Here is a 72,089-nt window from a genome sequence, read left to right as displayed (position 1 = left end):
GTGGTGCGATCGTACGTCCATGTTGATGGAGACTTCAACCCACGAAGGGTAATGGCTGCACGAGTCCACTGAGGGCTCCACCCATGATGGGTCCACGAAGAAGCAAATTTGTCTATCCCACCATGGCCATCGCCCACGAAGGACTTGCCTCACTCGGGTAGATCTTCATGAAGTAGGCGATCTCCTTGCCCTTAAAACTTCTTGGTTCAACTCCACATCTTGACGGAGGCTCCCAAGCAACACCTAACCAATCTAGGAGATACCACTCTCCAAAAGGTAATAGATGGTGTGTTGATGATGAACTCCTTGTTCTTGTGCTTCAAATGATAGTCTCCCCAACATTCAACTCTCTCTCTCTCTCTCTCAGATTTGGCTATGGTGGAAAGATGATTTGAGAGGAAAGCAACTTGGGGAAGGATGGAAATCAAGATTCTTGTGGTAGGATTGGAATGTCTTGATCTCAACACATGAGTAGGTGGTTCTCTCTCTGAAAATTTAACGGTGGAAGTGTAGGCACGTTTTGATGGCTCGCTCATAAATGGAGAAGCGGGTGGAAGGGTATATATAGCCTCCACACAAAATCCAACCGTTACACACATTTGACTCATCTCGGTGGGACCAAAAGGTTAAACTCGGTGGCACTAATTAGTTTAATGAACGTTAGGAATCTCGGTGCGACCAACTGGAACAACTCGATGGGACCAATGTGCTAGGTCTTAGGGCAAACCGTATCTCGGTGGCACCGATTGCATCAACTCGATGAGACCAAAGTGAAGCAATAAGGCAATTGAGAGTTGGTCAAGCCATCTCGGTGAGACCAACTGCATAACTCGGTGAGACCAAAGTAAATGCAACATATAACAGAGAGTTGGCAAGGCCATCTTGGTGAGACCGAGACCCGTATCAGTGAGACCGAACTGTTAGGGTTTCTAGCTGTGGCTATGTCATATGAACATGGTGACTTCGAGTAGGAAATATCGGTGGCGCCGAGTTGGAATTTAGGGTTTTGACATATTTGGATGGAGAAAGTGGCTGAGGGTTTTGGAGCAATATCACTAAGCATTTGAGCAAGCAATCCATTAAGCAACAACTCATCCCCTTTTAATAGTATTGGCTTTCCTATGGACTCAACATGATCTTGGATCACTAAAATGAAAATGAGGAGTCTTGAGCTTTTGCCAATATTTGTCCTTAGCATTTTAGGGGGTCCACATCTCTAGTCCATGCCATGCCATTCATTGAACTTCATGAAATATTTATTTTGAAAGGATATTAGTTCAATGAGCTATATGTTGAATTACCAAAACCACCCGGGGATTAGTTGCACTTTCAATCTCCCCCTTTTTGGTAATTAATGACAACATATAGATCAAAGCTTCGACAAATAATAGAATGGATGAAATACATCACTGCTTTGAGAAGTATGTGATAAGCAAGAGCTCCCCCGAAATTTGTGGATTATTTAAAATTTGCATTTGAATGCAAATGCACAATTGATTAGGATCATGGGTCACACTTCCTTGTCACATACATCTTGGTGGAGCACACAAAATGAAAAGAGTGAAATAACATGCACACATCACCAAATATGTAAGTGAATGGTCATACACAAGTAATCATAGAGATAAGCATAGATCACACATTAAGCGTTGTATGATCAAACATACAACCACGCAAAGTATCTCACGAGCATCAAACAATAAGTATCACAAACCAAAAGAACAAGGTAGCAACTGGCAATAAAAATAACAAGCAATAGAACGAGACACACACTCTCTCTCGAAGCCTATGATCTATACATTTTCTCCCCCTTTGGCAACAAGTTACCAAAAAACTAGAAAAGTATAGTGCTATACGACACTCTAGGCACGATCTCTGGGAACTCCTAAAGGGGTCTTCTAGCTGGTTGCTCTGGTGTGCGTAGACGACGTTGAGAGAACTGCTTCTGCAAATGCCTCAACTAATGTCTGTTGAGTAGGTGGAGTTGACACTAGGGGTGGCACTGTGGCAGTGGCTGCGGGTGCAGAGTGAGTAGGCCTCGTGTCTGCAACTGGCACAACTGAAGATCTTGGTGCCCTTGGAACAACCTAATATCTCTCAGTGGTAGTGTCCTCATTGCCATCTTCAACATCATCTCTCAGCTTCTCCACAATAGATTGTATCTCTGGGACCTTGACATCAAGATTATACATTTTGTCTTCCACTATCCACTCTAGGCTCTCCTAGTTCTTGGCTAAGTTGGCCAGACTTCGCTCAATTCTCAGAGTTGCTTCTAGAAGATATGTCGTTTTCATCTTCTTTTGGAGCCTTGACGCGAGCAGCCCACTTAGTGATCAATGACTGGTATCTAGTGCCCTCAGTCATCCACACAATTCTTCCATCTGGATAGAAGTGTGCCGTGGACTAAAGTTGCATCACCATCTCATCGTTCCACTTTGTGAGTGATACGTCTCCAACATATCTATAATTTTTGATTGTTTCATGCTGTTATATTATCATTCTAGGATGTTTTACAATCATTTTATATCATTTTTTGGGACTAACCTATTGACAGAGTGCCAAGTGCCAGTTGTTGTTTTCTGCTTGTTTTTTACATTGCAGGAAGTCAATATCAAACGGAGTCCAAATGCAGCAAAACTTTCTGTGGATTTTTTCTGGACCGGGAAACACCTGTTGGGCCAAACAAGAACTTCAGGGGAGATCCGAGGGGAGAACAACCCACTAGGGCGCGCCTGGGGGCCCAGGCGCGCCCAGGTGGGTTGTGCCCACCTCGGTGGCTCCCACACCGCCTCTTTGCTCTATAAATACCCCAATATTCCAGAAACCCTAGGGGAGTCGATGAAAATCCATTCCAACCGCCACAACTTCCAGAACCACTAGATCCAATCTAGACACCATCATGGAGGCGTTCATCATCCTCATTGGTGCCTCTCCGATGATGCGTGAGTAGTTCGTTTTAGACCTACAGGTCCGTAGTTAGTAGCTAGGTGGCTTCCTCTCTCTCGTTAGATTCTCAATACAATGGTCTCTTGGAGATCTATTTGATGTAACTCTTTTTGCGGTGTGTTTGTTGGGATCCGATGAACTTTGAGTTTTTGATCTATGTTTTTATCCATGAAAGTTATCTGATTCTTTTGATCTCTTATATGCATGATTACTTATAGCCTCGTATTTCTTCTTTGAATATTTGGTTTATTTAGGCCAACTAGATCAATTTTTCTTGCCATGGGAAGAGGTGCTTTGTGATGGGTTCGAGCTTACGATGCTTGATCCCAGTGATAGAAGGGGAACCGACACGTATGTATCGTTGCTATTAATGATAACAAGATGGGGTCTATTTCCACATAAATAGATCTTGTCTACATCATGTCATCGTTCTTATTGCATTACTCCGTTTCTCCATGAACTTCACACACTAGATGCATGCTGGATAGCGGTCGATGTCTGGAGTAATAGTAGTAGATGCATGCAGGAGTCGGTCTACTAATCTTGGACGTGATACCTATATAATGATCATTGCCTGGATATCGTCATGATTATTCGAAGTTCTATCAATTTCCCAACAGTAATTTGTTTACCCACCGTATGCTATTTTTCTCGAGAGAAGCCACTAGTGAAATCTACGCCCGCCGGGTCTCTTCTTTATTATATTTGCCTTCACGACATATTTTTATTTGCTTTTATTTTCAGATCTATTAATCCAAAAATACAAAAATATCATGCTGCAATTTTTATTTATTTATTTTATCCCGTGTTTCCGCGAGATTTATTTATCCAACTGACTACAATTTTACATATCTTTTTACCCTTGAGGGATTGACAACCCCTCTCTTACGCCGGGTTGCAAGTATTTGTTCTTTGTGTGCAGGAGCTGTTTACGTGGTGTTGCGTGGTTCTCCTACTGGTTCGATAACCTTGGTCTCATCACTGAGGGAAATGCCTACTATAGCTGTGCTGCATCATCCCTTCCTCTTTGGGGAAATACCAACGTAGTTCAAGCCGCATCAAAAGGAATTTCTGGCGCCGTTGTTGGGGAGGATCAAGTCAAGTTAGTCTCCCGGCCACGTGCCAATTTCTGGCGCGGTCGCCGGGGAGACATCATCAACATCTATCAAGTTCCTAATCACAAATCTCATATCCTTGCAATTTACATTATTTTCCATTTGCCTCTCGTTTTCATCTCCCCCACTTCACAAAAATTTGCCATTTTATTCACCTTCTTTTTTGTTTACCCTTTTCTCGTCAGATCTCATGTTTGGTTGTGTTGCCATGTGCCTTCAATTTGCTGGCATCTTCGTTTGCTAGAAATATATTGTTATGGATCCTCATCCACTTGCTAATCTTTTCAAGAGATCCAATTATGATGAACCCATTGCTAGTGAATTTAGTTCACTAGATTGCCTTTATGATGTTTTGCTTGAGATTTCTGAATCTGAAAATTATGATGAAGTGTTAAAAGAAGAAAATTATAAAGTGCTTCATGATAGTTCCTTAGATGAAAATCATGATTGCAATGATGTTACTCTAAATTCTATTAATGTCAATTGTGCTAATAATATGCAAAACCCCAAGCTTGGGGATGCTAATATTTCTATGTCCACTACTTATTACAATGATCATGATTGGGGTGATAATGATTCTTATGATCTTGAAAATTTATTTAAACCTCATGATGAATATGTTTGTAATAATATTGAAAGTGGGCTTGGAAGAGTGTCAAATTTATGTGTTAATGATCCCACTACTTTGGAGAATTATCAATCCTGTGAATTTTTTGATAAAAGTGGGCTTGGAGAGGTCATGACTTTATTTGATGATAATCCCACTATTTTGGAAGAGTATCAACTTTGCATGCATGTGGATCATGTAGAGAATATGTTATGTGATAGCTATATTATTGAATTTGAACATGTTACCACATGTAATTATTATGAGAGAGGGAAATATGGTTGTAGAAATTTTCATGTTACTAAATCGCCTCTCGTTATGTTGAGATTGTCAAAGTTTTATTTCTCTCCTATGCATATGCTAGATATTTCTTGTCTTTATAATTTCTTTGCCTATAAAATTCCTATGCATACGAAGTATGTTAGACTTAAATGTGTTTGTCACATGTTTTATGATGCTCTCTTTGTGTTTAAATTATTATCTTTCATGTGAGCATCATTGAAATCGCAAAGCCTATCTTAATCGCAACCCAATGAATACAATTTATTTTTGTATTTTCTTTCTATTCTTAAGTGTTTGCACAATTATGCTACTTTTATGATTGTGTTTTTGGGTATTAATTAGTGTTTATACCAAGCAAAGCCTTTGGAATCATGTTGGGTGATAGGTAATTTGATCTTGCTGAAAAACACAAAATTTTGCGCTCACTAAAATAATTTTCATTTTTAGCAGAAGCGCGATAAAATACTGATTGTTCTCGCAGAAGATTACTCCCTCCGTAAACAAATATAAGAGCGTTTAGGTCACTAAAATAGTGATCTAAGAACTCTTATATATTTTTACAGAGTGAGTAAGTATACAAATTTCCCACGTTGTCCTAATTTTTCAGAATTTTTGGAGTTACATAAGTATTCAAAATATCCAGATTTCTATCGACTGTTCTATTTTTGACAGATTCTATTTTCTTTGCCTTGTGTGCTTGTATTGATGATTCTAAGGTTTCCTTCGAAGAGTTTTTGCCATAGAAAAGTTGAAATACAATATATATAATGAAAAAAATAAAATATGAATGGGTTTGCAACAATACTTATAGTAGTGATTTGCTTTCTTATACTAATGGATCTCATGAAGGTTTTGTTGAGTTTTGTGTGATTGAAGTTTCCATGTTTTGGGTGATATTACGATGGATGAAGGAATATGGATTAGCAAACAGCTAAGATTGGGGATGCCCGAGGCACCCCAAGATAATATTCAAGAAGTATCAAGCAACTAAGCTCGGGGATGCCCCCGAGTGGCATCCCCTCTTTCTTCTAACAACCATCGGTATTTTACTTGAAACTATATTTTTATTCGTCACATACTATGAGTTTTGCTTGGAGCATCTTGTATGATATGAGTCTTTGCTTGTTTTTCTTTGTATTTTTAGTCATCTATCCTTGCTGGACACACCTATTTGAGAGAGCCAAAATTATGCTATGACTTGTTAGAATTGCTCTCTATGCTTCACTTAAATCTTTATGAGCTATGGAATTGCTCTAGTGCTTCACTTATATCTTTTTGAGCATGGTATGCTTTAGTATTTTTGAATAAATGCTCTCATTAGATTTATTTGAGAGTCAGTAATTTATTTAGAAATTCTCTCTTGCTTTAGTTAACTTATTTTGAGAGAAATAAATACGATGCTCATGTTCTTCACTTATATTTGTTTGAGCTTATTAAAAGCAACATATGAAACTAGTTCCAAAGTGATATATATGCAAGGAGGATATAATAAAAACTTTCATGAAGATCATTGGACAAAATAAATTTTATTATTTGTAATAGTTTTGAGATATGATGATAGTGATATGTGAGTCATGTTGATGAATAATATGCTTTAGTAAGAATATTGGTGTTAAGGTTTGTGATTCCCTATGCAAGCACGAAAGTCAATAGTTACAGAATGAAATTGCATCCTACTTGTGGTGCATTATTCGGTGTTAGTTATGCTTAATGCTCGCTTATGAGATTTTTCGTTTCTTGGTTGGATGCTTCTCAATCTTTTGCTAGCCTTCATTTGCACTAAGTATGAACACTACTTATGCATCCAAAATCCTTCAAACCAGTTTTTGCCACATGAGTCCACCATACCAACCTATATACGGTATTCTTTTGCCATTCTAAGCAAATTTGTATGTGCCATCTCTAATTTTCAAAATAAATTTCTCTTTTGTGTGCTCGTACAGCTCATGAAATAGTAGGGGACGGGTGGCTGATATTTTTCCATGCTAGATATGTTATTCTCAAGATGAGTGTTTATTCACTTTTCATTGCACGAGAGTACGGCAAAGGTATTTGGGATGCCTAGTCCTGAAATGAAAAATGAATTTACTTTATGTTGTCAAATAATAAATTCCTTGGAAAGTGTTGGTATGGAAGGAACCTGTGGATACGGGTAACCATGGAAACTGAAAGTATGGTGGAAAAAATGAACTTTATTTTCTGTTTGGGAACCGCCTATGATATATCTAGCATGGAAAGTATTGGGAACTACTCAGTCGTTTCGTTAACAAGAAAAGCATGCCAACCAAAATGTTTTTATCTCTATGTTTTTTGCTTTGAGCTCTGTCACCTCTACAAATCCCTACTTCCCTCTGCGAAGGGCCTTTCTATTTACTTTATGCAATTTTTATTTTTACTTGAGTCTCCGTCTTCTCTTATAAAGCACAAACTAAGGGGCACTATGATCGTACTTGAGCATTGGGTGTAGCTAATATGCGAGTGTGTTTCATGAATGGATCAACGATTGAGCATAATGGGCTAGGGATAACTTGCTTTAGTGTTGATATTTTGAAAGACATGGTTGTTTGTTGATATGCTTGAGTATTAAAGTCCTCATTTCAAACTAGACTATTGCTTTGAACCAGATAAAAGTCCAAATGTCCATGCTACAAAGAAAAGAATATGTGATGAACATGTTAGGCAGCATTCCACATCAAACATTCTTTTTTTATCATTTACCCACTCGAGGACGAGTAGAAATTAAGCTTGGGGATGCTGATACGTCTCCAACATATCTATAATTTTTTATTGTTCCATGCTGTTATATTATCATTCTTGGATGTTTTATAATAATTTTACAATCATTTTATATCATTCTTTTGGGACTAACCTATTGACATAGTGCCAAGTGGCAGTTGCTGTTTTCTGCTTGTTTTTCACATCACAGGAAATCAATATCAAACGGAGTACAAATGCAGCAAAACTTTTTGTGGATTTTTTCTGGAGTAGAAGACAGCTATTAGGACAAGAAAGTACCTGAGGGGAGCTCTGAGGGGAGCACAACCCACCAGTGCGCGCCTGGGGGTCCAGGCGCGCCCAGGTGGGTTGTGCCCACCTCGGTGGCCTCCCGCACCGCCTTTTCGCTCTGTAAATACCCCAATATTCTAAAAACCCTAGTGGAGTCGATGAAAATCAATTCCAGCCACCACAAGTTCTAGAACCACCAGATCCAATCTAGACACCATCATAGAGGGGTTCATCATCCTCATTGGTGCCTCTCCGATGATGCGTGAGTAGTTCATTGTAGACCTACGGGTCCGTAGTTAGTGGCTAGATGGCTTACTCTCTCTCTTTTGATTCTCAATACAGTGGTCTCTTGGAGATCTATTTGATGTAACTCTTTTTGCGGTGTGTTTGTTGGGATCCGATGAACTTTGATCAGATCTATGTTTTTATCCATGACAGTTAGTTGAGTCTTCTTTGATCTCTTATATGCATGATTACTTATAGCCTCGTATTTCTTCTTCGAATCTCTGGTTTACTTAGGCCAACTAGATCGATTTTTCTTGCCATGGGAAGAGGTGCTTTGTGATGGGTTCGAGCTTACGGCGCTTGATCCCAGTGACATAAGGGGAACCGACACGTATGTATTGTTGCTATTAAGGATAACAAGATGGGGTCTATTTCTACATAAATAGATCTTGTCTACATCATGTCATCGTTCTTATTGCATTACTCCATTTCTCCATGAACTTAATACACTAGATTCATGCTGGATAGCAGTTGATGTGTGGAGTAATAGTAGTAGATGCACGCAGGAGTCGGTTTACTAATCTTGGACGTGATGCCTATATAATGATCATTGCCTGGATATCGTCATGATTATTTGAAGTTCTATCAATTTCCCAACAGTAATTTGTTTACCCACCGTATGCTATTCTCGAGAGAAGCCACTAGTGAAATCTATGGCCCACGGGCCTCTTCTTTATTATATTTGCCTTCACGATCTATTTTTATTTGCTTTTATTTCCAGATCTATTAATCCAAAAATACAAAAATACCTTGCTGCAATTTTTATTTATTTATTTATTTTATCTCGTGTTCCCGCGAGATTTATTTATCCAATCTACTACAATTTTACATATCTTTTTACCCGTGAGGGATTGACAACCCCTCTCTTACGTGGGGTTGCAAGCATTTGTTCTTTGTGTGCATGAGCTGTTTTGTGACAACCTGGATTTTGCCTTGTCTCTTTTTCCGGACTTGATTTGCCTTTGCTTTGGAATCAATTCAAATGGACTTATCACTTGGGAAAGCCCTTGAATTTCACCCAAGTGACCTATCTACCTCTCATTCAACCTCATTTCTCTGAAAAACCCCAAAATGGCCCAATGAATATTTTTCATAAAAGAAAAAATATTCATTTTCCTTATAAAAACTCATTTTAGAAACTAGTGCTCCAAAGCAGCCCCTATTTTTATTGCTCCAAAAATCTTGAGATAATTCCTGAATATTATTTGAAACTTGGCGCACCTCCCTGAGCAAAAATATTGCATGACTTTTTGTAATATTTTTGCTATAGAAAATCATTTCCCTTCTGGCCCAATAATGCACTTTGTACAACAAGTGTATTTTTCCTTGATCCTTTGGAGCTGGTTTTTCTTGAGCCTCTTTACCCTCTTAAGTAAACCTTAACCCCATGAGATCAGCCCTAATGGCCTTCTAGAAGCCCTCCAAACTTGGCGACCAAGTTTCTGTCCAGAAACTTGCCAGCAAGCTTGAGTCACACATGGTCGCCCTGGCAGTGAGTCCTCACCCTCCCTAGACTAAACACTGCATGGACAACACCCCAGACAAGGTTTGGCCAGGCGTGGGCGTCGTTTTGACCATGCCAGGGTGGTGACCGCGTGTGGACAGGAGGCTTGGCATGCGTTCGACACTCTCTGCGTCGCGGTAGTGCCTCTGTTCAGCGCGTGCTTGAGCGAGAGCTCGCCGACGACTGCCGCACCGTGCCACCAGCTTCATCTCTTTACCCTTGACCCCTCCCTGGCGCTTGCCGACGTTGGAGACGCCACAGTGAGCACGGGCACGTCGCGGACAAAAGCCACAGTGCGCACGGGCCCCTGTCTTCTTCTCCCCCTTCGCCCTGTGCTCCTCCGCGAGCGTGGACAGCCTCCACGTGATCAATGAGCCCGTCACCCCCCTCGCTGACGCCTCTCGTCATCGTTTGCCGGCTTCCAGAGATCTCCAATGGCGACACGTTGCCCCCTTCCCCCTCCGGCTATAAATAGAGCCTTCCCCTCCATCTCGAAGCCTCACACCGCACCTCTCCACCACCACAACCACGTAGCACAGTCGCAGCTTGACCGGGCAGGCCTCTGGCCACCGTGGCTGACCAGAGCTCGCCAGCGACCCCCGGAGTCTCCCCTCGTCGTTGCCTTCTTCCTCTCCGGCAAGTCTCGACCGCCACCGCCGCTTCCGAGCTTGATTGCGAGAAGCTCCGGCCATCCCCCAGCGTGCCACGGGTACAGGCAGGTGCGCCGTAGCCCCCTCTTCAATCCCATCCCTCTGGTTTTACCCTAGGACCCTCCTCGCCGGCGTGAGCTTCGATGAAGCACCACCGCACTCTGTTTCTTCCCCCTTCTCTCTCTTGACTGGTGGGGCCCAGTGTCGGCCTCTCCACTCGCACCCGAAGCGGTACGAGTGGAGGCGTCTTCTAGCTTTATGCCATCGACGTCACCCCCCAGGTTTTCTATTTTATTCCTTTTAATTCAAATATTTTGACCAGAACTTTGACCAGTGATATCTCTTAGCCTATAAGTCCAAATGAGTTGATTCTTTTTGCATTCTGTTTGTTTTGAAGAGCTCTAGCAGCACACGAAAGTGTGGATTTTTCCTTGCTGCCTAGAATTTCTGGTGAATTTCAAAATGGTTCTTGATATTTTGTTTTGTGGTTCTTAAATATTTTCAGAGGGAGAGACTTGCCTTGAAGCTATCCAGGAGGAGTGTGAACCTCCTCTACACTAAGGCAAGCCACACCAACATTTGGATGGTGTCACTTCAATATCTATGATTTTTCCTACTGAAATATGAGCTATTTTTCATGCATTTAATTTAGTTAAATAATTATGGTTTAATGCTAGTTACTTTGTCATGCTTGAAATGCTTGTTTAAGTTACTGGTTGAATGCATGAACTAGTTTGGCCAAGTAGAGTAAAGTTTTAGCTTTATGATAGTGCTTTGATAAATAATGGTAATTTCTTTCTGATAACTGGATTTCATATAAATGATAAGTTAACCAAAATGATGCATGATAATAAGCAGTGTAGTAAAATTCAGTAAGGTTTAATGATGAGGAGTGAAAGATAGTCATTATGATAAGGTTGATCTGTTCTTGTGAGTTGCGTGTTTTGCATATTGAATAGTTGCATGATCATGGCATCATATGACTTGGAGTGATTTTATTTTCAAGTTAAGCCTGATAATAATCCAACTTGAATATAATGTTGATCAAGTCATGGTGCCACCGAATCGGGTTTTCTGAGTGCTGATGTCTACTACACAATCTTCTTCTTGTAGACATTATTGGGCCTCCAAGTGCAGAGGTTTGTAGGACAGTAACAAATTTCCCTCAAGTGGATGACCTAAGGTTTATCAATCCATGGGAGGCGTAGGATGAAGATGGTCTCTCTCAAACAACCCTGCAACCAAATAACAAAGAGTCTCTTGTGTCCCCAACACACCCAATACAATGGTAAATTGTATAGGTGCACTAGTTCGGCGAAGGTATGGATGGTAGATATGAGTATTTGTAATCTGAAATTAAAAAAACAGCAAGGTAACTAATGATAAAAGTGAGCGTAAACGGTACTGCAATTGTAGGAAACAAAGCCTAAGGTTCATACTTTCACTAGTGCAAGTTCTCTCAACAATAATAACATAACTGAATCATATAACTATCCCTCAACATGCAAGAAAGAGTCACTCCAAAGTCACTAATAGCGGAGAACAAACGAAGAGACTATGGTAGGGTACGAAACCACCTCAAAGTTATCCTTTTTGATCGATCTATTCAAGAGTCCGTAGTAAAATAACATGAAGCTATTCTTTCCGTTCGATCTATTGTAGAGTTTGTACTAGAATAACACCTTAGGACACAAATCAACCAAAACCCTAATGTCACCTAGATACTCCATTGTGACCTCAAGTATCCATGGGCATGATTATACGATAAGCATCTCACAATCTCAGATTCATCTATTCAACCAACACAAAGTACTTCAAAGAGTGCCCCAAAGTTTCTATTGGAGAGTCAAGACGAAAACGTGTGCCAACCCCTATGCATAGGTTCATGGGCGGAACCCGCAAGTTGATCGCTAAAACATACATCAAGTGGATCACGTGAATATTCCATTGTCACCACAGATAAGCACGACAAGACATACATCAAGTGTTCTCAAATCCTTAAAGACTCAATCCGATAAGATAACTTCAAAGGGAAAACTCAACTCATCACAAGAGAGTAGAGGGGGAGAAACATCATAAGATCCAACTATAATAGCAAAGCTCGCGATACATCAAGATCATTCCATAGAGAGAACACGAGAGAGAGAGAGAGAGATCAAACACATAGCTACTGTACATACCCACAGCCCCGAGGGTGAACTACTCCCTCCTCGTCATGGAGAGCACCGGGATGATGAAGATGGCCACCGGTGAGGGATTCCCCCTCCGGCAGGGTGCTGGAACGGCCTCCCGAGAGGTTTTTTGGTGGCTATAGAGTCTTGCGGCAGCGGAACTCCCGATCTATTGTTCGCTTCGATGTTTTTAGGGTATATGTGAGTATATAGGCAAAAGAAGTTGGTCGGGGGAGTCTCGAGGGGCCCACGAGATAGGGGCGCGCGCCCAATAGGGGGGCGCGCCCCCAACCTGAAGGAAATATGCCCTAGAGGCAATAATAAATTTATTATTTATTTCCTTATTTCATGATAAATGTTTATTATTCATGCTAGAATTGTATTAACCGGAAACATAATACATGTGTGAATACATAGACAAACATAGCGTCACTAGTATGCCTCTACTTGACTAGCTCGTGAATCAAAGATGGTTAAGTTTCCTAGCCATGGACAAAAGAGTTGTCATTTGATTAACGGGATCACATCGTTAGGAGAATGATGTGATTGACATGACCCATTCCGTTAGCCTAGCACTTGATCATTTAGTATATTGCTATTGCTTTCTTCATGACTTATACATGTTCCTGTAACTATGAGATTATGCAACTCCCGTTTACCGGAGGAACACTTTGGGTGCTACCAAACGTCACAACGTAACTGGGTGATTATAAAGGAGTACTACAGGTGTCTCCGAAGGTACATGTTGAGTTGGCGTATTTCGAGATTAGGTTTTGTCACTCCGATTGTCGGAGAGGTATCTCTGGGCCCTCTCGGTAATGCACATCACTATAAGCCTTGCAAGCAATGTGACCAATGAGTTGGTTACGGGATGATGCATTACGTAACGAGTAAAGAGACTTGCCGGTAACGAGATTGAACTAGGTATTGGATACCGACGATCAAATCTCGGGCAACTAACATACCGATGACAAAGCGAACAACGTATGTTGTTATGCGGTTTGACTGATAAAGATCTTTGTAGAATATGTAGGAGCCAATATGGGCATCCAGGTTCCGCTATTGGTTATTGACCAAGAATAGTTCTAGGTCATGTCTACATTGTTCTCGAACCCGTAGGGTCCGCACGCTTAAGGTTTCGATGACAGTTATATTATGAGTTTATGAGTTTTGATGTACCGAAGGAGTTCGGAGTCCCGGATGAGATCGGGGACATGACGAGGAGTCTCGAAATGGTCGAGACGTAAAGATCGATATATTGGACGACTATATTCGTAGTTCGGAAAGGTTCCGAGTCATTCGGGTATTTTTCAGAGTACCGGAGAGTTACGGGAATTCGCCGGGGAGTATATGGGCCTTATTGGGCCATACGGGAATAGAGGAGAGAGGCCGAAAGGAAGGAGGGGCGCAGCCCCCCTCTGGTCCGAATTGGACAAGGGGTGCAGCCCCCTTTTCCTTCCTCCTCTCCCCCTCTTTCCTTCTCTCCTACTCCAACAAGGAAGGGGGGGAGTCCTACTCCCGGTGGGAGGAGGACTCCTCCTGGCGCGCCCCTCCTGGCCGACCGAACCCCTCCCCCTGGCTCCTTTATATACGGAGGGCAGGGGGGCACCCCATGACACACAAGTTGATCTACGGATCGTTCCTTAGCCGTGTGAGGTGCCCCCCTCCACCATATTCCACCTCGGTCATATCGTCGCAGAGTTTAGGCGAAACCCAACATCATCATCGTCACCACGCCGTCGTGCTGACGGAACTCATCCCCGAAGCTTTGCTGGATCGGAGCCCGGGGATCGTCATCGAGCTGAACATGTGCTGAACTCGGAGGTGCCGTACGTTCGGTGCTTAGATCGGTCGGATCGTGAAGACGTACGACTACATCAACCGCGTTGTCATAAGCTTCCGCTTACGGTCTACGAGGGTACATGGATGAACACTCTCCCCTCTCGTTGCTATGCCATCACCATGATCTTGCGTGTGCGTAGGAAATTTTTTGAAATTACTACGTTACCCAACAGTGGCATCCGAGCCTGGTTTTATGCGTAGATGTCATATGCACGAGTAGAACACAAGTGAGTTGTGGGCGATATAAGTCATACTGGTTACCAGCATGTCATACTTTGGTTCGGCGGTATTGTGAGATGAAGCGGCCCGGACCGACATTACGCGTACGCTTACGCGAGACTGGTTTCACCGCTACGAGCACTCGTTGCTTAAAGGTGACCGGCGGGTGTCTGTCTCTCTCACTTTAGCTGAATCGAATGTGGCTACGCCCGGTCCTTGCGAAGGTTAAAACAGCACCAACTTGACAAACTATCGTTGTGGTTTCTGATGCGTAGGTAAGAACGGTTCTTGCTAAGCCCGTAGCAGCCACGTAAAACTTGCAACAATAAAGTATAGGACGTCTAACTTGTTTTTGCAGGGCATGTTGTGATGTGATATGGTCAAGACGTGATGCTATATTTTATTGTATGAGATGATCATGTTTTGTAACCGAAGTTATCGGCAACTGGCAAGAGCCATATGGTTGTCGCTTTATTGTATGAAATGCAAACGCCCTGTAATTGCTTTACTTTATCACTAAGCGGTAGCGATAGTCGTAGAAGCAATAGTTGGCGAGACGACAACGATGCTACGATGAAGATCAAGGTGTCGCGCCGGTGACGATGGTGATCATGACGGTGCTTCGGAGATGGAGATCACAAGCACAAGATGATGATGGCCATATCATATCACATATATTGATTGCATGTGATGTTTATCCTTTATGCATCTTATCTTGCTTTGATTGACGGTAGCATTTTAAGATGATCTCTCACTAAAATTATCAAGAAGTGTTCTCCCTGAGTATGCACCATTGCCAAAGTTCGTCGTGCCCAGACACCACGTGATGATCGGGTGTGATAAGCTCTACGTCCATCTACAACGGGTGTAAGACAGTTTTGCACACGCGGAATACTCAGGTTGAACTTGACGAGCCTAGCATATGCAGATATGGCCTCGGAACACGGAGACCGAAAGGTCGAGCGTGAATCATATAGTAGATATGATCAACATAGTGATGTTCACCATTGAAAACTACTCCATCTCACGTGATGATCGGTTATGGTTTAGTTGATTTGGATCACGTGATCACTTAGAAGATTAGAGGGATGTCTTTCTAAGTGGGAGTTCTTAAGTAATATGATTAATTGAACTTTAATTTATCATGAACTTAGTCCTGGTAGTATTTTGCAAATTATGTTATAGATCAATAGCTCGCGTTGTTGCTTTCATATGTTTACTTTGATATGTTCCTAGAGAAAATTGTGTTGAAAGATGTTAGTAGCAATGATGCGGATTGGATCCGTGATCTGAGGTTTATCCTCATTGCTGCACAGAAGAATTATGTCCTTAATGCATCGCTAGGTGACAGACCTATTGCAGGAGCAGATGCAGACGTTATGAACGTTTAGCTAGCTCAATATGATGACTACTTGATAGTTTAGTGCACCATGCTTAACGGCTTAGAATCGGGACTTCAAAGATGTTTTGAACGTCATGGACTATATGAGATGTTCCAGGAATTGAAGTTAATATTTCAAGCAAATACCCGAGTTGAGAGATATGAAGTCTCCAACAAGTTCTATAGCTAAAAGATGGAGGAGAATCGCTCAACTAGTGAGCATGTGCTCAGATTGTCTGGGTACTTCAATCGCTTGAATCAAGTGGGAGTTAATCTTCCAGATAAGATAGTGATTGTCAGAATTCTCTAGTCACCATCACCAAGTTACTGGAACTTCGTGATGAACTATAATGCAAGGGATGACAAAAACGATTCCCAAGCTCTTCGTGATGTTGAAATCGATGAAGGTAGAAATCAAGAAAGAGCATCAAGTGTTGATGATTGACAAAATCACTAGTTTCAAGAAAAGGGCAAAGGAAAGAAAGGGAACTTCAAGTAGAATGACAAGCAAGTTGTCACCCCCGCGAAGAAGCCCAAAGCTGGACCAAAGCCTGAAACTGAGTGCTTACACTGCAAAGGAAATGGTCACTGGAAGCGGAAAATGCCCTGAATATTTGGTGGATAAGAAGGATGGCAAAGTGAACAAGGGTATATTTGATATACAGGTTATTGATGTGTGACTTACTAGTGTTTATAGTAGCCCCTGAGTATTTGATACTTGTTCGGTTGCTAAGATTAGTAACTCGAAACAGGAGTTACAGAATAAACAGAAACTAGTTGAGGGTGAAGTGACGATGTGTGTTGGAAGTGGTTCCAAGATTGATATGATCATCATCGTACACTCCCTATACTTTCGGGATTAGTGTTGAACCTAAATAAATGTTATTTGGCGTTTGCGTTGAGCATGAACATGATTTGATCATGTTTATTGCAATACGGTTATTCATTTAAAAGCAGAGAATAATTGTTGTTCTGTTTAAATGAATAAAACCTTTGATGGTCATACACCCAATGAAAATAGTTTGTTGGATCTCGATCGTAGTGATACACATATTCATAATATTAATGCCAAAAGATGCAAAGTTGATAATGATAAGTGCAACTTATTTGTGGCACTGCCGTTTGGGTCATATCAGTGTAAAGCGCATGAAGAAACTCCATAAAGATGGATTTTCGGAATCACTTGGTTATGAATCATTTGATGCTTGCGAACCGTGCCTTTTGGGCAAGATGACTAAAACTCCGTTCTCCGGAACAATGGAACAAGCTACTGACTTATTGGAAATAATACATACCAATGTATGCGATCCAATGAGTGTTGATGCTCGTGGCAAGTATCGTTATTTTCTGACCTTCACAAAATGATTTGAGCATATATGGGTATATCTACTTGATGAAACATAAGTCTGAAATAGTTGAAAGGTTCAAAGAATTTCAGAGTGAAGTGGAAAATCATTGTAACAAGAAAATAAAGTTTTTGCGATCTGATCGTAGAGATGAATATTTGAGTTACGAGTTTGGTCTTCAATTAAAACAATGTGGAATAGTTTCACAAACTCACGCCACCTGGAACACCACAATGTAATGGTGTGTCCAAAAGTCGTAATCATACTTTACTAGATATGGTGCGATCTATGATATCTCTTATCAGTTTAGCACTATCGTTTTGGGGTTATGCATTAGAGACAGCTGCATTCATGTTAAAAGGGCACCATCTAAATCCGTTGAGACGACATCGTATGAACTATGGTTTAGAAGTAAACCTAAGCTGTCGTTTCTTAAAGTTTGGAGTTGCGATGCTTATATGAAAAAGGTTTTCAACCTGATAAGCTCATACCCAAATCGGAGAAGTGCGTCTTCATGGAATACCCAAAGGAAACTGTTGGGTACTCCTTCTATCACAGATCCAAAGGCAAAACATTCGTTGCTAAGAATGGATCCTTTCTAGAGAAGGAGTTTCTCTTGAAAGAAGTGAGTGGGAGGAAAGTAGAACTTGATGAGGTAACTGTACCTGCTCCCTCATTTGAAAGTAGTTCATCACAGAAATCTGTTCCTGTGACTACTACACCAATTAATGAGGAAGTTAATGATGATGATCATGAAACTTCAGATTAAGTTACTACATAATCTGTAGGTCTTACAGAGTAAGATCCGCACCAGAGTGGTACGGTAATCCTATTCTGGAAGTTATGTTACTAGACCATGACAAATATACGAACTATGAAGAAGCGATGGTGAGCCCAGATTCCGCAAAATGGCTTGAGGCCATGAGATCTGAGATAAGATCCATGTATGAAAACAAAGTATAGACTTTGATTGACTTGCCCAATGATCGGCGAGACATTGAGATTAAATGGATCTTCAAGAGGAAGACGGACGCTGATAGTGTTACTATCTACAAAGCTAGAATTGTCGCAAAAGGTTTTCGACAAGTTCAAGATGTTGACTACGATGAGAGTTTTTTACTCGTATCTATGCTTAAGTCTGTCTGAATCATGTTAGCAATTGCCGCATTTTATGAAATCTGGCAAATGGATAAACAAAACTGCATTCCTTAATGGTTTTCTTAAAGAAGAGTTGTATATGATGCAACCAGAAGGTTTTTTCAATCCTAAAGGTGCTAACAAATTGTGCAAGCTCCAGCGATCCATCTATGGACTGGTACAAGCATCTCGGAGTTGAATATATGCTTTGATGAGTTGATCAAAGCATATGGTTTTATATAGACTTTTGAAGAAGCCTGTATTTACAAGAAAGTGAGTGGGAGCTCTATAGCATTTCTAATATTATATGTGGATGACATATTGTTAATTGGAAATGATATGGAAATTCTGGATAGCATGAAAGGATACTTGAATAAGAGTTTTTCAAAGCAAGACCTCGGTGAAGCTGCTTACATATTGAGCATCAAGATCTATATAGATAGATCAAGACGCTTGATAAGATTTTTCAATGAGTACATACCTTCATAAATTTTTGAAATAGTTCAAAATGGAACAGTCAAAGAAAGGAGTTCTTGCCTGTGTTACAAGGTGTGAAGTTGAGTAAGACTCAAGACCCGACCATGGCAGAAAATAGAAAGAGAATGAAAAATCATTCCCTATGCCTCAGTCATAGGTTCTATAAAGTATGCTATGTTGTGTACCATACCTATTGTATACCTTGCTCTGTGTTTGACAAGGGAGTACAATAGTGATCTAAGAGTAGATCACTAGACATTGGTCAAGAATATCCTTAGTGAGGACTAAAGAAATATTTCTCGATAATGGAGGTGATAAAAGAGCCCGCCGTAAAGAGTTACATCGGTGCAAGCTTTTACACTGATCCAGATGACTCTAAGTCTCAATCTGGATACATATTGAAAGTGGGAGCAATTAGCTAGAGTAGCTTCGTGCAGAGCATTGTAGACATAGAATATTTTGCGAAATACATACGGCTCTGAATATGACAGACCCGTTGACTAAGCTTCTCTCACGAGCAAAACATGATCATACCTTAGTACTCTTTTGGGTGTTAATCACATAGCGATGTGAACTAGATTATTGACTCTAGTAAACCCTTTGGGTGTTGATCACATGATGATGTGAACTATGGGTATTAATCACATACAGATGTGAATATTGGTGTTAAATCACATGGTGATGTGAACTAGATTATTGACTCTAGTGCAAGTGGGAGACTGAAGGAAATATGCCCTAGAGGCAATAATAAAGTTATTATTTATTTCCTTATTTCATGATAAATGTTTATTATTCATGCTAGAATTGTATTAACCGGAAACATAATACATGTGTGAATACATAGACAAACATAGTGTCACTAGTATGCCTCTCTTGACTAGCTCGTGAATTAAAGATGGTTAAGTTTCCTAGCCATGGACAAAAGAGTTGTCATTTGATTAACGGGATCACATCATTAGGAGAATGATGTGATTGAGATGACCCATTCCGTTAGCCTAGCACTTGATCGTTTAGTATATTGCTATTGCTTTCTTCATGACTTATACATGTTCCTGTAACTATGAGATTATGAACTCCCGTTTACCGGAGGAACACTTTGGGTGCTACCAAACGTCACAACATAACTGGGTGATTATAAAGGAGTACTACAGGTGTCTCCGAAGGTACATGTTGAGTTGGCGTATTTCGAGATTAGGTTTTGTCACTCCGATTGTCGGAGAGGTATCTCTGGGCCCTCTCGGTAATGCACATCACTATAAGCCTTGCAAGCAATGTGACCAATGAGTTGGTTACGGGATGATGCATTACGTAACGAGTAAAGAGACTTGCCGGTAACGAGATTGAACTAGGTATTGGATACCGACGATCAAATCTCGGGCAACTAACATACCGATGACAAAGGGAACAACGTATGTTGTTATGCGGTTTGACTGATAAAGATCTTTGTAGAATATGTAGGAGCCAATATGGGCATCCAGGTTCCGCTATTGGTTATTGACCAAGAATAGTTCTAGGTCATGTCTACATTGTTCTCGAACCCGTAGGGTCCGCACGCTTAAGGTTTCGATGACAGTTATATTATGAGTTTATGAGTTTTGATGTACCGAAGGAGTTCGGAGTCCCGGATGAGATCGGGGACATGACGAGGAGTCTCGAAATGGTCGAGAAGTAAAGATCGATATATTGGATGACTATATTCAGAGTTCGGAAAGGTTCCGAGTCATTCGGGTATTTTTCGGAGTACCGGAGAGTTACGGGAATTCGCCGGGGAGTATATGGGCCTTATTGGGCCATACGGGAATAGAGGAGAGAGGCCGAAAGGAAGGAGGGGCGCAGCCCCCCTCTGGTCCGAATTGGACAAGGGGTGCAGCCCCCTTTTCCTTCCTCCTCTCCCCCTCTTTCCTTCTCTCCTACTCCAACAAGGAAGGGGGGAGTCCTACTCCCGGTGGGAGGAGGACTCCTCCTGGCACGCCCCTCCTGGCCGGCCGAACCCCTCCCCCTGGCTCCTTTATATACGGAGGGCAGGGGTGCACCCCATGACACACAAGTTGATCTACGGATCGTTCCTTAGCCGTGTGCGGTGCCCCCCTCCACCATATTCCACCTCGTTCATATCGTCGCAGAGTTTAGGCGAAACCCTGCGCCGGTAGAACATCATCATCGTCACCACGCCGTCGTGCTGACGGAACTCATCCCCGAAGCTTTGCTGGATCGGAGCCCGGGGATCGTCATCGAGCTGAACGTGTGCTGAACTCGGAGGTGCCGTACGTTCGGTGCTTAGATCGGTCGGATCGTGAAGACGTACGACTACATCAACCGCGTTGTCATAATGCTTCCGCTTACGGTCTACGAGGGTACGTGGACGAACACTCTCCCCTCTCGTTGCTATGCCATCACCATGATCTTGCGTGTGCGTAGGAAATTTTTTGAAATTACTATGTTACCCAACACAACCCTCGTGGACACCTCGAAGCTTCCTTGACTTAAACTCCAAGTCTCCTAGATCGCTTCCCTTCCAAAAATAACGCTCCCGAAGGTTTCATTCCGTTTGGACTCCGTTTGATATTCCTTTTCTTCGAAACACTGAAATAGGCAATAAAACAGCAATATGGGTTGGGCCTCCGGTTAATAGGTTAGGCCCAAAAAGAATATAGAAGTGTATAATAAAGCCCATAAACATTCAAAACAGATAATAAAATAGCATGAATGCTTCACAAATTATAGATACGTTGGAGACGTATCAGCATCCCCAAGCTTAATTCCTGCTCATCCTCGAGTAGCTAAATGATAAAAGAAAGAATTTATGAAGTGTGAATGCTAGAAGGTGCACAAGTTTGATCAATGATAACTTCAATCACCTTTTCTAGCATCTTTATATGTCATAACAGTAGTTCATCTCATAAAACTTCTCAAGATCAAGTAACAAGCTATTCACATGTTAAAACATAAACCATAAACTTTCTTGAAAACTAGCAAACTTCATTCTCAGTCATCAAACAATTACAATTCATCCTATTTTTAGGAAGGGTCTATGTCAGAGCTTTGATTTAGCAAACTCCACATACTCAACTATCATATAGTCTTCTACAATTTCTAACACTCACGCAATACTTATGGTTATGGAGTTTTAATCGGACACTGAGAAAGATAGGGGCTTATAATTTCGCCTCCCAACGTATTCACTTTTGGGTGATGTCAACAATAATAGTTCATGCTAACTTACATCCAATTGGATATATATATATATATATATATATATATATATATATATATATATATATATATATATATATATATATATCACGATCTTTCCAACACGAGGTGCTTGCCAAAGGATAAAATGAAAAAGGGAAAGGTGAAGATCACCTTGACTCTTGCATAAAGTAAAAGACATAAAGTAAAAGATAGGCCCTTCACAGAGGGAAGCAGAGGTTGTCATGTGCTTTTAGGGTTGGATGCACAAAATCTTAATGAAAAGAACGTCACTTTATATTGCCACTTGTGATATGAACCTTTGTTATGCAGTCCGTCGCTTTTAGTACTTCCATATCACACGATCGTATAAAGCTTATTTTCTCCACACTAATAATTCATACATAATTAGAGAGCAATTTTTATTGCTTGCAACATGACAACTTACTTGAAGGATCTTACTCAATCCATAGGTAGGTATTGTCAGGACCCCGATTCTATGCCACACCGATCTAGCATGTAACACCTCATATCACTTTGTGGCCTCACGCATGGTATTCCCACGGGTGTCGCCTTACCATGCCCGGGACCGTTTGCGCCTTTTGGCACACGTATATGATAGTGTCGCTAGCATTCATATGACAAGAACCCAGGCTGACATGGCTAGTCGTGAACCCGAAGTGGCACTAACTTACAGGGACAGGCATACATAACCCAGCATCGAACGTGTCGGTCATCAGCGAGTGAATCCGGGCTGTAGCAACTGGGCTAGCAGGACTCCGGTAAACCAGGCTGTAGCAGGCTAATAGGACTCTGATGGACACCGCGTGACATTTCCCCGAAGGGACAGACACAGGAATGAAGAAGGACACATGCCGGCCAGCCTAAGTGTTCCGGAGCAGTAGCAAGCTACCAGGGCTCAGTGGAAGCACTAGGAGACATTTCCCGGTAAGAGAGGCTACTAAGGATAAACAACTAGATAGTCAGATCCCACACATAGCAATACACATTACACGTACGCATAACATGCAAGTATGTGTTGTACAACATGGCATCACAGCATAACTCAACAACTCATATAGATAAAGGCTCAGAAGAGCCATCATAGCACTTATTACAAACAGGGGTCACATGACCCAACATTCAGAGCAAACAAGCAACAAGTGGAAGCATTACATGTCTGAGTACAGACATCTACAAATGAAAAAGGCTAAAGAGCCTGACTATCTACAACATCCGATCAAGATCGTAGCTGAGGTACAAGCTACTCGTCGAACTCCACAAAGACACTAGTAAGACCGAAGTCTCCGCTGCAAAAACATAAATAAAGCAACATGAGTACAAAGGTACTCAGCAAGACTTACATCAGATCCTATCATATATGCATTTGTATCAAGAGGGTAATGTGGGGTTTAGTTGCAGCAAGCCAGCTTTGACTCAGTGGCTATTCTGTTCTACGACTACGAGGAACTTCTTGAGGTGAGACAACGTACATGAGTCCACTAATCACCACACAATACACTACTATGGATTCATCCCTGTCTCCCTACGGGTAAGCCATCCATAGCACTCATACTTGTCTTGAGCATTTTAGAGTATCCACTTCAAGTTGTCTATGTACCATGTAAGCATCCCAGAAGTCCATAACCGCGGACCCAACTATTCAAATAGATCATGTTAACCCTGCAGGGGTGTACTTCTTCACACACGCTCTCGCCACTTACCGCCATGTACACGTCATGTATCTCGGCAACCTTCAAGCGGAATCCTGGCGAGGGAGTCGGCCACGACCTGACTAACCACACAAGACTCTAGTCCAGGTTTATCGCCTATTCGGGTTCCATCCGCAAGGAGATCCGGCCGGGGTGTCGCTCACGGCCCCAAACGATGTGAGCAGGGTTCCCAAGCCCACCATCCGGGTGCTACTTGGTACACCGTGCCACTGTGCCTAGTCTGTCCCAAGCCCACCTGGCCGGGTGCCACTTGGTAGACTACTATCACTACCTACAAACACTAGAAACTAGTTGCGACTCCAGGACAGAGACCAAGTTGGTTAATAAGTCGAGAGGGGTCGAGTTACCGGAACCCAATGTGTGGTAGTATCGAGTCATTGGACAACATACATAGAACTTAGTGCTTAAGGACGGTTCTAGTGAGACAACCCACCATGTACTCCTACATGGCCTCTCACCGCTACCTTTACCAAATCGTGTTCACACACTTAACTCTCAGCATAAGAACATATCGTAACACTCCAATTCATTCCCAATGAATCAGACCTGACACAACTCTAAGCAATAGCAGGCATAGCATGGTAGGAACACAACATGGCTCAATCAACTCCTACACATGCTAGTGGGTTTCAACTATTTACTGTGGCAATGACAGGTCATGCAGAGGAATGGGTTCAACTACCGCAGCACAAAGTAGCAGATGAATCATTGTTGTCCTAATGCAATAACTGAGAGCAGGAGCGAGAGAGTAGGATTGTATCGGAATGAATAAGGGGGTTTGCTTGCCTGGTAGATCAACAAGGAAGGCACTGCTCCTCAGACAGGTACTTTGGAACGGTCTCCGGAGCAGGACCTATCGAGAAGGAACGGTGTCGACAATCAATACACAAGCATATGCAACAATATGATGCATGAACATGGCATGAAGATGTGATGCTGTTTGTGCTAATGTTGTTAGCATTCATTTGGTTGAAGTCCATTTGAACCAAGAATTCAAATGCAACTCCAAGTTAGGCCCTTTATAAATGCCATTTTAGTGTCTCACTTATACAGTAGGTATAAGTTGGTTTGTCATGCCTGAAACTAGTATAGATGGATAGATTGCATTTTTCTGATAATTTTTCATATATAAATTATTTCAATCTGAGTTACGGTTGAATTTCTATGATTTTTTGAAGTTTGAATCATTTTCTGGAATTTCCTGATTAATTTTAAATCCAGAAAAGAATTAACTGCGTCAGCACTGCGTCACTGTGATGTCAGCGAGTCAACTGCGGCTGACCAGGTCAAACCTGACCAGTGGGGTCCACACGTCAGTGACTCAGGGTTAAACAGGGGTTAGTTTAAGCCTAATTAAAAGATTAGGGCGCCGGGGCCCACTGTCAGTGTCAAGGGGTTAGATTAGGTGGTGATTAGCTTAAGCTAATCACCTGACGAGCCAGACCCACCTGACAGGCCGGCGCGGTCAAGGCGGTCAACCCCACCGGCGTTAAGCCGCCGGCGAGGCCCGAAACGGCGGAGCGCCGCGGAAACGGGCTACGGTGCCCCGTTCGCAGCGTGGCTGGGCTCGTTCAAGAGCCCAGACCAGCGCGCGTCAGGCGGTGGTGCCAGCCAGGCCTGGGGTGGCCGGAGGCGATAGCGAGGAGCTCGGCCGCGGCGGCCGGAGCTCGGGTGAGGCACGAGCTGCGCTGTGGTGCGCGTGCGGGAGAGTTGGAGTGCTGGTGTGTGCGTGCGTGATGCGGCGAGGGCGATGGACACGCCCGGTGGACCAAAAGGTCGCCGGAGGCGCGTCGGCGGCGAGCGCAGGCGGCGGCGGGTGCGGTCGAGCTAGGTGCAGTCCCTACAGCATGCGAGGAGGAGAACAGAGAGGGGGAGGAGGAGCGGCAGCTCACAACGGTTGCAGCAGGCGTCGAAGCGGGCTCGGGGACGGCTGGAGTCGGCGGGGCAGCGAGGACGATCTCCGGCGACCGGAGACGAAGACGGCAGCGATGGCGGCTCTCCAGGGCTTCCCGCGTCGCGTGGCTCGATGTAGAGGTGGACAGCGACATGGCGGAGCTTCTGAGCTGGTCAGAGAGGCGAGGGAGAGGCGGTGGCTATGGTAAAGGCGAGCAACGGCGGCGATGGCGTTCGGCCGTGCACGTGGGAGAGAAACCAGGGGAGGGGGGGAATGAGAGAGAGGAAGAGAGGTGCGGGGCGTCGCATGGCGTCGTCCGGGTCATCCAGAGCGACGAGGGGGAGGACAAGCAGGCAGGGAGGAGGTGGTGGCGCGGCTGCGGCATGCCGGCCACGCAGCTGCTCCTACTGGCAGGAGCTTGAAGAAGCTCCTGTCAATTGGGCTGGGCCGCCTGCTAGCTGGGCCAGCCTGCTAGGCCGCTGGGCTGCACAGGGGCTGCAGGTAAGTCCAGGTAGGTTTTCCATTTCTTTTTCTTTTCTATTTTTCTGACATTTGTTTTGATTTAATAATAATATTAAATCATTTTATTTACTTATGCCAATTTTTGTAGGAACTAGTGGTATTATTCCAGAGCTCCTCAACAAATGGCATAATTTTGGACATATATTATATATATAACAAATATATATCCAATGCAAATATTTATGCATTAATTCCAAATGCCCAAAATAAATACTTATGGGCTCTTTAAAAATATTGGTTTGATTTTTATCTCTGTCCAATATTTTCAGAGAGCAACATGAGCATTTTCTTGGACCTTTTTGGAGCAATTTTTATTTGGGTCATTTCCAGAAATGATTCTGAGGGTTTCACAAATCCCCATTTCAAATTTAAATGGAATTTAAACATGATGCACAAATGACTAGCTAGCCTAGGTCATACCAGAACTAGGGATGTGACAACTCGCCCCCACTTGAAAGAATCTCGTCCCGAGATTCAGGGATCGACGGAAAGAAAGTGGGGTACTCCAGTTGAAGACGATCTTCTCGCTCCCAAGTAGCTTCTTTGTCGAAATGATGAGACCACTGAACCTTGAGAAACTTAATGTTATGACGTCGAGTGACACGCTCTGCTTGATCAAGAATGCGAACCGGGTACTCTCGGTATGTGAGGTTATCTTGGAGATCAAGCGTTTCGTGGTCCACTCTACGGATAGGATCCGAGAAGCAACGCCTGAGTTGAGAGACGTGGAAGACATCATGAACTCAAGAAAGATGTGGGGGTAGTTCCAATTGGTAGGCAACCTCTCCTCGTTTAGCGAAAATGCGAAAAGGACCAATGTAACGAGGAGCCAACTTGCCCTTGATACCGAAACGATGGGTACCCTTCAAAGGAGTAACCCGAAGGTAAGCTTTGTCGCCAACTTCATAAGTCATATCCTTATGATGACGATCATACTGGCTCTTTTGACGAGACTGGGCTGATTTCAAATTCTCACGAATGATGCGAACTTGCTCTTCTGCCTCCTGGATCATGTCCGGTCCAAAGAATTGTCTTTCACCGGTTTCTGACCAGTTCAAAGGTGTTCAACATCTTTGTCCATAGAGAACCTCAAAAGGAGCTTTCTTGAGACTGGATTGATAGCTATTGTTATAAGCAAACTCGGCGAAAGGAAGACATTTCTCCCAATCCATACCGAATGAGATAACGCAAGCTCTAAGCATGTCTTCGAGAATTTGGTTGACCTTTTCCACTTGACCACTCGACTGAGGGTGGAAAGCGGTACTGAAGGAAAGATGGGTTCCCATGGCAGTTTGGAAACTCTCCCAGAAATGAGAAGTGAAAAGACTACCACGGTCTGAATTGATCTCTAGTGGAACACCATGAAGTGACACTATTCGAGAAATATATAAGTCAGTGAGCTGACTAGCGGTGATACTCTCTCGAACAGGAAGGAAGTGAGCCACCTTGGAAAGACGATCAACGACTACGAAGATAGCATTATTCCCTCTCTTGGTCCTGGGAAAGCCGGTGATGAAGTCCATACCAACTTTATCCCATTTCCACTCAGGAATAGCTAAAGGCTGAAGGGTGCCAGCAGGTCTCTGATGCTCTGCCTTAACGCGACAGCAAATATCACAGTTGGCAATGAACTGAGCGATTTCTCTCTTCATCCTAGTCCACCAGAACCTCTGGCGTAGGTCCTGATACATCTTAGTACTACCGGGATGAATTTTGAGAGGGGATTCATGCGCCTCCTTAAGAATCAATTGCTACATCTGCTGACTCTTGGGAACCACCAAACGGTTCCCAAAGTAAACAACACCTCGTTCATCCATAGAGAAACAACCAGCTACTCCCTTGGAGATATTCTTCTTGATTCGGGAGATTCCCGTATCATGCTTCTGGACTTCTATGATACGATACACAATAGTAGGTTTCGCCTCCAAGGTAGAAAGAAATCTGTGAGGAGCAATGTGAAGATTAATCTTACAGAATTCCTCATGGAGAAGTGGTTGGCCCTGCTGCAACATGAGATTGTTGCAATAGGATTTACGACTTAGCGCATCAGCCATGACATTAGCTTTGCCTGGAGTGTAGGTAATCCCAAGATCATAATCTGAGATCAATTCCAACCAACGTCTTTGCCTAAGGTTCAAATCTGGTTGGGTGAAGATATACTTGAGACTCTGGTGATCGGTGTAGATCTCGCAACGTTTACCAAGAAGGTAATGTCGCCAGGTCTTGAGTGCATAGACTACGGCTGCAAGCTCTAGGTCATGTGTAGGATAATTCTCCTCATGTGGATGCAACTGTCGAGATGCATAGGCAATCACATGATGATCCTACATAAGAATGCAACCTAGTCCCTGTCGTGAGGCGTCGCAGTAGATAACAAAGTCCTTAGTGAAATCCGGTGGGACAAATATGGGAGCAGAAGTCAGGCGTATTTTCAGTTCCTGAAAACTGTATTCACACTGTGGGGACCACTCAAACTTTTTATCTTTTTTGAGAAGTTCCGTGAGGGGTTTGGCTACTTTGGAGAAGTTTTCAACAAAGCGGCGACAATAGCTGGCTAGACCAAGGAAACTCCTAACTTATTTAACGGTTTCAGGTGGAGTCCAATCGAGAACGGCCTTAACTCTCTCGGGGTTGACAGCAATGCCCTTACCAGAGATTACGTGGCCTAGGTAGGTCAGTTCTGGAAACCAAAATTCGCACTTCGAGAACTTGGCATAAAGGCGGTGCTCTCTGAGTTTTTCTAACACAAGTCTAAGATGTTCGGCATGCTCTTCCTCGTTCTTCGAGTAAATAAGAATATCATCGAGGTAAACCACGACGAACTTATCTAAGTACTCCATGAAGATCGAGTTCATCAAGCGGGAGAAAGTAGCTGGGGCATTGGTTAGACCGAAAGACATGACGGTGTACTCGTACTGGCCATAACGAGTGACAAAGGCCGTCTTAGGAATGTCCCCATTTTTGATCTTGATTTGGTGGTAGCCTAACCTCAAATCCATCTTGGAGAAGACTGAGGATCCAGCGAGCTGATCATACAGGTCATTGATCCTGGGGAGCGGATACTTGTTCTTTATCGTGACCAAATTAACGGGACGATAATCTACAACCATCCGGTCCGTACCATCCTTCTTCTTGACAAAGAGGACGGGGCAAGCCCAAGGAGAAGAACTAGGACGGATGAAACCCTTTTGCAAGGACTCATCAAGTTGTTTCTTAAGCTCGGCTAGTTCTAAGGGTGCCATCTTGTAAGGTCTCCTAGAGATTGGAGTAGTTCCTAGAATAAGATCTATGACGAACTCTACATCTCTGCCAGGTGGAATGCCTGGCAGTTCCTCTGGAAAGACATCCGGAAAGTCACAGACTACCAGGATATCTTCAAGGTCTGGAAGAGGGCTGGCATTAAGAGAACAGAGCTGACGCCTTGCAACTCTAGTGGAGACAGTGACTATCTTACCAGATGGGTGTGTAAGCTGAACGGACCTGGTGTAACAATCAATCTTGGCATAATGAGCTTTCATCCAGTCCATACCCAAGATGATGTTAATATCTGTAGACTTGAGGGTTATAAGTGATGCAAGGAATACAAGTCTGTCTACAAGGATTTCGTTACCATGGCTTACACTAGAGGTTTGCCATTTGGATCCAGGAGTTTGAATGACCAGTGGAGAGGGCATATCACAAAATGACATGTTGTGCAAGTTAGCATAGCTTTCAGAAATGAAGGAGTGAGACGCTCCAGTATCAAACAAAACCGATGCTGGATGGCAATTGACAAGGAGTGTACCAAGAACGACATCCAGATCATCATGAGCGTCTTTAGCTGAGACGTGATGCATGCGTCCACGTTCAGTGGGAGCTGACTTGACACTGATCATCTTGCATGGTGGCTTAACATAGCCAACAGACTTCTCGGGCTGGGGTGGAGCATAACTAGTCTGAGAGCAGTCACGTGCATAGTGCCCTGGCTTCCCGCATGTGAAGAAAGTCCCTGAAGTTGGACGTGGACCCGCACTAACAAGCGGTCTACCAGTAGGCCTCGGTGGAACATACTGCTGAACTAGATGAGGTGCCACATAAGATGGCCTCGATGTATATCCAGAAGGAAGAGCGGAGTTTGGAACCCAAATCCGGTGCTTCTGAGAACTAGAACCGGAGGAAGATCCCAAATCACGGGTGTGCTTACGAGACTCCTCGTAAGTGAGCTGAGCTGTCTCTGCATTGATGGCCTTGTTCACAAGAGCTTGGAATGTATCACAATGATGTAGGTGGAGATCACGATGCAACTTGGGGTTGAGACCCTTCCGGAACCTAGCCTGCTTCTTGGCATCCGTGGACACCTCTTCTGTGGCATAGCGGGCGAGGTTCTCAAACTCTCTACTGTAAGCATCAACAGCCATCTTACTCTGGGTGAAACTACATAACTCTTCTCTCTTGCGATCAATGAGGGCCTCAGGAATGTGATGCTCGCGAAAAGCCTCAGTGAAATCCCTCCAGGTAGGAATCTGGCCAGCTGGAAGCATAGCCTCATAGTTCTGCCACCAAAGACTAGCAGGACCTTCCAGGTGGTATGTGGCATAGGTGACCTTGTCATCTTCAGCTACGTTCGCGGAACGCAACTTATGAGTGATGCTACGGAGCTAGTCATCTGCATTGAGTGGCTCGATGGAATGATGAAAGGTAGGTGGGTGCAAGCGAATGAAGTCATGAATGGTTACAGACCCTTTGAACTGATGTGCAGTGTTCTCCTCGATATGTGCCAACAAGCGGTTAGACTCATGCTTGTTCCTCTCCATTTCTAACATGAACTCTGCCAACGAAGGCTGGTCGGGAGGATCCTCATCCCTACCATCTCCATGGTTCTGGCTACGAGCAACAGAACTTCGCTTAACTGATGACATCCTGAGAAACGAAACCAAGGACGAAATCAGCATCAACTATAGGCTGTAGAATGTAGGACAAGGAAATTAGTAACTCTCAAACTCCTAGGGAAATTCTGGCAGCATAACGGCAGTAAAATGCTCAGAATGAGACATCCTGCTAAAAATGGGGTAGTACAACAACTCAACAACACCACTCAAGGTTCTGGGATAGTACTAAACAGACTACACCGGAAGTACTCGAAACTGGGATATGACTCTGATCAACCAATCCTATGGGACTACGGAGTAGTAACACGTGATCCTGATAGACGAAAGAGAGAGCCTAGTTCCTTAACCCCGTAGGAAAGATAGGATGACTCAGATTAGATGGCCATGAGGTAAAGGAGTAAAAAGAGCCATACGTTCCTTCCCACAATCAATTCCCTTACATAACTAAAGAATTTCTAGACTCAACTTCGACCAGTTTGGCTTGGTAATCCTACAGGCAGTCAGGCTCTGATACCAAAGCTGTCAGGACCCCGATTCTATGCCACACCGATCTAGCAGGTAACACCTCATATCACTTTGTGGCCTCACGCACGGTATTCCCACGGGTGTCACCTTACCATGCCTGGGACCGTTTGCGCCTTTTGGCACACGTATATGATAGTGTCGCTAGCATCCATATGACAAGAACCCGGGCTGACATGGCTAGTCGTGAACCCGAAGTGGCACTAACTTACAGGGACAGGCATACATGACCCAGCATCGAACGTGTCGGTCATCGGCGAGTGAATCCAGGCTGTAGCAACTGGGCTAGCAGGACTCCGGTAAACCGGGCTGTAGCAGGCTAACAGGACTCCGATGGACACCGCATGACATTTCCCCGAAGGGACAGACACAGGAACAAAGAAGGACACATGCCGGCCAGCCTAAGTGTTCCGGAGCAGTAGCAAGCTACCAGGGCTCAGTGGAAGCACTAGGAGACATTTCCCGGTAAGAGAGGCTACTAAGGATAAACAACTAGATAGTCAGATCCCACACATAGCAATACACATTACACATACGCATAACATGCAAGTATGTGCTGTACAACATGGCATCACAGCATAACTCAACAACTCATATAGATAAAGGCTCAGAAGAGCCATCATAGCATTTATTACAAACAGGGGTCACATGACCCAACATTCAGAGCAAACAAGCAACAAGCGGAAGCATTACATGTCTGACTACAGACATCTACAAATGAAAAAGGCTAAAGAGCCTGACTATCTACAACATCCGATTAAGATCGTAGATGAGGTACAAGCTACTCGTCGAAGTCCACAAAGACACTAGTAAGACCGAAGTCTCCGCTGCAAAAACATAAATAAAGCAACATGAGTACAAAGGTACTCAGCAAGACTTACATCAGATCCTATCATACATGCATTTGTATCAAGAGGGTAATGTGGGGTTTAGTTGCAGCAAGCCAGCTTTGACTCAGTCGCTATTCTGTTCTACGACTACGAGAAACTTCTTGAGGTGAGACAACGTACACGAGTCCACTAATCACCACACAATACACTACTATGGATTCATCCCCGTCTCCCTACGGGTAAGCCATCCATAGCACTCACGCTTGTCTTGAGCATTTTAGAGTATCCACTTCAAGTTGTCTATGTACCATGTAAGCATCCTAGAAGTCCATAACCGCGGACCCGGCTATTCGAATAGATCAAGTTAACCCTACAGGGGTGTACTTCTTCACACACGCTCTCGCCACTTACCGCCATGTACACGTCATGTATCTCGGCAACCTTCAAGCGGAAGCCTGCCGAGGGAGTCGGCCATGACCTGACTAACCACACAAGACTCTAGTCCAGGTTTATCGCCTATTCGGGTACCATCCGCAAGGAGATCCGGCCGGGGTGTCGCTCAGGGCCCCAAATGATGTGAGCAGGGTTCCCAAGCCCACCATCCGGGTGCCACTTGGTACACCATGCCACTGTGCCTAGTCTGTCCCAAGCCCACCTGGCCGGGTGCCACTTGGTAGACTACTAACACTACCTACAAATACCAGAAACTAGTTGCGACTCCTGGACAGAGACCAAGTTGGTTAATAAGTCGAGAGGGGCCGAGTTACCGGAACCCAATGTGTGGTAGTATCGAGTCATTGGACAACATACGTAGAACTCAGTGCCTAAGGACGATTCCAGTGAGACAACCCACCATGTACTCCTACATGGCCTCTCACCGCTACCTTTACCAAATCGTGTTCACACACTTAACTCTCAGCATCAGAACATATCGTAACACTCCAATTCATTCCCAATGAATCAAACCTGACACAACTCTAAGCAATAGCAGGCATAGCATGGTAGGAACACAACATGGCTCAATAAACTCCTACACATGCTAGTGGGTTTCAACTATTTACTGTGGCAATGACAGGTCATGCAGAGGAATGGGTTCAACTACCGCAACACAAAGTAGCAGATGAATCGTTGTTGTCCTAATGCAATAACTGAGAGCAGGAGCGAGAGAGTAGGATTGTATCGTAATGAACAAGGGGGTTTGCTTGCCTGGTATATCAACAAGGCACTGCTCCTCAGACAGGTACTCTGGAACGGTCTCCGGAGCAGGACCTATCGAGAAGGAACGGTGTCGACAATCAATACACAAGCATATGCAACAATATGATGCATGAACATGGAATGAAGATGTGATGCTGTTTGTGCTAATGCTGTTAGCATTCATTTGGTTGAAGTCCATATGAACCAAGAATTCAAATGCAACTCCAAGTTAGGCCCTTTATAAATGCCATTTTAGTGTTTCACTTATACAGTAGGTATAAGTTGGTTTGTCATGCATGAAACTAGTACAAATGGATAGATTGCATTTTTCTGATAATTTTTCATATATAAATTATTTCAATCTGAGTTACGGTTGAATTTCTATGATTTTTTGAAGTTTGAATCATTTTCTGGAATTTCCTGATTAATTTTAAATCCAGAAAAGAATTAACTCCGTCAGCACTGCGTCACTGTGACGTCAGCGAGTCAACTGCGGCTGACCAGGTCAAACCTGACCAATGGGGTCCGCATGTCAGTGACTCAGGGTTAAACAGGGGTTAGTTTAAGCCTAATTAAAAGATTAGGGCGCCGGGGCCCACTGTCAGTGTCAGGGGGTTAGATTAGGTGGTGATTAGCTTAAGCTAATCACCTGACAAGCTGGACCCACCTGACAGGCTGGCGTGGTCAAGGCGGTCAACCCCACCGGTGTTAAGCCACCGGCGAGGCCCGAAACGGCAGAGCACCGCGGAAACGGGCTACGGTGCCCCGTTCGCAGCGTGGCTGGGCTCGTTCGAGAGCCCAGACCAGCGCACGTCAGGCGGTGGTGCCAGCCGGGCCTGGGGTGGCCGAGGGCGACAGCGAGGAGCTCGGCCGTGGCGGTCGGAGCTCGGGTGAGGCGCGAGCTGCGCTGTGGTGCGCGTGCGGGAGAGTTGGAGTGCTGGTGTGTGCGTGCGCGATGCGGCGAGGGCGATGGACACGCCCGGTGGACCAAAAGGTAGGCGGCGGCGGGTGCGGTCGAGCTAGGTGCAGTCGCTACGGCGTGCGAGGAGGAGGACGGAGAGGGGGAGGAGGAGCGGCAGCTCACAGCAGTTGCAACAGGCGTCAAAGCGGGCTCGGGGACAGCTGGAGTCGGCGGGGCGGCAAGGACGATCTCCGGTGACCGGAGACGAAGACGGCAGCGATGGCGGCACTCCAGGGCTTCCCGCGTCGCGTGGCTCGATGGAGAGGTGGACGGCGACATGGCGGAGCTTCTGAGCTGGTCGGAGAGGCGAGGGAGAGGCGGTGGCTACGGTAACGGCGAGCAGCGGCGACGATGGCGTTCGGCCGTGCACGTGGGAGAGAATCCAAGGGAGGGGGAGGAATGAGAGAGAGGGAGAGAGGTGCGGGGCGTCGTGTGGCATCGTCCAGGTCATCCAGAGCGACAAGGGGGAGGACAGGCAGGCAGGGAGGAGGTGGTGGCTCGGCTGCGGCATGCCGGCCACGCAGCTGCTCCTACTGGCAGGAGCTTGAAGAAGCTCCTGTCAGTTGGGCTGGGCCGCCTGCTGGCTGGGCCGGCCTGCTAGGCCGCTGGGCTGCACAGGGGCTGCAGGTAAGTCCAGGTAGGTTTTCCATTTCTTTTTCTTTTCTATTTTTCTGACATTTGTTTTGATTTAATAATAATATTAAATCATTTTATTTACTTATGCCAATTTTTTTAGGAACTAGTGGTATTATTCCAGAGCTCCTCAACAAATGACATAATTTTTGGACATATATTATATATATAACAAATATATATCCAATGCAAATATTTATGCATTAATTCCAAATGCCCAAAATAAATACTTATGGGCTCTTTAAAAATATTGGTTTGATTTTTATCTCTGTCCAATATTTTCAGAGAGCAACATGAGCATTTTCTTGGACCTTTTTGGAGCAATTTTTATTTGGGTCATTTCGAGAAACGATTCTGAGGGTTTCACAAATCCCCATTTCAAATTTAAATGGAATTTAAACATGATGCACAAATGACTAGCTAGCCTAGGTCATACCAGAACTAGGGATGTGACAGGTATGGTGGACTATCATGGCAAAACTAGGTTTAAGGATATTTGGAAGCACAAGTAGTATCTCTACTTGGTGCAAGGAATTTGGCTACCATGAGGGGGAAAGGCAAGCTCAACATGTTGGACGATCCATGACAATATACTTTAACTGAGATGTGAGAAAACATAACCGTTTATGTTGTCTTCCTTGTCGAACATCAACTCTTTAGCATGTCATACTTTAATGAGTGCTCACAATTATAAAAGATGTCCAAGATAGTATATTTATATGTGAAATTTCTCTTCCTTCAATATTCTTTCATGAATTGTTCAAATGACCAATACAATGCTTGCTAACCTTCAATAAATTTACAACCTATACTTCTTAGATGTGAAGTCATTACTCCCAACGGGTAAGCATATGCAACGTATATAATTTCAGATTTATGACATTCAACTCGTTCAACCATTTACTCATAGGATATAAGTGAAGCACAAGAGTAAATGACAAACTACTCCAAAAAGATATAAGTGAAGATCAATGAGTAGCTAAATAATTATGTAACTATGTGAAGACTCTCTCTCATTTAAGAAATTCAGATCTTGGTATTTTATTCAAACATCAAGCAAATCAAGATAAAATGACATTGCAAGGATAGCACAACTCATGTGAAGAAGTAAAAACTTAGGCTCAACCGATACTAACCGATAATTGTTGAAGAAGAAAGGTGGGATGCCCCGGCTTAGATGCTTGAGACCTCTTGAAATATTATCTTTGGGTGCCTTGGGAATCCCCAAGCTTGAGCTTTTGTGTCTCCTTAATTCCTTTTATATCTCGGTTTCCTATATCTCGAAAGCTTCATGCACACCAAACTCAACAAGAACTCGTGAGATAAGTTAGTATAAACCAATGCAAAAACCTATAATTTTCTACTGTAACAAATCACTAAAATTATTATTAAACATTTCATACTAAATGCCTCTGCATATTTAATACTCCTATCCTCAAATAGAATCATTAAACAAGCAAACATATGCAAACAATGCAACCATAACAGCAATCTGCCAAAACAGTATAGTCTGTAAAGAATGCAAGATTCATAATACTTCCCTAACTCCAAAAATTATGAGAAAAATACCCCACTGTAGAAGATTTATCAGATCTCAATATGCAAAAAGTTTCAACATTATACCATTCTCTTACTTTTCTAGGGAATTTTTGCAACAGCGGTAAACTTTCTGTTTTCAAACAGCAACATGTATACTAGCAAAATAAGCATGGTAAAGGCTATCCTTGACATTTTTTATTGAAAATATAGATGCAAAACATTATTATAAATAACAGCAAGGAAATACTAACAAAAGAAAATGACGCTCCAAGCAAAACACATATCATGTGGTGAATAAAAATATAGCTCCAAGTAAAGTTACCGATGGACGAAGACGAAAGAGGGGATGCCTTCCGGGGCATCCCCAAGCTTAGGCTCTTGGTTGTCCTTGAATATTACCTTGGGGTGCCTTGGGCATCCCCAAGCTTAGGCTCTTGCAACTCCTTATTCTATAGTCCATCGAATCTTTACCCAAAACTTGAAAACTTCACAACACAAAACTCAAGAGAAAACTCGTAAGCTCCATTAGTATAAGAAAGTAAAACCACCATTTAGGTACTGGAATGAACTCATTATAAATTCTTATTGGTGTAATATATACTGTATTCAAACTTCTCTATGATTCATCAAAATAAGCAAACAACACATAGAAAACAGAATCTGTCAAAAACAGAACAGTCTGTAGTAATCTGTATCAAATGTATACTTCTGGAACTCCAAAAATCCTACCAAATTAGGAAGTCCTAAGTAATTTGTGTACCAAGCCAGAGAATCACAACTATCTGCAGGATCATAATAATGTTTCTCTGAATTACTAAAACTAATTTACTGGGTGCAAAAGTTTCTGATTTTCTGCAGGATCAACACAACTATCACTGTAATCTATCCTAAAGGTCTTACTTGGCACTTTATTGAAACAAAAGCTATAAAACATGATTACTACAGTAACATAATCATGTCAACACACAAAAACAGTAAGGGTAAATATTGGGTTGTCTCCCAATAAGCGCGTTTCTTTAATGCCTTTCTAGCTAGGCATGATGATGACAATGATGCTCACATAGAAGATAAGGATTGAAACATAATGGGAGCATCATGAAGCATATGACTAGCACATTTAATTCTAACCCACTTTCTATGCATAGGGATTTTGTGAGCAAACAACTTATGGGAACAATAATCAACTAGCATAGGAAGGTAAAACAAGCATAACTTCAAGATTTTCAACACATAGAGAGGAAACTTGACATTATTGCACTTCCTACAAGCATATGTTCCTCCCTCATAATAATTTTCAGTAGCATCATGAATGAATTAAACAATATAACCAGGACCTAAAGCATTCTTTTCATGATCTACAAGCATAGAAAATTTACTACTCTCCACATAAGCAAAATTTTTCTCATTCGGAATAGTGGGCGTATCATAGGAGACTCGAATACTATAAATTGTTTCCACAATAAAAGAGTAATGTTCAAAAAAAGGGTAATCATAATCATGACAAGTTCTATAAATATAATAATCACTAATTTTTATAGCATAAGTTTCATCACAATAATCATCATAAGTAGCAACTTTGTTCTCATCATAATCGATTGAAACCTCTTCCAAGATAGTGGAATCATCACTAAATAAAGTTCACACTCTTACAAATCCACTTTCATATTCATCACAATAAGATTAAACATCCTCCGAAATAGTGGGATCATTACTTCCTAAAGTTGACACTCTTCCAAACCCACTTTCATCAATATAATCATCATAAATAGGAGGCATGCTTTCATCATAATAAATTTGCTCATCAAAACTTGGGGGACAAAAAATATCATCTACATCAAACATAGCTTCCCCAAGCTTGTGGCTTTGCATATCATTAGCATCATGGATATTCAAGGAATTCATACTAACAACATTGCAATCATGCTCATCATTTAAAGATTTAGTATCAAACATTCTATAGATTTCTTCTTCTAGCACTTGAGCACATTTTTCCTTTTCATCATACTCACGAAAGATATTAAAAAGGTGAAGCGTATGAGACAAACTCAATTCCATTTTTTATAGTTTTCTTTTATAAACTAAACTAGTGATAAAACAAGAAACAAAAAGATTTGATTGCAAGATCTAAAGATATACCTTCAAGCAATCACCTCCCCGGCAACGGCGCCAGAAAAGAGCTTGATGTCTACTACACAAGCTTCTTCTTGTAAACGTTGTTGGGCCTCCAAGTGCAGAGGTTTGTAGGACTGTAGCAAATTTCCCTCAAGTGGATGACCTAAGGTTTACCAATCCGTGGGAGGCGTAGGATGAAGATGGTCTCTCTCAAACAACCCTGCAACCAAATAACAAAGAGAGTCTCTTGTGTCCCAACACACCCAATACAATTGTAAATTGTATAGGTGCACTAGTTCGGCGAAGAGATGGTGATACAAGTGCAAGATGTATGGTAGATATGAGTATTTGTAATCTGAAATTATAAAAACATCAAGGTAACTAATGATAAAAGTGAGCGTAAGCGGTATTGCAATGGTAAGAAACAAGGCCTAAGGTTCATACTTTCACTAGTGCAAGTTCTCTCAACAATAATAACATAACTGGATCATATAACTATCCCTCAACATGCAACAAAGAGTCACTCCAAAGTCACTAATAGTGGAGAACAAACGAAGAGATTATGGTAGGGTACGAAACCACCTCAAAGTTATCCTTTTTGATCGATCTATTCAAGAGTCCGTAGTAAAATAACATGAAGCTATTCTTTTCATTCGATCTATCATAGAGTTCGTACTAGAATAACACCTTAAGACACAAATCAACCAAAACCCTAATGTCACCTAGATACTCCATTGTCACCTCAAGTATCCGTGGGCATGATTATACTATATGCATCGCACAATCTCAGATTCATCTATTCAACCAACACAAAGTAATTCAAAGAGTGCCCCAAAGTTTCCACCGGAGATTCAAGACAAAAACGTGTGCCAACCCCTATGCGTAGGTTCATGGGCGGAACCTGCAAGTTGATCACCAAAACATACATCAAGTGGATCACGTGAATATCCCATTGTCACCAGAGATAAGCACGACAAGACATACATCAAGTGTTCTCAAATCCTTAAAGACTCAATCTGATAAGATAACTTCAAAGGGAAAACTCAATTCATCACAAGAGAGTAGAGGGGGAGAAACATCATAAGATCCAACTATAATAGCAAAGCTCATGATACATCAAGATTGTGCCATAGAGAGAACACGAGAGAGAGAGAGAGATCAAACACATAGCTACTGGTACATACCCTCAGCCCCGAGGGTGAACTACTCCCTCCTCGTCATGGAGAGCACCGGGATGATGAAGATGGCCACCAGTGAGGGATCCCCCCTCCGGCAGGGTACCAGAACGGGCTCCCGAGAGGTTTTTGGTGGCTACAGAGGGTTGCAGCGGTAGAACTCCCGATCTATTGTTCGCTTCGATGTTTTTCGGGTATATGGGAATATATAGGCGAAAGAAGTCGGTCGGGGGAGTCTCAAGGGGCCCACGAGACAGGGGGCGCGCCCAGTAGGGGGGGAATCCCCCACCCTCTTGGCCACCTCGAAGCTTCCTTGACTTCAACTCCAAGTCTCCTGGATCGCTTCCGTTCCAAAAATAACGCTCCCGAAGGTTTCATTCCGTTTGGACTCCGTTTGATATTCCTTTTCTTCGAAACACTAAAATAGGCAATAAAAACAGCAATATGGGCTGGGCCTCCGGTTAATAGGTTAGTCCCAAAAATAATATAAAAGTGTATAATAAAGCCCGTAAACATTCAAAACAGATAATAAAATAACATGAATGCTTCATAAATTATAGATACGTTGGAGACGTATCAAGTGCAACCACATTTACCTTATGGGGGGGTCTTGATTCGGTCCTTTGTCATGCCTCTTGCTGGTGCCTCCAACGAGGGAAGGTTATGGGCGTGCGGTACCCTGGCCCGGTAAGCAGACATAACCTTGTGTGCCCGTTTGTTTTTATGGTACCTTGTCCCCATTTGGGACCGTTTTGCCACGACGGTGGCCACTGGTGCCTTTGGTAGGCACGGGGCCACCCATGACTTAGCCCTGAGAGGGAGTTGGTCGGAGTGGCCGGGAGAGTGTCATGGCAAGGGAAGGTTTTGTCGGAACGCCGTTGGTCCACCCAAATGGGAGTGCGAGGCCATGGGTTCTGTGGTGTGCGTAAAGTGTGCTAACTCTGCAGAGTGTATTCAATCTATCGATATCCGCGTCCTCGGTCATGGACACAACTCGGAAGTAGGTCACACCATGGATCAGCATTTATAATTAATCTTGCACACTAATTATTTATTGTTGGCACTGGTTATATGATGATTTGTGGGATCATGTGATGATCGTAAGTGATTGGTTTTAGTTGTCATCCTGGTATGATCACCGTTAGGTTACGAGGTAACCCGTCTGGTAAGCGAGTCCGAGGGACTTGGCGCAAATGTTGGATTCACCTCATTAGTAGTATTACTTGCATTGCATTAACCTAATTAATTGTCATGATATTGTTTGTCATTGTGCTTATGTTCGTTCTGAGCTTGCAAGTACATTCAGTGTACTGACCTGGCGTGTCATGCCAGCTTTCAGGCAAGTTGTATCGGATCGGAGAGCTTCCCGCATCTAGATCGTGTCCACATCGGTGTTCCTGTGCTATGGAGTTCCACTTCGTCGTTATTCCGCTGCCGCGTAGTTTATGTGATCGAGGCCCCTTCATGTTCATTAAATAATGTACATACCGTTCAGCCGCATCGTGTGTGCCGCTTGGACTCTTATCTCGATGTAATATCAAACTTATGTTTCCGCTAGCATCAATAAAGCAGTTGTTTCTATACCATGTTGTTGTGTGTTGCCAAGAAACTTGATCTTTGGGCTGGCAATGCAAGGTAAACCGGTTGCTCTGAGCTGGGGTGCCACAACGCTTGGTATCAGAGCCGCGCTGATTGTAGGACACACTAGACCGTTAGTGCATTAGTGGAATGGTAGATAATTTCGTCTGAGTGCCGGTAGTCATAGAAATAGATTGTTGCATTGCATGCATGTTTATATATTGTTATTACTAACCATCTGATGATTGTGAGTGTAGATGGCTCCAGTTTCGATCTTGTACCATCCTGAGCCAGCTCCGTACACATCGCCACACCTGCTTCAGAACATGTGACAATGACTCTACCCAGAGGGTGCTGATCTAGTGTATCAGGTGTATCGGGAGCATCTGGCCAGTTCACTGTATGAGTATTATGCTGAGGTCACTCTACACCATAGTTCCCCTTTTGGCGCTTACACTCGTTCCTCTAAGGGTGGTTTCGCTTCTACGCCATCGCAGGCGGTCCAGTTTGCTGCTATCGAGGCTCTTGTAGACTTGCGCTACAATGAGGTTTGCATGCACACCCACCCAGGTTTTTACTACTACCCATTGAGGGAGTCCTGGATTAAGGGGTCCTCGGACAGCCGGACTATATACTTTGGCCGGATAGTTGGACTATGAAGATACAAGATTGAAGACTTTGTCCTGTGTCCAGATGGGACTCTCCTTTGCATGGAAGGCAAGCTTGGCAATTCGGATATGTAGATCTCCTTCTCTGTAACCGACTCTGTGTAACCCTAGCCCCCTCCGGTGTCTATATAAACCAAAGGGTTTAGTCCGTAGGACAACAACAATCATAATCATAGGCTAGCTTCTAGGGTTTAGCTTCTACGATCTCGTGGTAGATCAACTCTTGTAATACTCATATCATCAAGATCAATCAAGTGGGAAGTAGGGTATTATCTCCATCGAGAGGGCCCGAACCCGGGTAAAACATTGTGTCCCCTGTCTCCTGTTACCATTATACTTAGACGCACAGTTCGGGACCCCCTACCCGAGATCTTTCGGTTTTGACAGTGACACCCATCTCTGCATGAGAATGGGCGTATTCTCTTTCCTCTTATTGATCCGGCATGCGATCGTCCTTATAGCCACCTTTCTCGCTATATCACTCCCAGTTATCTTTTGATCTATGAGTTAGCCCGAGAGCTAACCCAAGCCTGGATAGCCCTTGCCGCCGCTCGGAATAGGAACCATCCACCTATTGTCGGTTCCACTCCATACGTTCCTCCCGCCTCTGTTACCCCAGTGACCATGCAGGGTACCACCAACCCTTTGGCAGTGACCCCTCGTAATGCTCCTGCTGTGTGGGCTTCCCTTGTTGCTACTCCTGCAGCTCCTATGCTTAGATCCCATCCCGCACCTGACCCTGAGGGAGAGTCCTCGAGGCAGTGCCGTCACGTTTCTTTTAACCCGGAGGTATCCACAATCAGTTCAGGGTCTGAGTCCAGCTCAGGAGAGGAGCCCGCAGGAGCACCAGCCGAGCAGTAGATCACTGGAGTATCATCTTCGTCATAAGTATGATGTATGGATGAAGTCGTACGCGTCATGATGTTTAGTTTCATGTATGAGGGTAGTGAACCTGTCATGATGTTATCTTTTATGTTGAGTCTAGTATAATTATGTTGGAACCTTTTTATTGGCCTTGGTTTCTTTTCGCTGTGTTTTTCTGGGATTGTCGCTGGATTTTCCTCCCATCTTGGATATTTCTCATCGCGGGTGCTTTTTATTGGGAAAATAAATAATAGGATGACGCGGGGAGGCAGCAGCAGCCAAGCTTGTGAGGATGTCCCTGTTCATCGTTCCGCAAGACAAGCAGGACATTCCCCGAGCCGTACCAGCCACCACCGCCTCCACCGCCACATCCGCCCTCTACTGAGAAAATCATGCGAATGTTTGAAGAAAGAAGGAACAAAAATCTGATGGAGTTATTGAAAAATGTGCAAGTTATGGCTGTACAGAATGGAAATCAGAATGGTCACTACTCCAAGCTGTAAGGTTTTCAAAGGACCAAGCCTCCCAGTTTCAATGAAGCTATTGATCCATTGGAAGCTGATGATTGGTCGAGGACCATTGAGAGGAAGCTGGAAATTGCTCGCATTGAAGGAGACAAAGTTCTATTTGCAACACATTATCTCGAAGGAGCTGCCGCTATATGGTGGGATAATGCTAAGGCTATGTGGCCCGCGGACAAGGAAATTACTTGGACCAAATTCAAGGATCATTTCCGCAAGTATCATATTCCCACCGGAATTATGAAGATCAAGCAGCACGAATTCCTCAATGTCACTCAAGGAAGCATGTTAGTAAGTGAGTACCTGAATAAATTCAATGATTTGGCCCATTATCCTCTCTATGATGTGGCCACCGAAGAAAGGAAGGCCGACAGATTTCTTGGCGGACTGAACCAGCACCTCAGATGCACTCTCAGTATGTTTGATTTTCCGGACTTCCAAACTTTGGTGAACAAGGCCCTCATCACCTGAAGGGAGCACAAGCTCATGCACGACAGCAGGCCTGCAAATAATGACCACAAGCACAAATTCGAGCCTAAGAAGGATATGCAACTAGTGCAGAAGGCTCGTACGTGGCAACAGACTCACATTGAGTACAAACCCAACTGGCAGCATAATGTCAACCAGACCACCCCTCAAGCCAAGAATGTCGTAACCAGTCCGGTACGTGAAGATTGTCAGCACAACAATTCCTGCTTCAACTATGGACAAACCGGACATTACGCCAGACAGTGTCCCAAGAATAGCAAGCCAGCAGCTCCATTCCGTCTGCAAGTCAACCACCTGGAGCCATGTTCCATCCCGAGGGCCTTCCATGGTCAAATCTATCATATCTCCGCCGACGAAGCCCAACAAGACTCGACAGTCGTCATTGGTATGTTCCCTGTTAATAGCATACCTGTAGTAATTTTATTTGACTCTGGGGCTTCCCACTATTTTATTTCGCGGAGTTTTGTTGCCCAAAATAAATTTCCTTGCTCGATTATGGGAAAGAGTATGATGGTACCATCCCCGGGATCGGTGCTCCAAAGCAATCTGGTCTGCCGTAATTTGGAGATTGATATCAAGGGAGTCAAGTTTCCAACAACCTTGATAGTCATTGAGTATGATAAATTGGACACTATTCTTGGAATGAATTGGTTAACCCAATACCAAGTATGCATCAACTGCACGACCTGAGAAGTCACCATGGCAAACCAGGAAGGTCGCACCACAAGTTTTTATGCCCGCAGACGTATACCCAAGGAGGATATGGTTTTCATAGCTGTGGCTGAAGAAGTGGAATCAATTCCTGTGGTCAGTGAGTATCCAGATGTATTTCTTGAGGAATTGCCAGGAATGCCGCCTGACAGAGAACTAGAGTTTGCAATTGACTTGGTGCCACGGACCGCACCGATGTACAAGAAATATTATCGAATGTCTTCATCAAAATTGGTGGAGTTAAAGAAACAGCTCGATGAGATGCTGCAGAAAGGATATATCCGTCCAAGCTCTTCACCTTGGGGATCACCCTATATTCGTGGATAAAAAGGACGGAAGTGTTCAGATGTGTGTGGACTACCGACAACTGAATGATGTCACCATCGAGAACAAGTATCCACTACCGAGGATTGATGATTTGTTTGATCAACTCAGTGGGGCCAAAGTATTCTCCAAGATTGATTTGAGGACCGGATATCATCAACTCAAAATCAAGAACGAAGATATTCCCAAGACCGCGTTCACCACTCGGTACGGTCTTTATGAATATACCGTTATGTCATTCGGTCTCACCAACGCCCTAGCCTTTTTCATGCATATGATGAATAAGGTGTTTATGTTGGACAAGTTTGTGGTGGTATTCATCGATGCCATCCTCATTTACTCAAAGAGCGAAGAAGAACACAAGGACCACCTCTGGGCAGTTTTGCAAAGGCTCCGTGACCATCAGCTTTATGCAAAATTCAGCAAATGTGAATTTTGGCTCATGCAAGTTGGATTCTTAGGGCATGTTCTCTCAGCAGAAGGTATAGACACAGATCCAAGTAAAGTGAAAGATGTTCATGATTGAGCCGCAGCCACGACAGTCTCAGAAATCAAGAGTTTCCTTGGATTAGCCGGATATTATCGCTGCTTTATTGAAGGATTCTTTAAGATTGCCAAGACAATGATAGAGCTCCTAAAGAAGGATAAGAAGTTTGAATGGACTGAGGACTGTGAAAGGAGCTTCAACGAGTTAAAAACCAGACTGACGTCAGCACGAGTATTGACTCTTCCCGACATCTACGGCAGTTTTGATGTCTACTACGACGCCTCCAGAAAAGGCTTTGGATGTGCACTCATGCAAGATGGCAAGGTTGTGGCCTATGCATCCCGACAACTATGGCCGCACGAAGGAAATTATCCAACTCATGACTTGGAATTAGCCGTGGTGGTGCATGCCTTGAAGATTTGGAGACACTATCTTATTGTAAAGAGGTGCCAAATATTTATAGACCACAAGAGTCTCAAGTATATATTCACTCAACCAGATTTAAACCTCTGTCAGCAAAGATGGCTCGAGTTGGTTAAGGATTATGACCCCGGGATAAATTATCACCTGGGTAAAGCTAATGTGGTGGACGATGCCCTCAGCCGCAAGCCTGCCAGCTTGAATGCTCTAATGGAATCTTTGCCTCCCGAACTTTGCGAAGAAATGGCTTAGCTCAATTTGGTAATAGTGGATGCCAGTATTGCCAGCATATTGGAAATTGCTCCTACCCTAGAGGAAGAAATTCACAACGCTCAAGTAGATGACAAATCACTGCAACTACCAAGCAGACAAAGGATTTCTCTAAAGATCAGCAAGGTACGCTAAGGTTTCGAGGAAGGATTTGCGTACCCAACCAAGAAAGTATGAAAAAGAAGATATTGGCAGAGGCACACGAATCTTCGTACTCAATTCACCCAGGTGGCACCAAAATGTACAAAGATCTTCATCAGGTATTCTGGTGGGAGGGAATGAAGAAAGACATTGCTTACTTTGTGGCTTGTTGTGATATATGCAACAAGGCAAAGGCGGAACACCAAAAACTTGCCTGACTCCTTCAACCCTTACCCATATCATAATGGAAATGGGATGATGTCTGCATGGATTTCATCACCGGTTTACCAAAGACACACTGAGGAAATGACACAATATGGGTCATAGTGGACACCTCAACGAAGGTAGCTCACTTTCTTCCCATTCGGACCACTTACCGTGCCGATCAACTTGCACAGTTATATGTGTCCAGGACCGTCAGTCTGCATGGAGTGCCAAAAACCATTACCTCAGATAGAGGATCTCTCTTCACTTCAGCCTTTTGGTCCCGCCTACATCAAGCATTGGGGACTGCCCTGAAAAACAACACAACTTATCTTCCCCAGACAGATGGACAGACCGAGCGAGTAAATCAAATACTCAAAGATATGCTCCGAGCATGTGCATTGGCCCAAGGATCCAAGTGGGAAGACTGTCTGCCGTACGTCGAGTTATCCTACAACAACAGTTTCTAGACCAGCTTGAAGATGTCACCCTATGAAGCTCTATATGGACGCAAGTTCCGCACTCCACAAACTGGTCTCAAACTAGAGACATCCGTATTTTCAGGACTGGTCTAATGATGGAAGCTAAGAAGCAAGTCAAGGAGATCAGAGACAGACTACAGTTGGCCAAGTCACGATAGAAGAGTTACTATGATGCAAAGCACCGACAGGTCAGCTTCGAACCCGGAGAACACGTATATCTCCAAGTCACCCCTATGAAAGGAGTTAAGAGGTTTTAGACCCGAGGAAAATTGGCACCCAGATATATTAGCCCATTCCCAGTCATGACCATAGTTGGAACAGTTGCTTATCAGTTGGAATTGCCACTAGAACTGTCAGAGGTACACAATGTGTTTCATGTCTCACAGCTAAGAAGATGTATCTCGCCCGGAGAAAAGGACTGATATGGCAGAGATAGAGCTGGCTAAGGATTTAACATATGAGGAAAGACCAATCAAAATATTGGATGAGACAGAAAGAGTGACTCGTAGCAATGTGATAGGGTTTTACAAGGTTTAGTGGGAGCATCGTACCGAGGAAGAGGCAACCTGAGAAAGAGAGGAATTTTTAAGGACTGCTTAGAACTGTTTTCCCAAGCAACCGAATCTCGAGGACGAGATTCATCCTAAGTGGGGGAGGTTTGTGACAGCCTGGAGTTTGCCTTCTCTCTTTTGCCGGACTTGATTTGCCTTTGCTTTGGATTTGAGTTTTTGGAATCAATTCAAATGGACTTACCACTTGGGCATGCCCTTGAATTTCACCCAAGTGACATATATACCTCTCATTCAATTTCATTTCTCTGAAAAACCCCAAAATGGCCCAATGAATATTTTTCATAAAACAAAAATATTCATTTTCCTTCTGAAAACACATTTCAGAAACTAGTGCTCAAAAACAACCCCTATTTTTATTGCTCCAAAAATCTTGAGATAATTCCTGAATATTGTTTGAACCTTGGCCCACCTCCATGAGCAAAAATATTGCATGACTTTTTGTAATATTTTTGCTACAGAAAATCATTTCCCTTCTGGCCCAAAAATGCACTTTGTACAACAAGTGTATTTTTCCTTGATCCTTTGGAGCTGGTTTTTCTTGAGCCTCTTTACCCTCCTAAGTAAATATTAACCCAAAGAGATCAGCCCTAATGACCTTCTAGAAGTCCTCCAAACTTAGCGACCAAGTTTCTGTCCAGAGACTTGCCCGCAAGCTTGAGTCACATCTGGTCGGCCTGGCAGTGAGTCCTCACCCTCCCTAGACTAAACACTGCATGGACAATAGCCCAGACAAGGTTTGGCCGCATGAGGGCATCGTTTTGACCATGCCAGGGTGGTGACCGTGTGTGGACACGAGGCCTGGCATGCGTTCGACGCGCTCTGCGTCGCGCCAGTGCCTCTGTTCAGCGCGTGCTCGAGCCAGAGCTCGCCGACGACTACCATGCCGCTAGCTTTGTCTCTTCACCCTTGACCCCTCACTGGTGCTTGCCGATGCTGGAGATGCTGCAACGAGCACAGGCATGTCGCGGTCAAAATCCACAGTGCGCCCATGCACTTGTCTTCTTCTCCCCCTTCGCCCTGTGCTCGTTCGCGAGCGTGGACAGCCTCCGCATGATCGCTGAGCCCCTCACCCCCCTCGCCGATGCCTCTCATCATCGCTCGCCGGTTTCCAGAGAGCTCCGGCAACGACACGTTGCCACCTTCCCCCTCCGGCTATAAATAGAGCCTTCCTGTCCGTCTCGAAGCCTCACACCGCACCTCTCCACCACCACAAGCACGTAGCACAGCCGTAGCTCGACTGGGCAGGCCTCTGGCCGCCGTGGCCGACTAGAGCTTGCCAGTGACCCCCACAGCTTAGCCACCCCGTTCCCAAGATCTTGGAGCCCAACCAACCCCTCAGGCGCATCCATGGAGGTCCTTTGGTGACGCCTGGAAGCAGTAGAGCCCCAGGAGTCTCCCCTCGGCGTCGCCTTCTTCCTCTCCGGCAAGTCCCGACCGCCACCGCCGCTTGCGAGCTCGATTGCGAGAAGCTCCGACCATCCCCCGGCATGCCACGGGTATAGGCAGGTGCGCCGTAGCCCCTCTTCAATCCTATCCCTCTGGATTTTCCCTAGGATATTCCTCGCCGACGTGAGCTCCGGTGAAGCGCCGCCGCACTTTGTTTCTTCCCTCCCCCTTCTCTCTCCTGACTGGTGGGGCCTAGTGTCAGCCTCTCCACTCGCACCCGAAGCGGTATGAGTGGAGGCGTCTTCTGGCTTTACGCCATCGATGTCACCCCCAGGTTTTCTGTTTTATTCGTTCTAATTCAAATATTTTGACAAGAACTTTGACTAGTGATATCTCTTAGCCTATAAGTACAAATGAGTTGATTATTTTTGCATTGTGTTTATTTTGAAGATCTCTAGCAGCACACCAAAGTGTGGATTTTTCCTTGCTGCCTAGAATTTCTGGTGAATTTCAGAATGGTTCTTTATATTTTGTTTTGTGGTTTTTAAATATTTTTAGAGGGAGAGACTTGTCTTGAAGTTATCCAGGAGGAATGTGAACCTCCTCTGCACTAAGGCAAGCCACACCAACATTTGGATGGTGTCACTTCAATATCTATGATTTTTCCTACTTAAATATGAGCTATGATTTAATGCTAGTTACTTTGTCATGCTAGTTAAATAATTATGGTACCTCTTGCCGGTTACTTTGTCATTCTTGAAATGCTTGTTTAAGTTACTGGTTGAATGCATGAACTAGTTTGGTCAAGTAGAGTAAAGTTTTAGCTTAATGATAGTGCTTTGATAAATAATGGTAGTTTCTTTTTTGATAATTGGATTTTCATATAAATGATAAGTTAACCAAAATGATGCATGATAATAACCTGTGTAGTAAAATTCAGTAAGGTTTAATGATGAGTAGTGCAAGATAGTCATTATGATAAGGTTGATCCGTTCTTGTGAGTTGTATGTTTTGCATATTGAATAGTTGCATGATCATGGCACCGTATGACTTGGAGTGATTTTATTTTAAGGTTAAACCTGATAATAATCCAACTTGATTATAACAATGATCAAGTCATGGTGCCACTGAATCAGGTTTTCTCGGTGCGACCACATTTATCTTATGGGGGATCTTGATTCGGTCCTTTGTCGTGCCTCTTGCCGGTGCCTCCAACGAGGGAAGGTTATGGGCGTGCGGTACCCTGGCCCAGTAAGCAGACATAACCTTGTGTGCCCATTTGTTTTACGGTACCTTGTCCCCGTTTGGGACTATTTTGCCACGACGGTGGCCGTTCGTGCCTTTGATAGGCATGGTGCCACCCATGACTTAGTCCTGAGAGGGAGTTGGTCGGAGTGGCCGGGAGAGTGTCATGGCAAGGGAAGGGTTTCATCGGAATGCCGTTGGTCCACCAGAATGGGAGTGCAAGGCGATGGGTTCTGTGGTGTGGGTAAAGTGCGCTACCTCTGCAGAGTGTATTCAATCTATCGATAGTCGCGTCCTCGGTCATGGACACAACTCAGAAGTAGGTCACACCATGGATCAACATTTATAATTAATCTTGCACACTAATTATTTATTATTGGCACTGGTTTTATGAGGATTTGTGGGTTCATGTGATGATCGTAAGTGATTGGTTTCAGTTGTGATCTGGGTATGATCATCGTTCGGTTACGAGGTAACCCGCCTGGTAAGCGAGTCTGAGGGACTCGGCGCACATGTTGGATTCACCGCATTAGTAGTATTACTTGCATTGCATTAACCTGATTAATTGTCATGATATTGTTTGTCATTGTGCTAATGTTTGTTGTGAGCTTGCAAGTACATTCAATGTACTGACCTGGCGTGTCATGCCAGCTTTCAGACAAGTCATATCAGATCGGAGAGCTTCCCGCATCTAGATCGTGTCCACGTTGGTGTCCCTGTGCCATGGAGTTCCACTTCGTCGGTATTTCGCTGCCGCGTAGTTTTTGTGATCGAGGCCCCTTCATGTTCATTAAATAATGTACATACTGTTCACCCGCACCGTGTGTGCCGCTTGGCGTATTATCTCGATGTAATATCACACTTATGTTTTCGCTAGCATCAATAAAGTGGTTGTTTCTGTACCATGTTGTTGTGTGTTGCCAGAAGACTTGATCTCTGGGCTGGCAACGTAAGGTAAACCGGTTGCTCTGTGCCATGGTGCCACATGTTTGCATGGTGTTGCGTGGTTCTCCTACTGGTTCAATAACCTTGGTCTCATCACTGAGGGAAATACCTACCATAGCTGTGCTGCTTCACCCCTTCCTCTTTGGGGAAATACCGACGTAGTTAAAGCTGCAGCAGTGAGCTTTTGTCCAACAAAAGCATCAACACCTGTGAGCTTGATGCTCTCATGAACATGGGGTAAGTAGTCTTCGTTGGCATCTATGTACTTCCAATCCACCCATTTCATATTGCTTATGATGGGCTTCTTGTCAAGCAGCACTGTCTTATAGTCTTTCTGTTCTCTGGTATGGAAACAATATGTCAGGACCCCGACTCGATGCCACATCGATCTAGCATGTAACACCTCATATCACTTTGAGGCCTCACGCACGGTATTCCCACGGGTGTCGTCTTACCTTTGCCCAGGACCGTTTGCGCCTTTTGGCACACGTATATGATAGTGTCGCTAGCATCCATATGGTAAAGAGCCCGGGCTGGCATGGCTAGTCGTAAACCCAAAGTGGCACAGACTTACAGGGACAGGCATCCATGACCCAGCATAGAACGTATCGGTCATCAGCAAGTGAATCCGGGCTGTAGCACTGGGCTAACAGGACTCCGGTAACCATCGCGTGACATTTCCCCGAAGGGACAGACACAGGAACGAAGAAGGACACATGCCGGCCAGCCTAAGTGTTCTGGAGCAGTAGCAAGCTACCAAGGCTCAGTGGAGACACTAGGAGACATTTCCCGGTAAGAGAGGCTACTAAGAATAAACAACTAGATAGTCAGATCCCACACATACCAAGCATTTCAATCATACACGCAATATGCTCGATATGTGCAAATACAACAAGGCATCACAACATGACTCTACGACACCAGTACTTTATTTAAGGCTCAGAGAGCCATACATATCATACACACAAGTACGGGTCACACGACCCAGCATTCAAGTCATACAGACATACAAGCCAATAGCAGAAGTAACTTGTCTGAGTACAGACAACTAGTAAAATAAAAGAGGCATGGAAAGCCTGGCTATACTACGTGGTCCTTCACAAGCTCAGGGTCACGACCTGGGCCTCGGTCTACTCATCGATGTCAACTTCTACGAAGAACCCATCAGAAGGGGTTGCAGTGTCTTCTGAAAAATGTAAATTAAAGCAACATGAGTACAAAGGTACTCAGCAAGACTTACATCAGATCCTACATACATGCACATTATCAAGAAGGGTTGGTGGGGTTATTGCAGCAAGCCAGCTTTGACTCTTGGCTAAGCTATCCTACGATACACCAACTTGAAATGGTTTTGCGCACACGAGTCCACTACTCACCACTTCAATACACCACCGAGGATCCACCTCCGCCATCCTACGGAAGAGCCATCCTCGGCACTCACGCTTATCTTGAGATTTTTAGTAGTATCCATTTACTTGTCTATGAACTGTATAGGCAACCAAGTAGTCCTTTACCGCAGACACGGCTATTCGAATAGATAATGTTAACCCTGCAGGGGTGTACTTCTTCATACATGTTTCCACCACTTAGCGTCTGCACATGACATGTGCTCGGCAGACTTCAAGCGAAAGCCGACGTGGGTGTAGACCACGACCTACCTAAACACCTAAGTCTCTAGTCCAGGTTTATCGCCTATCCAGGTTCCATCCGCAGGGAGTCCGGCCAAGGTTTCCCATACGGCCCCGAACGATGTGTACAGGGTTCCCGAGATACCTAACGGGTATCCGGTACACCGTGCCACGTACCTACCGCATCACAGCCCACCCCTACGGTCAGCGCTGTCCACGGCCTCCAGTAGGCTACAAACACCAGAAACTACTTGCAACTCCTGGACAGAGGACTAAAGTGAATAAGAAGTCGAGCGGGGTCATATTTCAGGGCCCAATGCATGGTAGTAGCTGAATCTTAAATCACGCATACAGATCTCAGTGCTTAAGGTCGGCTTCAATGAAACAACCCACCATGTACTCCTACATGGCCTCTCATCGGTACCTTTACCAAATCATGTTCACCACATCACTCTCATTACCGGCATGATCATTTCACTCTAGCCCATCACCCAGATGAACCAGACCTGACACGACTCTAAGCATAGCAGGCATAGCAAGGTAGGAACAACACATACATATGGCTCAATCAACTCCTACACATGCTAGTGGGTTTCATCTAGTTACTGTGGCAATGACATGTCATGCAGAGGAATGGGTTCAATTACCGTAGCACAAAGCAGTTGGAAACGCGTTGTCTTAATGCAGTAAAAGAGAGCAGAAGCGAGAATAGGGGATTGTATCGATATGATCAAATGGTTGGTTGCTTGCCTGATGGGTCGATGCACTGATATGGTTCTTTGTTAGGGTAATCGTGGTACTCCTCGGAGGCAGAACCTGCCGCAAAGAGCACCGATACACAACATCACCAAACAATATGCAACAATATGATGCATGCATGAGACATGGCAATATGAGTGTGTTGGGCTAATGCAACTAAGACTAGATGGGTTTGAACCATTTTGAACCAAAGATTCAATTTCCAAACTCATATATGGTCATTTAAGGTGCTTTAACTTGTTCTGCAATAAACAGTAGGTTAGCTTGTTTAAACATGCATGAAACCAGTACAGATGGATAGGTTGGATTTTTCTGATCATTTTTCATATATAACACTTTGCATTTGGAGCTATGGTTGAATTACTATGAATTTTTGAAGTTTAGAACATTTTCTGAAATTTATAAATCATTTTAGATTTATTTTAATTCCAGAAAAGGATTACTGCGTCAGCATGATGTCATGCTGACCTCAGCAAGTCAACGGACTGGTCCAGGTCAAACTGACCAGTGGGTCCAGGGTGTCAGTGCAATTAGTTTAACTAAAAAAATAATTAGAACTAAACCGGATTAGTTAACAGGGCTGGGCCCCACCTGTCATTGACTCAACAGAGTCAACCAGGGCCCACCCATGGTCAAAGTCAAGTCGGTGCACCGGTGTTTAGCCACCGGCGAGCCCGACGCGGCGGCGGAAGTGATTTTGGCCATTCCAGCCACCAAATGGGTCGCGGAAGGCGTCTAAGTGGAGCTGGGGACAAACCGCAGCTCTTGGTGGAGTTAGTTGGGGTCGGGGTGGCCGGAATCGGCGCCGGCGACGACCTAGGCGGCCGCCGGAGTTCGGGTGGAGGCGAACTCGGGGCTAGGGTGTGCGGTGAGGTGCGGGGAGTGTATTGTTAGACCCTACGCGACGTGGTTAGTGCGATGGACACCGAGAGGTGACCGGAGGATGGCCGGGAACACGTCGGCGACGATCTCCACGGCGGTGCGTGCGGTGATCTTCATGCGGTTGCTACACAGCTCGGGGGCGAGAGAGGAAGGGAAGGGGAGGTAGCTAGGCTCACAGGGCACTCGTGGAGGCAACCGGCGGGGTCGGGGACGGACTGATGCGGTGACGGCGTTGAAGGGATCTCTGGCGACGGCGGACTCAGGCGAAGTCGATGCGGTGGACTCGGGCCACACGAGCACGCGGGGCTTGGCTAGCTCGACAAAGAGGATGGCGGCGGAGCTCCTAGACACGACGAGACAGAGCACGGACGACGGGGAGCGCGGCTACAGTGATGGGGCGGCGGCGGTGGCGTCGGCCATGGCTGGGGAGCGCGAGGGGGAGGAGCTGGGGAGGAGAGGAGATGTCCGAGGGGTTCGGGGGAGAGAGGGGGATCGATCCCCGTCATCAGCTGGACGAGGGGAGCGGCGAGGCGGCGGGCAGCTGCGTGGCACGCATGCTGTGCTCGCTATCGAGCAGCTGCCTGCCTGCCTGGCCAAGCCAAGCAGCTCGCTGGAGTGGTGGCTGGGCTGGGCCGGCAGGTGGGCCTGCTAGGTGGAGCCAGGTAAGTTTTCCCTATTTTCCTGTTCCTGTTTTTATTCTGTAAGTTTGTTGAATTTCTAAAAATACCTAGGCAACTCCAAAATCTACCAAACTACACCTGGTCCTTAGTTGGAATATTTCCAGCAAGGAACATTTTAGTTTGGGAATATTTGAGCATTTGAAATATTTTATAAATTTTAAATGCCCAAATTCAAATATTTATGACTTAATTCAAAGACCTTAGGATGACCTAGAAAATTGTGCATCACTTTTGGCAGAGGTTCTGAACCAAGACAAAAATGATGGACATTTTGGAAGGGCATTTCAGGTTCATTGAAAATATTTTTGGTAAACCCTAGTTGGATTCAGAGGGGGCTGGGGGTTCTGTCATCCCCATTTCAAGTTTCTGATGAAAGAATAGACATGATGCAACACTCTAATGCATGAACTAGCTAGGGTGTGACAACTCACCCCCACTCAAAAGAATCTCGTCCCGAGATTTAGGTTCCTCCGGAAAGAAGGCGGGGTACTCAAGTCGAAGACGATCCTCCCTTTCCCAAGTTGCTTCCTTCTCAGAATGGTGCGACCATTGAACCTTGAGAAACTTGATAATATGACGTCGAGTGGTACGCTCGGCTTGATCGAGGATACGAACGGGGTACTCTCGATACGTGAGGTTATCTTGAAGATCAAGCGTTTCGTGGTCCACTCCACGGATAGGATCCGAGAAGCAACGCCTGAGTTGAGAACACATGGAAGACATCATGGACTCTGGAAATATGCGGAGGTAGTTCCAATTGGTAGGCAACTTCTCCTCGTTTAGCGAGAATGCGAAAGGGTCCAATGGAGCGAGGAGCCAATTTGCCCTTGATACGAAGCGATGGGTTCCCTTCAGAGGAGTAACCCGAAGGTAAGCCTTCTCGTCAACCTCAAAAGTCATAGCCTTATGTTTTCGGTCGTATTGACTCTTTTGATGAGATTGGGCTGTTTTCAACTTTTCACGAACAATGCGAACTTGCTCTTCTGCTTCCTGGATCATGTCCGGGCTAAAGAATTGTCTTTCCCCGGTTTCTGACCAGTTAAGAGGCGTTCGACACCTTCGTCCATAGAGAACTTCAAAAGGGGCTTTACCCAAGCTAGATTGATAGCTGTTGTTATAAGCAAATTCGGCAAATGGAAGGCATTTCTCCCAATCCATTCCGAACGTGATAACAGAAGCTCGAAACATGTCTTCTAGAATCTGGTTGACACGTTCTACTTGACCACTTGATTGAGGGTGAAAAGCAGTGCTGAAGGAAAGGCGGGTTCCCATAGCATTTTGGAAACCTTCCCAAAATCGAGAGGTAAAGAGACTTCCTCCATCCGAGTTAATTTCCAGTGGAACACCATGGAGAGACACTATTCGGGAGATGTATAAGTCTGCTAATTGACTAGTGGTTATACTCTCGCGAACAGGTAACAAATGGGCTACTTTGGAAAGACGATCGACAACGACGAAGATAGCGTTATTCCCTCTCTTGGTCCTGGGAAAACCGGTAATGAAATCCATACCAATTTTGTCCCATTTCCATTCAGGAATAGCTAAGGGTTGAAGGGTGCCAGCAGGCCGTTGATGCTCTTCTTTTACACGACGACAGATGTCGTAGCTAGCAACAAACTGAGCAATGTCTCTCTTCATCCTAGTCCACCAGAACCTCTGGCGTAGGTCCTGATACATCTTAGTACTACCGGGATGAATGGTGAGAGGAGATTCATGAGCCTCCTTAAGGATCAACTACCGTAGATGCTGGTTCTTGGGAACCACTAAACGGTTCTCAAAGTACACAACACCATGATCATTTGTGGAGAAACACCTAGCACCTCCGCTAGCAATGTTCTCCTTGATCCTAGATATTCCTTTATCTCGCTTTTGGGCAGCGATGATTTGATCCGTAAGAGTAGGTTTTGCCACCAAGGTGGAAAGGAATCCTTGAGGAACAATGTGAAGGTTAAGCTTCCGAAATTCCTCATGGAGAAGCGGTTGACTTTTGTAACATCAGATTGTTACAATAATATTTATGACTTAGCGCATCAGCCATGACGTTGGCTTTTCCTGGGGTGTAAGTTATCCCTAAGTCAAAATCTGTGATCAACTCAACCCAACGTATTTGCCTGAGATTCAAATCCGGTTGGGTGAAGATTTCGCAACGATTACCGAGGAGGTAATGTCGCCAGGTTTTAAGTGCATAGACTACAGCTGCAAGCTCTAGGTCATGAGTAGGATAATTCTCCTCGTGTGGGTGCAATTGCCGTGAAGCATAAGCAATTACGTGACGATCTTGCATAAGAATGCAACCTAGTCCTTGTCGCGAGGCGTCACAATAGATAACAAAGTCCTTAGAGAAATCTGGTGGTACCAATACGGGAGCAGATGTCAGGCGTCTTTTCAGTTCCTGAAAGCTGTGCTCACATTGTGGAGTCCACTCGAACTTTTTATCTTTCTTGAGGAGTTCAGTTAGAGGTTTGGCAACTTTGGAGAAGTTCTCGACAAAGCAACGACAATAGCTCACCAAGCCAAGGAAACTCCGAACTTGCTTGACCGATTCAGGTGGAGTCCAATTAAGGACGGCTTGAACTCGCTCGGGATTAACAGCAATAACTTTACCAGAAATTACATGTCCTAGATAGGTCACTTCTGGCAACCAAAATTCACATTTAGAGAACTTGGCATAAAGGCGATGCTCTCGAAGTTTCATCAACACTAGCCTTAGATGTTCGGCATGTTCTTCCTCGTTCTTGGAGTAGATGAGTATATCATCAAGGTAGACCACGACGAATTTATCCAAATACTCCATGAAGATTGAGTTCATTAACCAAGAAAAGGTGGTTGGGGCGTTGGTTAAACCGAAGGACATGACGGTGTACTCATATTGGCCATAATGAGTAACAAAGGCTGTTTTAGGAATGTCCCCGTTCCGGATTATGATTTGATGGGAGCCCAACCTCAAATCCATTTTAGAGAAGACTGAGGATCTAGCGAACTGATCATACAGGTCGTTGATCCTGGGGAGCGGATATTTGTTCTTGATTGTGACCAAGTTGACTGGTCGATAATCTACAACTATCCGGTCCGTACCATCCTTCTTTTTGACGAAGAGGATGGGGAAAGCCCATGGAGACGAACTAGGTCGGATGAAACCCTTTTTCAAGGACTCATCGAGTTGTTTCTTAAGCTCGGCTAGTTCTAGTGGTGCCATCTTATAGGGTCTTCTAGCAATCGGGACAGTTCCTGGAATGAGATCTATCACGAACTCAACATCTCTGTCAGGTGGAACACCTGGCAATTCCTCTGGGAAGACATCCGGAAAGTCACGGACTATCGGGACGTCTTCGAGGTCTGGCAGGGGACTGGCGTTAAGAGAATATAACTGTCGCTTGGCTACCCGGGCCAAGACATTGACTATCTTTCCCGAAGGATGTGTGAGTTGAACAGTCCTAGAGAAACAATCAATTTTAGCATGATGGGCTGACATCCAGTCCATGCCCAAAATGATATTAATATCCAAAGATTTGAGGGCTATCATAGATGCGAGGAAGACAAGCCTGTCGACTTGAATTTCATTCCCATGGCTTACTCTAGAAGTTTGCCATTTGGATCCCGGGGTTTGAATTACCATAGAGGTGGGCATCTCACAGAATGTGGTGTTATGCAGACGAGCATAGCTCTCGGATATAAATGAATGAGATGCTCCTGTATCGAAAAGAACAGATGCTGGGTGGCAATTAACAAGGAGCGTACCAAGAACGACGTTGGGATCCTCTTGAGCTTCTTCGGCAGAGATACAGTTGACATGGCCACGTGCAGCGGTGGCCGGCTTGGCGTAGAACACTTTCCCTGTCGACTTGCCACGGCCAACAGCTTTTCCAGATTGGTTGGGGTTGGTCTGGGGACACTCGCGCAGATAGTGGCCTGATTCCCCACACTTAAAGCAAGTCACAGAGCTGGTATGTGGGGGAGCACTGTTGGTTGGACCACCATAGGGCTTGGTTGGTGCAAACTGTTGAGCGGGGCGAGGCGCCTGGAAGGATGGCCTCGGTGTGAACCTAGGTGGCAGGGCAGTGTTAGGCACCCACACGCGGCGCTTCTGAGGACCAGCATCGGATGAGGAACCCATGTCACGGCCATGCTTGCGTGTTGCTTAATAATCGGTCTGACCAGACTCAGCACTGATGGCTTTGTTAACAAGCTTCTGAAAAGATGTGCACTCATGCAGACGGAGGTCGCGGCGAAGCTCAGGACTAAGTCCCTTACGGAACCTTGCTTGCTTCTTGGCATTGGTAGAAACTTCCTCAGTTGCATATCGTGCAAGGTTACCGAACTCCCTGCTGTAAGCGTCAACAGAGAGTCGACCTTGAGTGAAACTGCAGAACTCCTCACGCTTACGGTCCATGAGATCCTCCGGAATGTGATGTTCACGGAAAGCCTCGCTGAATTCAGCCCAAGTAGTGACATGGCCCGCTGGGCACATAGCTCCATAGTTCTCCCACCATAGACTGGCGGGGCCTTCAAGATGATATGCAGCAAAGGTGACCTTATCAGCCTCAGCTACTAACGCAGAACGCAGTTTGTGAGTAATACTACGAAGCCAGTCATCGGCGTCGAGAGGCTCGACGGAGTGGTGGAAAGTGGGTGGATGTAACTTGATGAAATCACTGAGTGACACCAAGTTATTCCTCAGATGGTGCGCTGTGTTTTGCTCGATGCGCTCCAACAAACGGTTAGTCTCCCGCTTGTTTCTCTCGGCTTCTAGAATAACTTCGGCCAGAGAGGGTGGTTGAGGCAGGTTTGTTCCCCCAGCTCTGCTGCCTTCGGCCTGCTCTGGGGGAGCAAGGTTGGTGCGGGTGTTAACCATCCTAGGAAAACAAGACAAAGGTTTAGTCCAGGATGATAGGATTTTGACATAGAAATGTAGAATGTAATGGATAACTTGGAATGTAAGATGATCATCCGTATGACATGGTAGATACGGAAACTGCTTCTTTTATTCCATCATCATACACACCATACAAGGTTTAGTACAGAACCAAACAAAGTACTACTACGGTGAAAAGAGGATTACATCTCATCGGAGGCATTCCGAGCTCCTATACATTATTTTTCTACACCTCCGGAAGGCGGTACAAGCTAAGGCATATCCCACGAGTCACGCAGGATGGTGGATGATACAGCTAGTACGATACTAGTGATACTACTACTAACTCAGACAGCTCCGTAGTAGTCTTCATAGAAGTCACCTCCATAGCCTGGAAGCTCAACGTGATCATCCGGAAACAGTCGGTCCCGCGGAGCTTGTGGACCATAGGGTCTAGGATGAGGTCTTGGACCAATAAACGGTGGCCTGCAGGGACCACGAGGTGTGGTGATGCCTCCTACATCACGCCAATCCATCACGTCTGGCAGAGCAGATCTCACAGGATAGAGATCTCGCATATCCATATATCCCGCTTGCACAGCCGGTGCAAACCGAGTCAAAGTGGCCCAATGATCAGCACGGGTATTGAAAAGCTCTAGCCTCAAGGCCCGATTTTCACGGTCCTTGTCTTCAAGCAACTGTGCAGTGGTGCGGGTCCGTGAATCCTCCTGAGTGGAGTCAGCATAGATAGCCTGGAGATACCCTTGTGCTCCCGGAAGTGATGCTGGCATATACCGGAAGTCAGAGTCCCGAAATAGGCCAGTCCTGACTCGCATGATGGTCATCATAGAGTAGGCATCATCCTGCACAGCCATCTCAATAGTAACCCCGAGTCCATAGGAGCAGTGAAGGGGCTCGGTAGATCCAGGATAAGATGGAAATATCCTGACAGTGCAAAGATATTGACTTTGATTAAAGTCTCGGAATTGCTCTTCGACCGTGTACTCAGGATACCAACAGTACCCTGCCTCAGTCATTACCCTGACCAACATGGCAGTATGGCCGGGTACATCTAGACATCGAGTCAAACGAACCACTTGATTCTGAGGACGGGACGCCATCTGGAACATGATAAACACAAGACATTAAGATTCCTAGCAAAAATTGGATAGCATAACGGCTGTAAATGCTCAAAAGGATTTTGAGGCATTTGACAAAGAATTGCATAGACACTCAACAACATCATATCAAGGTTCTTGGTTCATCTTAGCAACATAATGGGGTAGTAGCACTGAACTAGGCTTGTAACCATCAAACCTATAAGGTACTACTGATTAGTAACATGTGAACCTGATAGAGAAGAGAGATCCTAGTCCTTAACCCCCGGTAGAAGAATAGACTGACTCAGATCAGAATGTTATGAGATAAAGGAGTAAAAAGAGCCTTACGTTCCATCCCACAAACAATTCCCCTACATATAACTAAAGAATTTCTGGACTCAACATCGACCAGTTTGGCTTGGAGAACCTACAGGCAGTCCGGCTCTGATGCCAACGCTGTCAGGACCCCGACTCGATGCCACATCGATCTAGCATGTAACACCTCATATCACTTTGGGGCCTCACGCACGGTATTCCCACGGGTGTCGTCTTACCTTTGCTCGGGACCGTTTGCGCCTTTTGGCACACGTATATGATAGTGTCGCTAGCATCCATATGGTAAAGAGCCCGGGCTGACATGACTAGTCGTAAACCCAAAGTGGCACAGACTTACAGGGACAGGCATCCATGACCCAGCATCGAACGTGTCGGTCATCAGCAAGTGAATACGGGCTGTAGCACTGGGCTAACAGGACTCCGGTAACCATCGCGTGACATTTCCCCGAAGGGACAGACACAGGAACGAAGAAGGACACATGCCCGCCAGCCTAAGTGTTCCGGAGCAGTAGCAAGCTACCAAGGCTCAGTGGAGACACTAGGAGACATTTCCCGGTAAGAGAGGCTACTAAGAATAAACAACTAGATAGTCAGATCCCACACATACCAAGCATTTCAATCATACACGCAATATGCTCGATATGTGCAAATACAACAAGGCATCACAACATGACTCTACGACACCAGTACTTTATTTAAGGCTCGGAGAGCCATACATATCATACACACAAGTACGGGTCACACGACCCATCATTCAAGTCATACAGACATACAAGCCAACAGCGGAAGTAACTTGTCTGAGTACAGACAACTAGTAAAATAAAAGAGGCTTGGAAAGCCTGTCTATACTACGTGGTCCTTCACAAGCTCAGGGTCACCACCTGGGCCTCGGTCTACTCATCGATGTCAACGTCTACGAAGAACCCATCAGAAGGGGTTGCAGCGTCTTCTGAAAAATGTAAATTAAAGCAACATGAGCACAAAGGTACTAAGCAAGACTTACATCAGATCCTACATACATGCACATTATCAAGAAGGGTTGGTGGGGTTATTGCAGCAAGCCAGCTTTGACTCTTGTCTAAGCTATCCTACAATACACCATCTTGAAATGGTTTTGCGCACACGAGTCCACTACTCACCACTTCAATATACCACCGAGGATCCACCTCCGTCATCCTACGGAAGAGCCATCCTCGGCACTCACGCTTATCTTGAGATTTTTAGTAGTATCCATTTCCTTGTCTATGAACTGTATAGGCAACCAAGTAGTCCTTTACCGCGGACGCGGCTATTGGAATAGATAATGTTAACCCTGCAGGGGTGTACTTCTTCATACATGTTTCCACCACTTAGCGTCTGCACACGACATGTGCTCGGCAGACTTCAAGCGAAAGCCGACGTGGGTGTAGACCACGACCTACCTAAACACCTAAGTCTCTAGTCCAGGTTTATCGCCTATCCAGGTTCCATTCGCAGGGAGTCCGGCCGAGGTTTCCCATACGGCCCCGAACGATGTGTACAGGGTTCCCGAGATACCTAACGGGTATCCGGTACACCGTGCCACGTACCTACCGCATCACAGCCCACCCCTACGGTCAGCGCTATCCACGGCCTCCAGTAGGCTACAAACACCAGAAACTACTTGCAACTCCTGGACAGAGGACTAAAGTGAATAAGAAGTCGAGTGGGGTCATATTTCAGGGCCCAATGCATGGTAGTAGCTGAATCTTAAATCACGCATACAGATCTCAGTGCTTAAGGTCGGCTTCAATGAAACAACCCACCATGTACTCCTACATGGCCTCTCATCGATACCTTTACCAAATCGTGTTCACCACATCACTCTCATTACCGGCATGATCATTTCACTCTAGCCCATCATCCAGATGAACTAGACCTGACACGACTCTAAGCATAGCAGGCATAGCAAGGTAGGAACAACACATACATATGGCTCAATCAACTCCTACACATGCTAGTGGGTTTCATCTAGTTACTGTGGCAATGACAGGTCATGCAGAGGAATGGGTTCAATTACCGTAGCACACATCAGTTGGAAACGCGTTGTCTTAATGCAGTAAAAGAGAGCAGAAGCGAGAACAGGGGATTGTATCGATATGATCAAATGGTTGGTTGCTTGCCCGATGGGTCGATGCACTGATATGGTTCTTCGTTAGGGTAATCGTGGTACTCCTCGGAGGCAGAACCTGCCGCAAAGAGCACCGATACACAACATCACCAAACAATATGCAACAATATGATGCATGCATGAGACATGGCAATATGTTTGTGTTGGGCTAATGCAACTAAGACCAGATGGGTTTGAACCATTTTGAACCAAAGATTCAATTTCCAAACTCATATATGGTCATTTAAGGTGCTTTAACTTGTTCTGCAATAAACAGTAGGTTAGCTTGTTTAAACATGCATGAAACCAGTACAGATGGATAGGTTGGATTTTTCTGATCATTTTTCATATATAACACTTTGCATTTGGAGCTATGGTTGAATTACTATGAATTTTTGAAGTTTAGAACATTTTCTGAAATTTATAAATCATTTTAGATTTATTTTAATTCCAGAAAAGGATTACTGCGTCAGCATGATGTCATGCTGACCTCAGCAAGTCAACGGACTGGTGCAGGTCAAACTGACCAGTGGGTCCAGGGTGTCAGTGCAATTAGTTTAACTAAAAAAATAATTAGAACTAAACCGGATTAGTTAATAGGGCTGGGCCCCACCTGTCATTGACTCAACAGAGTCAACCAGGGCCCACCCGTGGTCAAAGTCAAGTCGGCTGCACCGGCGTTTAGCCGCCGGCGAGCCCGACGCGGCGGCGGAAGTGATTTTGGCCGTTTCGGCCACCAAATGGGTCGCGGAAGGCGTCTAAGTGGAGCTGGGGACAAACCACAACTCTTGGTGGAGTTAGTTGGGGTCGGGGTGGCCGGAATCGGCGCCGGCGATGACCTAGGCGGCCGCCGGAGTTCGGGTGGAGGCGAACTCGGGGCTAGGGTGTGCGGTCAGGTGCAGGGAGTGTATGGTTAGACCCTACGCGACGTGGTGAGTGCGATGGACACCGAGAGGTGACCGGAGGATGGCCGGGAGCATGTCGGCGACGATCTCCGCGGCGGGGCGTGCGGTGATCTTCGTGCGGTTGCTACATAGCTCGGGGGCGAGAGAGGAAGGGAAGGGGAGGTAGCTAGGCTCACAGGGCACTCGTGGAGGCAACCGGCGGGGTCGGGGACGGACTGATGCGGCGACGACGTTGAAGGGGATCTCCGGCGACGGCGGACTCGGGCGAAGTCGGTGCGGTGGACTCGGGCCACACGAGCACGCGGGGCTCGGCTAGCTCGACGAAGAGGATGGCGGTGGAGCTCCTAGACACGGCGAGACGGAGCATGGATGGCGGGGAGCGCGGCTACGGCGATGGGGCGGCGGCGGTGGCGTCGGCCATGGCTGGGGAGCGCGAGGGGGAGGAGCTGGGGAGGAGAGGAGATGTCCGAGGGGTTCGGGGGAGAGAGGGGGATCGATCCCCGTCATCAGCTGGACAAGGGGAGCGGCGAGGCGGCGGGCAGCTGCGTGGCACGCATGCTGTGCTCGCCGTCGAACAGCTGCCTGCCTGCCTGGCCAAGTCAAGCAGCTCGCTGGAGCGGTGGCTGGGCTGGGCCGGCAGGTGGGCCTGCTAGGTGGCGCCAGGTAAGATTTTCCTATTTTCCTGTTTCTGTTTTTATTCTGTAAGTTTGTTGAATTTCTAAAAATACCTAGGCAACTCCAAAATCTACCAAACTGCACCTGGTCCTTAGTTGGAATATTTCCAGCAAGGAACATTTTAGTTTGGGAATATTTGAGCATTTGAAATATTTTATAAATTTTAAATGCCCAAATTCAAATATTTATGACTTAATTCAAAGACCTTAGGATGACCTAGAAAATTGTGCATCACTTTTGGCAGAGGTTCTGAACCAAGACAAAAATGATGGACATTTTGGAAGGGCATTTCAGGTTCATTGAAAATATTTTTGGTAAACCCTAGTTGGATTCAGAGGGGGCTGGGGGTTCTGTCATCCCCATTTCAAGTTTCTGATGAAAGAATAGACATGATGCAACACTCTAATGCATGAACTAGCTAGGGTGTGACATAATAGTCACATGCTGTTCTCCTCCTTGCAGAATATGGATCAACTTTCCTCCATTCTCTCAATCCATTGTCCTTCCTCAGCTTCATGTTTTCAGCCACTGGATGTCCATCATCATGATCTGGAATCTTTGGCTTCAACTTCCTGAGCACTTGTGGCTCTTCATCGTCTTGAACTTCTAGCACTGGGGCCTTGTTCTTCTTAGCACCAGGGATGTTTCTTATGGATCTCTTGGGAGCAGCAGCCTTACATGCAGGCTTGGTCTTGGACTTGGAGGGTGCACCTGCAGACTTCATGGCATCTGCCATTAGCTTTTGAGACTTGGCAGGGGGTGCAACTGGTTCCTCCTCCTCTTCTTCTTCTTGATTAACCATCATTGATGGCCTACCAATCATTTTGGCAGTTGTTTTCTTCAGCCTTTCTTTCCTCTTTTTCTTCTTGGCTTCCTCTGCAGCACCACTAGGCTCCTCAGCAGTCACTTGCTCTTGAGCAAAAGTGGATTTTTTGGACTTTGACATTGGAACCCTTTTTGCAGGAGCTTTCTTCTAGAGGCCTGGATTAGTTGCAGCTGCAGTGGCATACTCCTTCTTGAGCACTTTCTTCTTTGAGGTCACTTCCTCTTCAACAACAAAGTCCTCATCCTCACTTTTTGAGGTTCTCTTCTTCCTTTTTCTTATGGCATCTTTGGGAAGATTGCTAGGACTGCTTCTGCTACCATCATCATAGCTTCCACTTGGGTTTGTGCCCTCACTGAGATTAACCTCTTCCTCTGACCTGTTCTGGCAGTCACTTGCCTTAGACATCTTGTAGACACACCCTATGAATAGATAGGTAAGGGTAGAGTTGATGAGCATCACAAAAAGCAGTTGTTTTGCAAAAATATGGATCAAAACATTAGTTTAGTTTCTTCAGAAAGCATTTTGGAGCTAGCAATATGAAAATCTCAGTGACACCGAAGCATTAACAGAATCTAAAACATACAACTTTAGTCAGACCAAGTTGTGGTTCGGTGGCTCCAAGATCCTAGGGTTTCACTGAGGTTTTGCTTTCGGTCTCACTGATCAGTACACTTCAGTGGCACAGGGTTGTACTTAGTGCAATGGCCAGGGCCAATCGTGGGACCAAAAACTTCATTTCAGTCGGTCCGAGATGAGCTCGGCGGAAACCTAAACCTAAATTGTTTCATTAAATCCAATCTAAAGAAGTTTTTCTACGGATAGAATGATCTCATTCGTGGTAAGAAACTAGGCAGTATCTTTGTGCATTGAATCGGAAAGGGGAATGGCACAAAGAGGTCGAACCATACCCTAACTTGATGATTTTTTGCTACAACGACAACGGCGGTGGAGATTCCCGTTGACGGTCATGGAGAGGACCTGCGGCGGACGCACATAGGTAGAGACGATGATGATTCGGAGACCAAGCGGGAGACAGCAATGGGGAACATGCATGAGTGGTTTGAAGAAATTTTCAACCAAATGGGTCCGCAGTATATATACTCATGTGCTGTTGGTGGCACCGAATGGAATGCTTCAGTGGCGCCGAGATGCAAAACTGTGTGTAGTTATTGCAACTCGATGAGACCGAGTCATTCTAATTTGTAGCACTGAGATGAAAACTTATATCAGTCTGGTGATTTCAATGGAGTCTGGTGATTTCACCACGCACAAGAAGGTTTTGGAAAGCAGCCCTTGACGGATCACTGACTCTGAGTGCTCCTCACCCGGAGGGTCCGAAAGAGACTTGTTCAATTTTTGTGTTGTAGCATGAATAGAGTTTGAGATGAGGAAAGCATAGATAGCTAGAGAAGGTTCTTAGGCATTCTTGTCTATCCATTTGGTCAATAAAAACAAGGACAATCAAAGCAACAAATGGATGTCCTTGGATGGAGAAATTATGTAACTAGCATGCTCACACAATAAGATAGCAAATAAAATATGTGTCAAAGCATGCACAAAAAATTCTGGCATCTATCAAGCAATTGGCGATGACTAGGTCATCTATATATGATTATATTGACTAAGGAGTCAAATGAGAACATTTGATCGTAGGTCATACTCATCGTTTAAGCACAAGTGGAGTTACCACTTTTACATATTGATGTGTTCACATCATTAGAGTTGCTTTAGCTCAATTTTTAGAGCAAAGCTCCCCCTAGATGTGATCCCCCCTTAGAGGGATGAACTAACCTCGGGTTTTGTCAATGATGACTTCATGTAGATAGTGAAGATGTGGATGCTCAATGTTGATGTATATCATTTGGAGCAATCCATTGGAGTGTTGCACTTTCAATACCTACATGGGTTAGTCCCACAAGGAACATACAAGGATATCGATAGACATAGAGTGAATTGCACATATGATGATGTCCATGAAAGCATTATGTTACCTTGTCCCTTGTCTTACCAACAAGAGGGTTTGTGACTCCATGGACTAGTGTAAGATATGAAAGTTGACAGCACAAGTCCTTGCCAATATGAATATGAGTGAAGTATGTTGGCAGAGTCACCCTCAAGAACACTCTAGTTCTTATTATTTGGGATCCACATCAACTTGATGGGAATCCTTGGAGTTGTAGTTGAACTTGTTGGTGTAGATCTTGGCGTTGTCTTGGGAACCCACTTGACCATGGCCTTAGGAGCTTCTTCAAATGAGTCAATCTCTTCTTGAAGCTTGTACTTGCCTTTTAGCTTGTGGTCTTGTGGTGGAAGATCATCTTGAGCTTGTGTTCCCTTGAAAGAAGTGGGGTCATACTGATGTCGCTTGAAGCTACATCCATATTTCCCCAAAGAGGAAGGGATGATGCAGCACAATTACAGTAGGTATTTCCCTCAGTTATGAAACCAAGGAATCAATCCAGTAGGAGATCCAAGCAACACTATGTAAACGGTACCTGCACACAAAGAACAAATAGTTGCAGCCCGGCGCGTAAGAGGGGTTTGCAATCCCTCCACGGTAAAAAGATAGATTAGTTTGTGGTAGGTTGGATAAATAGATCTCGATAAAACGCGAAATAAGATAAGTAATAAAAGAGTGCAGCAAGGTATTTTTTGGTCTTTGGAATAATAGATTGTCGGCATTCTGGGAACGGGGGTCCCCAGACTTGCCTGCCTGCGGCCTGCGGCGTGGCTCAAGGGGCGGCCCAGCACGACCCATCTTCATCAGCACGAGCTCAAGACCCTCGCGAGGGGCCAAGCCTCATGGGGTGGACGACAGGGAGCTTCCTCAGGCACGGCCTCGTCAGGCTGGCTCGTGAGGAGGCGGAGAGATCAAGGCGGGGTACCTCACAAGGTGCCCATGACGCAAGCCATGACGACCAAGGGCGCCAGGCGGGCGCCAGGCGGGCGCCAGCCCGCGCAGTGTCCTCCTTTCCTCTTTGATGCAAAGGGGGCAAGCGCAGGCGACAACATCAAGCAAAGGCATCCGTTTCGGTGCAACAAGACCAAGACCGTCACAACGGCAGGAAGGAAGTCATTGTGGAGCCCAAGCCGGCGTCACCACCAGAGCCTTTGACAGGCGAGGACCAAGTTTAGTCAGGATAAGTGTACTAGATGTTCCCCTTCAAAATGGCCAATTGTTGGCGCCCTTACCGCTCAATATTTGGGAAGAGGCCCATGGCCTTTGCCTATAAATAGTACTAGCCACCCACAGGAGAGAGGGACGAACAGATCTAGATCATCATCTAGAAACCAACAGAGAAAGAGCGACTGAACTCCCCCGAGCAGTTCCTGGCACCAGCCAAGAACAGACCCTCGCGAGGCTGTTCTTCCTTGTATTGTTCATCATTAGCCCAAGAGGCAATCCACCACACCACAAACTAGAGTAGGGTATTACACCACAATAGTGGCCTGAACTAGTATAAACCCTGTGTCTCTTGAGTTGTTCCTTTCATAGCTTAGATCCTAGCGAGGCGGTGAGGTGCAGGTAGGTAGAGGGCGTAATCTCCATGCGCACCCTAGTGTTCAAATCTAGAGGGTCTGCCGGAACCCGAAATCCGACATTTGGCGCGCCAGGTAGGGGTGTGCCGGAATTCGTCTCCCGCCGCCTTGTTCTTCACCGACCATCGCATCCATGTAGGACGCTCATCGGGCCCGCGCCGAGCGCCGAGCCGCTCTCGCTTCCTGCGTCGCCTAGATGGCCCCCGTCGGTGGCCACCCACGCTGTTCCCCGTCGCCTGCCATCAACGCCGCCACCGGCCCGACGGGGAACAAGCAGCAATCATCATCCCATTATCCGTCAGTGAGGCGAGATGTCCGCACTGCTACTCCCTCACTCACCCCAGCTGGTTCTTCGTCCCTTGCACTCCGCGTGACCATGGAGGCATGAGCTATGCTCATCGCGCCAAATGAGCTCCTGCGCTACCGCCCAGTCAATGACGTCTATGAAGAGTGGCTCGACCGCGTCGCCGAGCTCGTCCGTGCCGCAGGGGGCTCCCCCGCACCGTCTATCTCGCTGCACCGCGCCCCGTCCAGTGCGGGCAATGAAGCTCCGGGGGCGCCTCAGCCGCCTCCCCCTCAAGAAGGCGGCCTGGCCCCAAGGCGCGTGGCCCCTGGGCGGAACCCACTCCGTCCGGCGCCAGCGCAGCAAGAGCGGAGTTGCCAAGAGGTCCCTCATCCCCAAGAAGCTGCCCGAGTGCTCCCTGCTCCAGCCCGTCGCGACCACGCTCCTGTTCCAGCACGCCAAGACCCCGCGCTGCTCCTAGCTGCAGCACATGGGGACCCGCAAGACCAAGCTCTTCGTCACCAAAGGCCTCCTGTGGCCACCACAGGCTGCTGCGCCTTCACCGCCGAGCTGCGCAGCGTTGCATGGCCCGGCAAGTTCAAGCTAGACCTGCCTCCTCGCTACGACGGCACGGCCGACCCTGTGGAGTTCCTCCAGCTCTACGAGCTAGGCATCGAAGCCGCCAACAGGGAAGAGAAGGTCATGGCGAACTGGTTTCCAATGGCACTCAAGGACGGGGCCCACACCTGGCTCTTGAACCTGGCTCCTGGCACGATCTCCTCTTGGGACGAGATGCGCACCCGTTTCATCGCCAACTTCCTAGGTACTTGCGACCGGCCACCTGCCGTGAGCGACATGCGCCGCATCAAGCAGCAACCAGGGGAGACCCTGCGGAAGTACATCCAGTGCTTCAACAATGCATGCCTCAAGATTCCCAAGGTGACCGAGGAGGCCATCATCTCAGCCTTCTCCGACGGTGTGCGTGACGTCAAGATGAAGGAGGAGCTGGTGATGCATGAAGATCTGTGCACTTCCTTGGAGCTATTCAACTTGGCGACCAAGTGCGTCAGGGCTGAGGAAGGGCGCATTTCCCTCCTCGAGCTGCCAGCTGCAGACCCAGAAGAGAACAAGTCCAAGGCCAAGGACGTGAAGCGCAAGGGGGATGACGTGCTCGCGGCAGAACCAGACACCAAGCGGGGCAGAGATCAGCCCGAGCCTTTCAAGGGCAGCCGGTACTTTGTGTACCACGACCTCCACACCCACAACACCAACAAATGTCAAAGGGCTCCAAGCCATGCGAGAAGGGAGGATCGGCCGATGCCCCGACCGCAACGATCGAGGCTACGACCGAGGAGGAGGAAGGAACGCAGGACGCTGGGAAGACCGCAGCCCTCGCCAAGGGTGGCGCGACCGACCTCACGAGGATCACTGGCAGGATCAACCTCGCGAGGGAGACTGGAGGGATCAGCCTCGCGAGGATCATCCGCAAGGAAATGCATGCCTCCCTCCACAGCCGCCGCAGCCAAGGAGAAACGAGGACCATCATCAAGACGAGGGGGCTGGGGGCTTCCAGGAGCCGCGCGCGATCGCCTGCATCCTGGGCGGAGCTCAAGCCCCAGCCTCTCAACGCATCTTCAAGCAGTTCGCCCGCGAAGTGAATGCAGTCCTCCCCAAGCTCGAAGCCACGCGCCCCCTCAGGTGGTCGGCGTGCACCATCACATTCAGCTCAGCGGATCAGCTCAAGTGCGCGACCACAGCCGGAGTCCTCCCAATGCTTTGCTCCCCAGTCATCAGCAACGTGCAAGTTACCAGAACGCTCATCGATGGCGGGGCAGGGCTCAACGTCCTGTCCATAGAGACATTCAACAATCTCCAAGTGCCTTACGATCAGCTTCAGCCAACCAAGCCTTTCTCCGGAGTCACCGATGGCTCCACGGTTCCGATTGGGCGAGTCTGCCTCCCTGTCACCTTCGGGGCGCGCAACAACTACCACACCGAGCTCATCGACTTCGACCTCGCCCACATTCGCCTGCCATACAACA

The sequence above is a fragment of the Triticum dicoccoides genome, chromosome 3B, assembly GCF_002162155.2.
Source record: "Triticum dicoccoides isolate Atlit2015 ecotype Zavitan chromosome 3B, WEW_v2.0, whole genome shotgun sequence".
NCBI lineage: Eukaryota > Viridiplantae > Streptophyta > Magnoliopsida > Poales > Poaceae > Triticum > Triticum dicoccoides.
The sequence above is the reverse complement of the archived record's forward strand: the minus strand, read 5'-3'. Positions refer to the sequence as shown.